This window comes from Falco cherrug, chromosome W, assembly GCF_023634085.1.
Source record: "Falco cherrug isolate bFalChe1 chromosome W, bFalChe1.pri, whole genome shotgun sequence".
In the NCBI taxonomy this organism is placed as follows: Eukaryota; Metazoa; Chordata; class Aves; order Falconiformes; family Falconidae; genus Falco; species Falco cherrug.
The window spans coordinates 4,978,107-5,050,195 of record NC_073719.1 but is presented as its reverse complement, the minus strand read 5'-3'; the positions used below and the strand labels follow the sequence as shown (position 1 = coordinate 5,050,195).

The window sequence follows — 72,089 nt, the reverse complement described above, 5'->3', positions numbered from 1 at the left end:
CCTTCTACATTTCATTCTTTTGTTAGATGATTTATTCCGGTTTTAGGAGTAAGCGAATTAGGGAAGGCAATAATAAATATTTCAGGAGCTATGGAAGAATTTGGAAATGCTACTAGTGACGCTATTCAAACCCTACAAGGAGAAATGCGTCAACTTTCTAAAGTAGTATGATATTAGCATCGCATGGAGGAGTCTGCACAATAATTAATTCTAGTTGCTGTACTTACATAAATGAAGATGGGAAAATAGAAAGAGATTTGAGAATAATGAAGATTCAACTTGAAATACTCCACAAGGTCACGACAGATGATACTTCATGGGGTTTTTCTGAGCTATGGAGTAAGGCAACATCATGGATGGAGTCGTTATTTCCATTGGGATGGGTAAAGTGGATCAAGTATCTCCTAAGAGGTATAATCATTTTTGTAATAATCTGTTTAATTTTTTGTATAAGTATGAAATGTTCTCAACTATGCTTAAAGTGAAGAAAAGCCCTTAGAAAAGGGCACAAGAAAAAGAAAAGGGGGGAGTTGAGCCAAGGCACCCTAGCCTGATAAACAAGCACATACTTAATCAAAACTGCACATATAATGCTTCTAAGTTGCTAAGAGTTATATGTCATGATGAGTCCGCATAAAAGTCGCTTGGTGTTACTTAGATATGTTTACTGTTTTAGCATGTTTGCTGATTACTTCTAATCAATGCTTTGCAGTGGAGGTGTGGCCTGGAGATTGAATATAATCAATGTATCCAAAATTACGTGTGTTTTTAGATAAAGAAATGTAACATGTATAAATAGGTCTGAAAATGTTAAAAAGGCGTGCATGATTTTGGTGGGACTACCCCCCGTGCCGCCCAGCGCTGAATAAATATACCTACTTTACAATCTAACCATTGTGAAGTCTGTTTTCTGCATGTCATGATCCCCCGTGCATCCGGTGCCGCCATAAAGAATGCCTGATTCTTAATACTACATTGGTGTTAAGGAGTTTTATTCCCGAATTTCGGTGACTCTTTCTTTTGGTTTATGATGAGATTTATTAACACTAAAATATTATCGTAGTCAATACAACTTCACACAAAACTAATGTAGCCTGTCATTGTTTGCTTATCAATGTGCCAATAGGTCATGTAGTTGTGCTGTAAGCGTGGCAGGATGCAAGTGCTTCACATACCAATTTTAGTTTAGTCCTTTTCTCATTGTTATTACTTCTAGATTCATGCTTTTGCTACCATTGTTGCCTTTAAAATGCAAGTCCGTTCCTGGTGTGCAATAAGCCAGTCTTTCACGCTGAGACAAGATGTTGTTTTATTACAGAGTTGCGCAAGTCTGTATGCTAGCAAACAAAATTAGCATATCACAGTACAAAGTTACAAACGTTATATACAAAATCTTATCGCACTTTCCTTACCCAGAGGGCAGGTCCACATAGATGATTGGCTATATATTTGCATATCCATTACCTAACTTATGTTACTACTATGCATGCTCTCTGAGGAAGGGTCTTCTAGTGGGCCTGGGTCTTTCCCTTAGGGGGTGTGACTTTTAGTATTATAATGAGGATAGTTCACTTCTAGGGCAAGGCTAAAGACCATAAGAGCTGACTAATCAGAGTTTAACAGGACCAAGATAGTCTAAATACACATGGCTTACAGCACAAAGACAGGATGTTCTTTGTTTTGTCTCTCCCAAAGCTGACTCATTTGATTAGAAGTCCCTTCATTTGTCATTCTTGAAAACTCTAGAGGGTCACCTTGACCTAAACTCTGTGCACATATAGTTAAATACTATATCAGAGTTTAGCACTAAATCAGAGTTCAAGAATTCAGGAGTTTAGACAACAATATGACAATACAAGCTTTTTGTAAAAAGTGTAAAAAAACTACTCAGAAATATGAAGCAGATTCTAGTCCCCATCCTAGCTTCCACATGAAGCTATTATTGGTACAGATGGTAGTGGGGTGGTGGGTGATCAGCTTTTGTAGTTCCAAAACCAAACACCTCAATAAAGTGTTTGAAATCAAGTCTTGGGCTTTCTAAATTCCAAAGATCCCTGTTCATTAACATGGGCCAGGAAGATAAACATCATGTTTGAAATGGGGATAATCTGCAAAAGTCAGCATGAGCGGTTCCAAGTCCTAAGCAGTTTCTGAAAAAGTACTTATGGGAGGTGGGAGAAGAGGTTTTTAGAAGGGATCCGTGAGGTCTGTACAGATCTCACTATGAGCTGAGGAAAACTGGTTCTCAGTATGACCCTTTTTCACTTTAGTAGCAGGAAAACAGGAATACCAGAAATTAAAAGTGCACTCTTTTAACTAGTTATTGGAAATTGGCTGTATCATAAAGTTATTAACTTGCAAAACAAAAATAAAAATATAAAAATATATAGTTCTTACTACATACCTAGCCTTTGGAAAATAAAACTATGGTTGTTTACACAGAATCAAAGCACAGTAAATCATATGTGTGTAAATATAGTAATTATCACCACTGTGCAAATATCAAGCTTGTCAAGCCACATAATTGTGGAAGATGAACAGATGATCTTTTCATACTTAATGCTTAACTCCAAAAAAAACCCCCAAAACAAACCAACCTATTCTATACACGATAGTCTCCACATATGGAATATTAATTTGAAAAAAACATGACTATTCTTTTCAAGGCTTTTACTACCTTTTCATATTAGAATAGTAATGGAAGTTCAGGTCTTTGTAATCGCTATCTGGTTTGCTTTCTTATAGGTCAACACCTGGTACACAAAGAATGCCAAGGTTTTAGGAGCATCACATTCAATTCAACAATTCTTTATGCATTTTTAATCAAGTCCTTTAGCTGTGAAATAAATCAAAATGACTAAAAGAAAGAGATATTTCTGTTGGATCTTAATGAGTTACCTTCTCCCACCTGCAGTGTTTCCTCCAAACCAAGCATCAAGGTTATTTTTACATCTGAATTCCCAAATAAAAGGTCAGTGAGGGGAGTGTTTGCTAGGACTGGGGATTTCATTTATGTTTTTCTGTAATTATGGGTTTCTTTTAAGAATTATTCTGCTACTTGAGTTTAGTGGCTGTTTGAGCTTTTTGGTAAATTGCCCTTACTATATTTTCTTCTGTTTAAAAAGAAGAAGATACTAAGAAAAGATACTGGCTTTAGAAAAGTGGGGAAGGAGCCTTGATTTTCCAAGGTAAATTTCTTCTGCTACCTTCTGAGTGAATCATCTATTCACCCAAGGGTTATAGTTCACTTTTTCAGCTATTAAAATAGATTTTTTCATAATGGGTTTGTTCCATTATCAGACTCTTTCCTTCTGTACGTTATCCCATAGGTGGGCTCATTACCCAGCGTACAGTGCCAATTCACACACCAAGTCGAGGTATTTATATTCTTTTATTCTAGTTTGTGCAAAGTAGGGAACTAGGTGGTAACCCACAAATGCCTAGCTCGCCAATTGTCAAAAATTTACACTGTTTATGCAGTTTAGCATACAAAGACATCAGCCTTCATTGGTTACAAGTTACCTAACTCCTTCACTACTTAATACTCAGTTTCCTATTTGTCAAGTAATTCTCTTACTTATCATGTTAATTAGTTCGCATGCTCAGTCTCAACTACTTTTTGGGTCTGGGGGGTTTCCTGAGTCGGTGGTCATGATCTCCCCCTGCCAGAATTACCTTTCCCCCAGTTTTAGCTGAGCTCATTCCTCATGGTGGACTTCCAGTCAGCTTCTCTACCTTGTGGGGGTGCTTCCTTTTGAAGTTGTTCTTTTGAACAAAGGATTTATCTGCACTTAATGAAACACTTAGCAGGCTATACTTATATATTGAATTAACTATTAACAACTAATTTGTTTCAATTGTCCTAAATTCAAATTTCTAACAGTAAATTTGATTTTATCAATCATTCCCTTAATCATATGATGTCATGTAGCTGTCTTAAAAGGACTTAAATGTTCCTAGTTAGAACCCAATTGCCTCCTTTCATATTGCACATGTCTCTGGTTGAGAAGAATATTAAAGTATTACCTTTTTCTTCAAAGAAATACTTTATTATGCAGATTTGAATGGGAATTACGAAAAATACAAGCTCATGTGTGGGAGAGGATGGAAACTGATCATTACTAATGGGAAGTAAGAAAACAGATGGGTCTTATGAAGGAAAGTAAGAAAGAAAAACATGTTTATCTGGCCAAAAGGTGTTTGCATGTTTATAACCATATATAGCTATGTAATTGCATGAACGGCTTCTGCCCTGAGCCTGGTGGAACATACAGCTGGAATTTGTATCCGGGCTCAGAGATATAAATATGAACTTCTCTGCACAATAAAGCATCTCTGGTTGTGCCACAACCTGAGCCCATGCCTTCATATGCCATAAATGGCACCCGAACAGGGGCTTGAGTAGGAGGCTCATGGAGCCCGAACCAGTGGCATAGCCCAACTGAGCCAGGATCCACGGAAACTTTAAATTTGTGCACCCATCACCTACAAAGAAGGTGAGCAGTTGGGAACCATGGAAGGGAAGTTATCCCAAGATCAGCAGCACAGCCTGGATGTATTGCGATGGCTGCTTGCAGCTCAGCAATGAGCTGTGACAGGTCCGCAGCTAGTGACTCTGTTAGAATGGATCCGTGACAAGGTGCCGGACTTTCCGCCTGACGGCACTTTGCAAATTCCTGCCTGTCAAGCGGTCAGCAGATGATTTCATGATGCTGCTGTGGAGGGGGACTCTGCTGTGGGAAAACATTTATCAACTTGGTGGCAGATCCTGACTACTGTTCGCCAAGCGTGGACTAATTCTACTAACAGTGCTAAACCAGGGGAAGCTGTAAATTCCACTGACAGCACGACTCTTTTCAACACACCGTCAATGATGGCAACTCCATCCACACCTCCTCTGCCCCCAAAGCTCCCGTTGCCGGTTGCAGTGACCCTCACAGCACAGGACCAAGTGCGGAAACAGGACAACTTGGACAACGATTCTATTGACACTGAGAACCCTTTTTGATCCAGGTCCTATAGATCCGGAAAAGGAACCAGAGCTTTTTCCTGCCCCCCCGATGTGTTGACTGTGTTTTCGGGGAGGGTGAAAGGGGGTCCAGGGGATCAGTGGCGGGAATGCAAGTGGGAAGCACTTAAGCGAGGGGATTTGGGAGTTGTGATGGCATGTCCAGTATTTTAATGGCCAAATCAGCCTCCAGAGTGGCAGCCTGTGCAATATGAGGCTATTAAAGAGTTAAGAAAAGCAGTGGGGGAAGAGGGGATTTATAGTATGTTCGATATGTCCTTTCTTAAAGCGATGGCAGAGTCTTATACACTTGCACCGCATGATTGGAGGTCATTGCTTCACATGGTACTAACTCCGATGCAATATATGATGTGGTTATCTGATTTTTGTGAGTTATGTGTAGTGACCTCGCTTGAAAACCTTAATCAGGAGATTGCTATTAAGTATGAGCAGCTGGCTGGAGAAAAGAATTATGCCTCTTCCATGATGCAAGCAGGGTATCCCAGGGATGCCTATTTACAAATTAAGGAAATAGCTATTAAAGCAGTCTGGAAATTACCGGAATCTGAGCGTGCCTCTAGTGAGTCGTTCGCCACAGTTTTGCAGGGTCCTAGGAGTCATATACTACCTTTATTGATCGGCTACAAAATATTATGCAACAACATGCTGAGCATGGGGAAGCTCTTGGGTTGGTTTTGAAACAACTAGAGTATGATAATGCCAATGAAGATTGCAAGTGGGCATTGCAGCCTTTTCGCAATCACAACCCTATGCTGTCAGACATGGTAAGAGCATGTCAAAATATAGGAACCACAGTGTCACTGAAATCGGAAATCAAATCTCTTAACACCAATGGAGTATTAAGCAGGCACTCCTTTATTGCAGCGCTGGGTGCTCAGTGGCATCTCCACAAATCAAGCACACCTGTGTAGATTTTACTGTTACTTTTATACACAAAATGAAAAGGTCGTACACTCCCAGTTACAATGATTGGTTAGAAATTTGCATATAATTATAATATATGCTGTGTCACCTTCTTCTGTTACTACGCTTGCGCAGGGGAAGGGTCTTCACCTGGGCAAGGGTCTTCTTGACCTGTGGGAGTGATTTTTAGTATTATAATGAAGGTAGTTCACTTCAGGACACCTTAAAGGTAAGTTTTGTTGCCAAGTTGGATGGCTGGATATCGGCCTTGCCAAGCTGTCCAATAACTCATCCTATACACAATAGAACCTAGGTGCTCTGGTTATGGTCTAAAGACTAAGGAGTAAGGTTATTATGGTCTATAGAATAGGGACTTCAAGTAACGCAGTCTCAGATAAGAAGCAGCATAGTTAACATGGAGGTTAACTCTTTAAAATCAAGATGTTTCTATAGCTGTTACACAAACAAACACAAAATATAGAAAGATTCAGTAAAACTTTAAGACAACTGCAACAACAGGACACCATGTGGCAGCCCTTGCGTCTGCACTGGCTGCTCAAATAAAACCAGGATACAAAGCCAGCAAGGCTGCCTGTTATCATTGCAGGGCTGTTGGTCACTTCAAAAAGGAATATCCCCAGGTGGCCTTCTGAACAACACATTTTTAATCTGTGGGGACAGGGCCTGGATGGGAATTCTGAGCAGGGCGGGGGGGGTGGGGGTGGGTGAGTGAGGGGCTTGTACATTTGGTAAGCTTTCTTTCTTTCACCCCAATGGCTCACCCATTAATACATGGAAACTACACCACTCTTGAGAGTGACGCAACACAGACCTCACAACAGACTATAACTCTCAGGTTGAGATCTGGAATGCAGCGCAACGCATTTTTGTTTCTCTAATCTCCTCTGTAGGAACGACACTTGCCCTTAACTCAATAAATTAGGCTGTTGGATTCCTAAAGAAAGCAATGCTACAAGCACTGCTCTTTCTGGCTTATTAACAGATGTTGATTCAGTCCATCATGCATCGCTACAGAACTGAACTGCTATTGATTTTTTTTTTTGTTAGCAGAGGGACACAGGTGCGAAGACTTTGATGGGATATGTTGCATGAATCTGAGTGACCACTCTGAATCAATTCACAAAAGCATACAAAACTTAAAAGCCTTAAACAAAGATCTGCAGCAGAGCCAAGGGTGGGGTGCCTTTGGTCTTTTCTCATGGCTGGGAAACTTCGGGCTGTGGATCAAAAGTATTGCAGGATTTATTATAATTGCTTTAACCACCCTATTGATGTTTGCCTTATATATCCCATGTCTCTTTTTTTGTATTCAGCGTTTAGTTGACCACAGCATGAATCAGGTCGTGGTTGCGCAGCTGCATGCAGCCTTTGCCTTATCGCAATTAACAAGAAAAAAAGGGGGAGATGTGGGAGAGGAGGACGGAGACTGTCTGATCATTACTAATAGGAAGTAAGAAAACAGATGGGTCTTATGAAGGAAAGTAAGAAAGAAAAACATGTTTATCTGGCCAAAAGGTGTTTGCATGTTTATAACCATATATAGCTATGTAATTGCATGAACGGCTTCTGCCCTGAGCCTGGTGGAACATACAGCTGGAATTTGTATCCGGGCTCAGAGATATAAATATGAACTTCTCTGCACAATAAAGCATCTCTGGTTGTGCCACAACCTGAGCCCATGCCTTCATATGCCACACTCATGCTTCTGATCACATGGTAATTATTAACTGCAGTTGTTGAGTCCTCTTGTTACAAATGGTAGAGCTGGTAGGAAACACATTTTGGGGCAGGCAGAATGAGGGACAGCACTTTAAGATAAAGTTTTAGTATTCAGTGCTTAATATTTTAAAAGGGGGAGGAAGAAAGCGGCTGAGCAAGTGAAGGGTACCCTATAATACAGACACTAATGTTATTAAAGTGTCAGGAAAGAAAGTGTAAGGGAGCGGGGGGTTGACCTTGGCTGGATGCCAGGTGCCCAACAAGTTAAGTTGCTCTATCACTCCCCTCCTCAGCAGAACGACGGTGGAAAAAATAGGATGAAAAAAACCCTTCTGGGTCAAGTTAAAGGCAGTTTAATTAAGCAATAGCAAAAGTCATGCATATGGAAGCAAAGGAAAACAAAAGATGTCTTGGGTGACCCCTTCTTAACAGCTGGCTTCCCTCTCAGTTCACGTACATGGGCTTCCTGCTTAAGGGTGGGTTCACCATCCCACTCCCTCATGTCCTCCCCCTGGTCATGCAGGCAGAACCACAGTGCACCACGTGGCATGCACCTGGGGCTCCCTTTCCCTCTGACTGGAGCAGAAGAGGACTGATTTCTTGGGACGCCCTTGACAGCCAAGGTGCTGGCCCATAGGAATAAGGGAGTACAGAGGTTTTCTTCAAAGTTTTGGAGCCAAGAAGATACTTTCTCCATAGTTGGTGTATCCATATCCAGGAAATACATCGCTGCCAGGCTGATAGAATATGATGCTGGGGTGCTTTGAATCACCTTCCTCCACATGGCCCATGTGCACAGAACATCCTCTGGACCTTTGGAGACCTCACCATTGTCTAGATCATTGCAGATGACTTCCAGTACCACTCAGGTACTGGATGCCTTCATCTGCAGTAGTCCACTTTCCTGGGGAGTTCACAAGATCTTCCTTGAATGGATATCTTGCCCTCACACTTGAGAGGAGCCACCTCCAGAGACTGCAGATTGCTGCCTCTTTTCCAATTCCTCTCTCAATTCCCCAGTTGCTAGCAAGGGATCCCAGCTATTGGGCTTCCTTGCCTTCCAGTTGCTGACTGTCAGCCCTGTTATCCCAGCATCAGAGCAGCCAGGCAGCAATCTGCTCACCTGGCTGGCGGCTGTAATCTTTCTGCATATCTCGAAGTTCTGATGAGGTCAAGGACCGGGTAGTTTCTGGCTCATGTCTAAATTGTCTCACTTCTTCCCCCAATTTCTTTGTCGAAGGACCAGCCTCTTGATCCAAACTTTAGTCTTCTTCCTCCTCCCTTACTAATTGATGATATGGCCCCATTGTTCTTCTTGTCCACCCTTTCTTTTTCACTACTGGGGCAATCACTCTAGTTGTTGGTGTCTGTGTCCCTGTCTCAACCATAGCGTCCTCAGATGCTGTTTGGGTCCTTGCTTCAACCACAGTCCTCTGAAAGTATAGAGTATGGAGACAGTGGGTTGTTTGACATAGATAATATGCAGCTGTGACCTTGCCTTGTCAATGTGCAGCTGTGATCCTGCAGCAAAGAAGTAAGTAACTTTGAGGGCATATGAGAAGAAACCCAGAGGGAACAGAAACAAAGGAGGAATGTGATCTCGCTTCTAGAAGATAAGGAGACAGCGTGAACAGCAGAGCCTATAGTGAACAGCGGCTGGGTGTGTGGACAATAGAGTTTGACCAATAATAAAGCTTTTAGTGGTGCGTGTAGAGTATAAACTTATAAAAGCTGTAACTAACTAACGATAAAGGTCTTTGCTTCAACATCCTTGCAAAGTCTGTGCCTCAATCGCCACATGAAAGTACTGAACTGTGGCTCAATAGGCACAGGTCAGGCCCCAGTACAGTGCTAGAAGCTGTTGGTTTTCATTGGGGTAGGCAATGAGAGGTGATAACCATCATAGAAATCTGCCCAAAGCCTTCCACACACGCAGCCACCCAGGGACGGGCTGCCTCAGGGCACATTTCAGTATTGCCTTACCCAAAAGTTGTTTTCTCCTACATCAGGAGGAGACCAAATTCCACAAAACCTATAATATGCCAACAGTTTAATTAGCAGTATTAAACAGCTCACATAAGGGTGAACAAGGACCTTGGGAGCCTGCATAACAAAACTATGCACATCAGTCCTGGGCAGGGAGAGGGAGATGTATTCCCTCATCTTCTCCACACAATAGCTTCCCCCAGCACAGCAAAGCCATCAATGCCAGGGCAAAGTACATACCCATTATTTCTATTAACATCTTCCCAAGCTTAGCAAAACAGAGATAAGCAGTTCAGCAAACAAACTTTGTGACCCACTGTAAGAGACTGGGTTGGTGAGACCCACCATCACCACAGCAGATGTGTTTTCTCAACATTGCTATGGTAGGAAACTCATGCCATCACCACAGTGAATGATCTATCTATACATTGTTAAGGCAGGAAGATAACACCACTGCCACAGAAGAGATTTAAGGCGGGAAGATAACACCACTGCCACCGCAGAGATTTATCTATACGTTGTTAAAGGAGGAGACCGACGGAGCAATGGGGGAGGCTGATCCTGCAAAACTTAACCAAACCCCTGTGCATGGACCCAGACCTGGGGTCAGGGGGATCAAGGTGCCTGGAGGCCCCTGACAACCATGTTGGGCACGTACACGATTACCGAGTGGAAGGTGTGGTTAAGCAGAACAGCTTGTAACAACTCTATAAAAAAAAAGGAACCAACTAACATCGGATGGAATGTTCCCCCACCGGACTTGGAAATGAATCGGACTGTCGGGACACCACAGCTCCAGGGTGGTAGCTATTGCTGTGAACTCTTTCATTCTTTCCTTCTTTCTTTCCTTCCTTTCTCTCTTTATCTCTCACTCTCTCCCTTTGCATTTGCAGATGTATTGTTGGGTAAATAAAGTTCCTTGGCTCTTGACTCCATTTTGAGTCTTAATTCTGTTCCCAAGAATACAAACAGAACCATGCTCCGGTCTCAGACTGGCATGCGATACCCACACAGGAGCTTGCCACTTAATAACTACTATAGCTATAGCATATTTAATATAAAACTGCTGTTGTCTTGCCCCACATTGGGCGCCAAAAAAGACTGTTGTCAGTTGACCTTGACTGGATGACAGGTGCCTGCCAAGCCACTCTATCACTCCCCTTCTCAGCAGAACAGGCAGGGGAGAAAATAAGATGAAAATAATCCTTGTGGGTCAAGATAAAGGCAGTTGAATTAAACAATAGCAAAAGTCATGTATGCGGAAGCAAAGGAAAACAAAAGATGTCATTCTCTGCTTCCCATCAGCAGGTGATGTTTGGCCACTTCCCAGAAAGCAGGGCTTCAATATGTGTAGCAGTTGCTCTGGAAGAGAAACATTGTAAATAATGAATGCCCCCACCCTCCTCCTCCTTTCTCTTAGCTTTTGTATCTGAGCAGACATCATATGGTATGCAATATCCCTTTGGTCAAGTTGGGTCAACTGTCCTGGCTATATCACCTCCAAAGATCTTGCCCACCCACAGCATACTGGGGGGGGGATTTTTGAAAGAGAGACGAAGAGGGTCCCCCGTGGAGAGTCAGCCAAGTCACGACAATCACACCGATATGGCTACATGCCGTGCTCACTTTATTAAACAAACAGGTCATATTTATAACTTAAACCGACCGCTCACACAACTTTACACACAGGTGATTAGATAAAAGTCTCTGGGCCACGTGGGGGTCCGTGTCACTGATTGGTGGGCATGCTGCAGGTGCCTGATCAGAGTGTGCTGATGAGAGTGTGCTGATTTCGCAGTTCCCAGGACTTGCTCTGCACCTGGCTTCTTGTTTGTGCACAGCTTGTTTTCTTTCTCCCACTGCTTGTTCCCAGGACAATTTAAAGCTGCTCTGCAGCTTCAACTAACAGGCCTGGGTTGTCCAACCCGGACAATGGTAACATATGTCCTCGGTCCTTTAAAAATCCCTCTACATATCCACCTTTTTCTTTTTAAACAACCCACGTCTGTTTCACAATAGATGTTAAACCTTTCTTCACACAAGAAAATAAACAGCTAAAAACTAAAAACATTACAACAATGATTATAACAAAGCGTATTCCTTCCATCAATAACGTCCTTAACCAACCTGTTATCCCCAATCCTCTCAACCATTCATCGAAGGGATTATCATCAGCAAGAATATGCTTCATGTTTCCCTGCAGTTATGACAACTTCTTGTGCATCGATATGGAATGATCAGAAAGGTTCACAAAACACATCCCTTCAAAATCCTCACAACCGTGTCCATGTGCTAATAACAAAAAAATCTGTTGCAGCTCTATTTTGCAATGTAGCATGCCTAACACTATCTACATCAAGCAATAACGAACTTAAAATCTGCGATGTAAGATTAAATTATTTCTCTCCCCAACACGCTAACCTTCGCATATTCTTAGCATTTAATGCTGCCATTGCCCCTGGCATAAATATGGAGGCTAGGACATTTACTGTTACAGACTGTAGATTGACTCGGTCATTACATGTTTCATCAAAGGTGCGCAGTGCCCTCCGTGATCTGTGAGATTGTTGAGTCATTTTTAATAAGTCTTTCATATGTGGAGCAAACAAAGTCAAACGCCCTAAATAACATGGTCCACCGACAGGATACAAAGGAATCCCTGGCCACGCTCTGTCCCCACATATCAAAAAGACTCCCGGTGGCAACTGATAACCCCCTCATACAACTATATTGAAACCCCCAGTTTTCAATTCACCCCAAATAGGTGAACCGGTTAGATTTTGAAACCCTGTATAAAATCCCCGTTCACCTTGACATGTTAGCCATAACTGCCACAGGTCACCAAACCAAATTACTCCAGTGCCATTCACGGGCTGAAGTGGTGATGACATGTGGGTACAGTCTGCCATACCAGTTGCAGTTACATTAACATATTCAACAGGTACAACGCTAGCCAATAGGTCTAACTCCTGCAAAGGTAAATGATGTGGCTGATTTAAATTCTCAATAACCGTCTTCTGCCACGCTGCATTACGCATAGAAGGCCAAACATATTGCCCATTTGGACTCATACATGTACCATTCTGATTGGAAGTCAGATCCACTGTTTTAACATTCCAAAAACCATCAACATTTGTTTCATTCTCTTGCAGGGGAATACCAATTAAACAAGTTCTAAAAGGGTTGTCTGCCTGTTGCAGACTTAAACAAAAGTCTGTTACTCCCGTGATATTTGCCCATGTCACCCATATGTTTGTTCTAGGCAAGACGTCAAAAATACTTTGGCCAATGGGTAAAAAATTCATCAAGACCGTAAACCAAGTCCACCACTTAAACATGTTTAGTCCTACAATTTCCACCTTTTTTTTTTTTTTTACATTCCACCCCACAAATCTGTGCTCACAGATTCTGATGATGTATACTGTCTCCAATCAGCATGGTATTACACTAGTCGTATGCTTTCTCTTGCTTCATGCCCGGTTACCAATCAAACACATACACTCTTTACACCATTTACATTTAAGCTTTGGCTTACAGAACCATTTTACCCCACATAGCATACATTGGCACAATACCCACGGGTTACATCCCATACAACATAGACAGTTCATTCTGTCTGCTCGCTCTGAGTCTTCTCTTCCATCTTCTGATCTTGACATACAGGTCGCAGAAACTTGCTAGGGACCCATATAGGTCCTTTATCTGTGGAGATACAAAAATAACCTCTACCGATAAATAACACCGGATTAGGTCCTTCCCATACACCTGAAGCCATATTTTTATACAGAACATTCAAACCAGGAACTGTAGTTGTTTGGTTCCCTCGCGCTGTTTGGTGATGTATAACAACAGGTGGTCCCTCTCTATCCTCCATAAGGGAGAGATTAAGGTAAACAACACCTTAGTCAACCGTTTAGTTACATCTATGTCCTGCGATACTTTCTGTCTCTGAAGATAATCCTTCAGGGTACGGTTTGCCCTTTCAACAACTGCTTGCCCCGTTGGGGAGTGAGGAATCCCTTTAACGTGTTTAATTCCCCAAGTTGTCAAAAACCTAGCGACTCGTTGACTACTATAAGCTGGACCATTGTCTGTCTTTATTTCAACAGGTACTCCCATGACAGCAAACCAAGACATTAAGTGTCTCTCCACATGTAATGCCTTTTCACCGGTTTGTGCAGTGGCCCATATAAAATGAGAATAAGTGTCAATTGTGACATGCACATACTTAAGCTTCCCAAAGTCAGGTACATGTGTTACATCCATTTGCCAAACCTGAAGTGCCTTCAGACCTTTTGGGTTAGTGCCCACCCCTAAACCAGGTCCATGATGACTACATTGAGGACAGGAGCGGACAATACCCTTTGCATCTGCTATGGGTATTTGATACTGTTGATGTAAAGACTTTGCATTCTGATGAAACATCTCGTGGCTGTTACGAGCTTCTTCAAAGTTACTTGTTGGAGGAGTTATTGCCGGACAGCTGACTGCTTCATCAGCTCTAGCATTACCTTTGCCCAACCCAGCGGTCCACTGATGACTTCTAATATGCATAATACAAAATTCATGTTTTCTCTGTCGAAGAGTACTACGCAGTTGTAGAAACATTTCACCAAGATGTTGATTCTTTGTCTCTCTCAACAAGGCATCTTCAATACGCTGTACTACACCAACTACATACAACGAGTCTGATACTATGTTTACAGGTGTATTGTTCCAGCTTCCCAATGCCCAAAAAACTGCTTTCAGTTCTGAGGTTTGAAGGTTGTCCCGTGGTTCACCGGTGGTCACGTGTTTCTGCCACTGATTATCGGATTGCCAACCACATGCAGCCTTCTTCATCTTTCGTCCTGCATCTGTAAACACCGTTGGCCCGTCAACTGGTCTTTTTGAGCATAACGGTCTCGCAATCCACTGGTAATGTTCTAACATCTTCCAGAGAGGTCCTTTTGGCCAGTTGTTGTGTAGAAAACACGTATAGTCCATCAAGGCTTCCTGTATGGCTGTTGAATGGATCAGGAGCCATTCATAATCATCACCACGGACTGGAATACTGATACCTGCCGGTTCAGTCCCACCAGTTTCAACAATCCTGTCTCTTCCTTTTCTCAACAAGGCCGCTACTGCTTCAGTGTGGATAACTGGCTAGCTGAAAAGGGTCACATAGACATAGTCCAGCTGGCTGGACAAAAATGCACATCGCTCTCAGCTTATCTGAAGTAAAGCAAAATACACTGTCTTTGGCTGTCCTTGTTACACAATAACAGGAAGATTTTGGTGGGAAAAGAATGTTGCAGGTGGGAACAGAAAACTACAGAAGAGAAACTAGGGGTGGGCTTGGTATTTAGGCAACTAACCAATAATGAGCTTAACTTTTGTAATATGTATGAGCTATTTATAAGAAGGCATAAAAGGTGACTGTAAGAGACAATAAACGAAGTCTGCTGATCACTCATATTGAGTGACTGTGTCTTCCCTCCGTCGCAACACTTCAGGACGACTTAAAATACGATGTCTGGGTTGCAATGGCAAAAACAACCACTCTAAAACGATCGCCGTATTTTCCCCTTTTTCCTTTTGCCATTGCAAAATCAGGGCAAAAGGTGAAGTGGCAACATTACAAACCAAAAAAGATAACGGAAGATTCTCCATTCGGCAGCCACACCAGCCAGTCTGAATCTTGCGGGACACAACTTCTAGGGCAGCCCGCTGTTCTGGTGAACAAGTTCGAGGATGGTTGGCTTCGGTGCCATGCAACCAGGATCGGAACGGTTGCAAATCATCATTAGTGAGTCTCTTTGTGTGTCATCAGGGTGTAAGGGAATCGTAAAAAAGACAGAACAGTCTTTCACAACAATTTGCCAAATCTGAGGGATCATCATAAAAGGTGGAAGAGCAGGTTACAACACTCCCATCGCTAAAATCTGATCATTAACCTTCCATAAATCATGTCCCAATTATGTGCATCAAGATTATTAATCAGTACTGGACCAGCTAACGAGCTGGTCACCTGCCAATCACCCTCCAAAGTAGCATCATGAATAACACCAGACCAATGCTGTAGAATTGGATCTTTTCTCGAGTTCAGCATCGGTGGGGCAGTTGGGCTAACTGGAGGAATTAAAGGTATTGAAGTAGTAGGCAGGTTCATTTCAACTCGCTTTTCCACGTTTCTTAATTTATCTATTACCTCCTGTATGGATTTCCCTGTATTGTTATCACAAAGTTTCTCCCCGCCTTCCTCCTCAAATTCGTGCGATGATGTTTCAGGAAGAGGAGGATACGACATCGGACGGCGCTTTTGCCCGCCCTGACGAGACCTACGAGCTGTGGGCACTCGCCGTTTCGGCCTTGCTCCACCCACAGCTCCGATTGGTGCAGCAGGACTCGCTGCCCCGCCCTCCTGGGGAGGCTCAGCAGCCTCTTCCGGGTTCGGCTCAGTTACAGCAGACTCCCGAGGAGGAACTTCCGGTTTGTCCGCTGTCTTATCTAAAAGCTCCTGCACTATTGAACACGCAGGGGCGGACATACCCTTCCTAGGACGAGTATGCCCAACTCCGAAAAGTGTAGCCAAGAGAGAAGGCTTAGGTGAATCACCCTTCTGCTCCACCGGCTTTTCTACCACATCTCCCCCCAACGCTTCTATGGTTGCCGCCGCTACTTTTTTTTCCGCCTTCATAGTTTCCAGAGTGTTAACTATCGACCGCCACGTAGCTCCTAACGCTTTAGCTTCTTTTCCTTCTTTGCCTCCCTCGATCGTAGTATCCCAGAGGCAATTTCCCACTTCTCTCCATTCCGCTGACGTGCGGAATTAGACTCTATAACTCGAAAGTTATAAAGTAGGTATGTTTATTGCGCGCAGATGCACGGGGGATCGCTCCTCCACAAGCGTGCATACCCGAAGTGACGAACCATCTCACATTTATACAATGAACAAATGAATATTCAATTAACGCCTATACATATTCGTTACCTAAACCCCGCTTCGTATGTTAATTAGCTTATCAGTCCGTTTCCTGGAATGTGGTGGTCTTGCAGGTTTGTAGGTGATTCATGTTCTTGTGACCATCCGATCTTCTTCAGGTGATTGTGACCACCCAATCTTTCCAGCAAGGAGACTTAGCACTCCCTCCCTCTAGATAGCATTTGAATGTCTCTCATCTTTTCTTATTCTCTTTTAAATAGCCCCTTTGTTAGAGGAAGAAGGGCAGGCGTCTCCCCTTTGTTAGAGGAAGAGGGGCAGGCGTCTCCCCGTCTCCCCTTTGTTAGAGGAAGAGGGGCAGGCGTCTCCTCAAAACTGTAGTTGTCACCGCACCCATGACTAGTCACCATACCCACATTCCTTAAGCAGACACATACAATCACAATCCATGTCCATTATCCCCATTTCACATTATTTCTCCATATCACCGCAATACTAAACAATAACGCGGGCTCGGGGATCTTATTCTTTTTTCGTGCCCAGCGAACTAAGGTGTCCACTTCTTTTTCTTTAACGCCCTCCCCTCTCCCAAGGAGGATGCCAGTTAACAGCTTAATTGCCGCGTCTAATTCCATTGTGGTCTTCTCAGAGCTCCCCCCTCTCACAGAAAGGGTATCAGCGGGGAGCCCCGCCGCACTCGTTGCGGTCTTCCGTAGTGCTTCCCCCCCCCCCCCCCCCCCAGAGAGGAATTTAGCGGAGAGTCCTGCCGCGATTTACTCTACGCGGTTTTACCGCCGGCGGGGGTGCGATCTGCAGCTCTACACCGAACTCTGGACTCCGCTTTTCGCCTTCCAGGTTCCGCCCGCCTCCGACCTCCAGCTCCCTAATCGGACAACGTCCCTTCGGGTCCGATGCACGGAGACTGCCGCATTTAAGCGAATAAATGGGTCCCTGTTGGGGCGCCAGACGAAGAGGGTCCCCCGTGGAGAGTCAGCCAAGTCACGACAATCACACCAATATGGCTACATGCCGTGCCCACTTTATTAAACAAACAGGTCATATTTATAACTTAAACCGGCCGCTCACCCGACTTTGCACACAGGTGATTAGATAAAAGTCTCTGGCCACGTGGGGGTCCGCGTCGCTGATCGGTGAGCATGCTGCAAGTGTCTTATCAGAGTGTGCCGATGAGAGTGTGCTGATTTCGCAGTTCCCAGGACTTGCTCTGCACCTGGCTTCTTGTTTGTGCACAGCTTGTTTTCCTTCTCCCACTGCTTGTTCCCAGGACAATTTAAAGCTGCTCTGCAGCTTCAACTAACAGGCCTGGGTTGTCCAACCCCGAAAATGGTAACATATGTCCTCGGTTTTTTAGAAATCCCTCTACAGAGAGCCTTGATGCTGTGCGAGCACTGTTCAACAGTAGTCAAAACACTGGTGTGTTATTACCACCTTTATAGTTTCCAATAGAAAGCACAGCACTATGAGGGCTGCTATGGGGCTCAGCCAGACCCAATACAAAGGATATTGCTAGGAAGTATTTTTGCTTGTGTACTGCAACTGGTTCATTTACCGTGTGCATATGATGCAAAATTTGAGTTTGCATTAACACTTGTGAGACTTTGTATTAGGATTGAGTGCTGGGACATTGAGTTTTATTGTTTTTCTTTTTTTTTTCTGTTGAAATGTGGTATTATAAACACTGATAACTTTCATTTATGATTTAATAGATTATTTCATTAATCTTCTGTTGATACCATATCACTGCTCAACGTTTGAATCCTGTTGTTAAAAGATAACACTTTTTTGCTTTAATCACTTAAAACCTTGGTGAAAACATCTGGTCTTTGTTTTCACTGCTTAAAAAAATGTAATTTCACTTTAAAATAAGGTTGATAAACTGATGTCTCTGTGTAGCTATGTGAAATAATTCCCAGGTGCGAAGATAGCATTGGACTTATAGTGTTTTTTAAAAACTCCTATTTAGGGTTTTTACAAAGAAAGCAGTAGGTATTAAATTACCTTTTCAAGAAATAAGTGCAGCTTTTGTTAAAATGTTCTGTACTTAGTGTAGGAAAGCTTTAATCTTCTGCTGCATCTGTCTGCCCTCTGGTGGTCACACAAAGGCCAGCTGAGAGTGTTTTTTAAACAAACTGGAAGGTTGCCTCTAAGTAATCTTACCTACATCTGCTAAAAAAAAAAAAAAAGAGTCTAGGTTTGTTCAGTTTTATTGGTTTACAGAGAAGGTACAAAAGATTTAGAGTTTTCCTCGTGTTTCAACTACAGCCTTGAAGTCCTGTGGTAGCAGCTGAGATGCGCATCTTGGAAATTAAACTAGTAGGATTGATGACACTGCACATTATATGGTGCTTTCTTCTTCTCACCATATTTTGGAGATTTCCTTTCATACAGATGAGATGAAGGTCAAAGATTTGTTTTTCTGAATGATAGTTTGCTGGTTTTGTCTGTGATAATTTTTAGATGCATTGAACTTTGCACAAATAGAGTAGCTGTACTACTTAATCACAAATTAAAGTTTTGCATTCCAGTGTATGTTTTCATTCTGGAAATTATTGGCTATTCTTCTCTAATCTTAATAGGAACAGAGATTAAGAAGGTTTTTTCCTATTTAAAAAAAAATAATCTTTTGAATATTTCACTAAAGCTTTTCTGCCTTTCTCTCTCTCTGCCACATGATTTTTACTTTATCACTCTATTTATTTTCCTTCCAGTTATGGGTACAGAAATGGGTAAAGTTCAAAATGCCCTAAAGGATCTAATCTGAATTTATTATGGTTTCATTTTGAAGCAAATATGTTGCATGTCTTACAGAGATGCAATCTTGTTTTATAACCTGTTGGGGTCTGCAGACAAGTTAGTTGACTTCAAAGACTTAGCCGTGTACCTTTAAGACAGTCACAAATTGTCAGGTATGTAAACAGGATGTGAAGAATCGGAACTTAGAACCGCAGCATACGGGCACCTACAGCAACAGCAAATAGCAAGCAAGAAGAAGGACACAAAAACCTATCAGGGTCTGACACCTGTACTGTCTAAGATATAAAAATAGTTTGTATAAACAATAAAGGCCATTTTGTCCGAACCCAGCCACGCAGGCATAGTGGTTTCTTTTAAGTCCGCCTTGACTTGCGTCACCACAATAACCCACTGAGGTTTTCTAAGTATAGACTATGAATCTGATCCTGCAAGCTAGTAGTAATGTAAATAGATGTTATGTAACAGTTCACAAAGTCACCAGGCAGCATCAGGTTCTTATTAGGAAAATGCTGAGGGAAAGACTTGCATAATACCACTGTTTGGTTTTGGTTTTTTCCCAAGAAAATGGGAAAACTTAGTATTTTTTTGTCATACTTCGTAAGTGTGACTTCTCATAAAGTATGTTGCAATCTTTTTAAAGTGATATATGCACTGAAGATTCAATATGCAAAATTCAACTGGAAAAGTAATCTGAAAGTTCTGTTGAAATTGCAGCCTAATCGGGCTGCCAAACAGGAGCTTATGCACAGACAATATGCAAGGCTGAAATCACAAGATATAAAGTGGAGTATTTTAATTAGAATGACTAGAAATTACTTGGATGAAAGAAGGTATGAAAACTAAGACAGAAGTCTGTATTGTGAAAAAGAAAGGTGGGTTTTTTTCTTCAGCTTTTGGAGCCAAAGATTGAAAAGAGTGTAAATATTCCGAATTTACCTCATCAATCCAGAAAGAATAGGCAATTGCAGACCTACCCACTTGTAAAATATAACTTTAGCGGTACAGCATTAAAAGGTATGTTAATGTCCGTGTGTGTATATAGATGCTTATTTTTTTACTGAAGTGTGTATTGAATATATATGTTTATCAGTATATAGGAAGGTTTATAACTGAAAAAACTTGAAAGAATGGAACAAAGAAAACTTCCATTTCCTGTTTGTCCAAGTACTGTGATCCGGTGGTCCAATTGTGAACAATTTTTCATAAAAACAAGGAGAGGGGAGTATAGGTATCTCTCATTTTTGTATCCCAAGTGCACTGAGGTTCTTGTGGCAGAGGTTCTTTCAGTTCTGCTATAGAAGATTTGTGTAGAACCCTTTCCTGAAATACTCTTGTATATAGGTTCAGGATTAGGGCTTTTGTTTTTCTAAGTAATAGCAATTAAATGTCTTCACCCAATAGCTGCTTTCTTCACATAAAAGCACTCTGACTGAAAGTGCACCACAGAAGTTGGAAACTTATTATTTTTCCCATGCAGGATCCTTTTCCTATTGTGCTTGATTAGGATAATATTAAGTTCCTATGCAAAGCTAATAATAATGACCAATAAATTATGTTCAGTGAATTGGCAAGGATGTTTGGCATCTTAAGCTGCTATGCTTCATATGCAGCTGTGTGATGGGTTTGACTTGGGCTGGAAGCTAGGTGCCCACCAAGCTGCTCTATCACTCCCCCTCCTCAACTGGACAGGGGAGAGAAAATATGCCAAAAGGCTCATGGGTTGAGATAAGGACAAGGAGTTCACTAAGCATTTACCATTACAGGCAAAACAGACTCAACTTGGGGAAATTAATTGAATTTATTACCAATTAACAACAGACTAGGGCAATGAGAAATAAGAACAAATCTAAAACCACCTTCCCCCTACCCCTCTCTTCTTTCTGGGCTCAACTTCACTCCTGAATTTTCTACCTCCCCCCCCACCAAGCAGCACAGGGGGATGGGGAATGGGGGTTGTGGTCAGTTCATCCCTCATTGTCTCTGCTGCTCCTTCCTCCTCACAGTCTTCCCCTGCTCTAGTGTGGGGTCTCTCCCACAGGAGACAGTTCTCCACAAACTGCTCCAGCATGGGTCCTTCCCACAGGCTGCAGTTCTTCACAAACTGCTCCAATGTGGGACCCCCACAAGGTCACAGGTTCTTCAGGTGCATCTGCCTGCTCTGGCATGGGATCCTCCACAGGCTGCAGGTGGATATCTGCTCCACCATGGACCTCCGTGAGCTGCAGGGGGACAATCTGCCTCACCATGGTCTTCACCATGAGCTGCAGGGGAATCTCTGCTCTGGTGCCTGGAGCACCTCCTCCCCCTCCTTCTTCACTGACCTTGGTGTCTGCAGAGTTGTTTCTCTCACCCAGCTGCTGTTGCACAGCAGTTTTCCTCCCTTCTTAAATATGTTATCACAGAGGCCCTACCACTGTTGCTGATTGGCTTGGCCTTGGCCAGCAGTGGGTCCATCTTGGAGCTGACTGACACTGGCTCTATCGGACATGGGCAAAGCTTCTGGCATCTTCTCATAGAAGCCACCCCTGCAGCCCCACCCCACCGAAACCTTGTCATGTAAACCCAATACAAGCTGCAATAATATAAACTTTAGATGATAAATTACTTTTCTCGTTTGTTTTATGATCAAAAATATTTCTGTTGAAGTTTTACTGCCTAAGATGATTGCTGGTACTGTGGGATAAGGGAAACCTGTGTTTTTGTGAGGACTGTGGGAGATCCCAAGCAGGGATGTTTTGAATAAGTTGGACTTATGGAAAAGAAATACTTCTAAAATGATCACTTTATTCCAGAAGCGAGTGTTTTAGGAGTCTCGATTAGTTTAGATCAGGGGTCCTCAAACTTTTTAAACAGGGGGCTGGCACGCAGATTAAGTGGCAGGAAGTCATCTGTGTCTGCTTGGTTCCCCCCCCCCCCCCCCCCCCCAAACCCCGGTGTGTGTGGGGGGTCTTTAAATACCGCGGGCCGGATTGAGGACCCTGGGCGGCTGTATCTGGCCTGTGGGCTGTAGTTTGAGGACCCCTGGTTTAGATGATTAGAGAAGTGTATATCATAGTGAGGACAAAGTACACAAATGAGATGCAAGTATTTAAGGATTTAAGTTTTGCTTTGTTCAGAGCTTTGAGAAGCATCTGCTTCTCAGAGGGAAAGTGGAACAGGGTTATGGGGAACAGATACAAAATCAGTCACTTTGAACGGGAGGTTACTGCACTGACTGTAATGTACTGCCCAACAGTTTTTAGGAACAATCTGATGGACTGTTGGTTCCTAGAAACTTCAGATAAATGGGCCCTGTACAGGTGAGTATTTACCTCACATATACAATAAGCACATGGGAACTATTGCACAATTTATTTGTGTATGTGTGTCAGCTGTGGTGCTTTAGGGACAAGTCAGATGATGTGCAGATGGCTGGATGACAGCTATGTTGCTCTTCACGTGTGGGGTTGTGGCGGTGCACCCTGGGGCCCAGGTGAATCTAAAACTTGTTGCAAGGTTAGACAAGTCCTAGGTCTTGCTGTGAACTCTGCATGTGTGCACTAGCTGCAGGTGCTGCCTTCTAGTTCCATGGCTTTGTAAGAGTGCTAACTAGGTACCTGCTGCATATGTCAATCTTCAGCTGACAATGTGCTTGTTTGGGTGTTTTGCTGACTGACTGGATACCAAGCAAAAATGATTTCCAAATCAAATGTAAGAATAAATGCAGTTTATTATATTATAATACAATAAAGGAAAATAGCATGCAATATGATAAAAGGAAACAGTAATAGTTATTATGCAAAATATGATAGAAGAGCAATAGGAGCAAAGCATCAAATCATTACTGCAAAGCATTACAGAGACTAAGAAAAGGATACATCACCAATTACCACCTTAACATCATCCAGGCCCACACTTTGGCTGGGAAGCCCCGTTGCAGCTGGTGCCAGGAGTCTCTCAGCAACTGGGAAATCCCTATGCAATGTGTCCACCCGTAGGTGAGGCTTCTGGCCCAGTCCCAGGGTTTGCCCACTTTTATACTCAGTGAAAAACAAAAACAGTTTACATACCTAGTGTATGCAAACTTTTAAGTTTAGGCTAAGTGCAGGTGTGCACTGTCTCATGATTCGTAAGGTTCACACATGCCCAGGACATTGGCCAGATGCCCAAGCGTGGTAGAGTTACTGTCATGACACAGCTGCACACAATATTTATTGTCTGGATGTTCCTGCTCATATCTTGCTTGTTCGGGAGGCTCAAGACAAACACCACCTGCTCATTAAAGTTGTCCTTGAGCTCCCTGAGCTCCCTGTCCAAGTTAAGCGATTCCTAATTAAAGACAAAGGCTTTTTCATAAGTAGTAAGCAATTTAATAAATTTCACCACAGCGGGAAAGTGGGTAAATACTGACATGTGCAGTACATGCATAGGGACAAACACCAGTATATGGCAAGGGTGGTGGTGACCCGTTTCTCCTAGATTTCTGTTACTTGAGCTACCTACTTTGGTGTGTTGTGCCTTTGCAGGCAAGAATGAAAATCCGACCCTATCCTTGCAATGAGTTCACAGGTACAGGTGTGATGTGACTGTGTTATCAAATTTTGTAACCAGAACATATAAACTAACTAACAAAAACTATATGGACATATGGTTTTGTTTAACATTTTGCACATATTCTTGAAGAAACAGAATGCACACATTATTTCAACTCAGGGTGTCCCATGCAAAGAACTATCAAGGATGATTAACTCAAGTAATTGCTGCTGAGGACAAGGCGACTTTGAAGAACAATTACATTCTGGAAAGTTGGTAACACAAGTCTCTTGCAATCAAGATATATCTGATACTTGTTGGACAAATAGCCAGATGTGTCTTTAAGCAAACTACCTTCATTATAATACTAAAAATCACTCCCCTTACACCAGGTACCCTGGCCTACAAAGACCCTTCCTCAATGAGCATGCAGTTAGCCAATAAGATTGTGTAACCATTATGTAGATTACCATCCAGTCAGTGTTAGAGGGTTGGAAGTTAAAAAATTAATATTCATGAAATCATGTATAAATCTGTTTGTGGAAACAACCAAGGTGTGCTAGTTCACCTAGCACAACTTTGGGCAACTTTGTATTAAAAGCAATATCTCATGTTTTTATACTTTTTCTTTGACTTAGCACACTGGGTAACGAACTCACTTTTGAAACGCGAACTGTAGATGCAGAACACGGAATAATGGAGGGAGGAAAGGGGCAGGCGAGTGATACCTGCGACAGTCCTCTAAGAGCAGCTCTCTCGCGCGCCTAGGCCTCAGGGAGGGAGAACTACAGGTCCCAAGAGCCTTTGCACAGTCCGCGCATGCGCATATGAGGATTCGCGCCTCAAGCGTGGTGGCAGCTTCCACGGCAGTAAGCGCAGTATTCTACGGATGGGGGAAGGGTATGTAGTTATGGGCCAGACTACAACTCCCAGTAGCCTCTGAAACGTCTTGCGCGTGCGCACGGGTCCAGCCGCAGTCCATCGTAGTCGCCGGTGGGGGGGGAAGGGAGCGAGCGCAGCGGGGAGGAGTGGGAGAGAGTTGAGAGTTCAGCCGCCATTATCACTGTCAGTTTGGACTCATGATTCCTATATGCCCGGTAGTTTCGTTCACTTATGGTAAGTAACGGCGCTCGGTGTTTATGTGTGTTTGTGCGCGTGGGGGCGGCGGTGAGGAGGAGGGGATGCGGCCTGCGCGTGGAGCGGATGAACGGGGGTCCTGAGGCGCCATATCTGACCTGGCGCTCGCGCGCTTTCTGTCTCTTGTCTGTCTGTTGTTGTTTCCACCACCACCACCACCCCCCGTCGGGTCTCCTGTCATGGCCCCGATCACCGCCGCTGCCGCCGCCTCTTGGTTATCGTCGCCACAGTGCCCAGCCGGCTGGGAGAAGATGCCAAAATGGCCACCGGCAACTACTTTGGTTTCACCCATAGTGGGGCTGCTGCCCAGTATAGGTAAACACCGCGACCCCTCCCGCCCCTCCTCTCCCTCTGTCTGGGCCCGGAACCACCCCTCCCCTCTTCGCCTTCGGCCCCGTGTCCCTGACCGGGATCTCCCCGCCCCCTCGGGGTGAATGCTCGGGACTGCTCCCACCCCCCGCCCCGTGTGTGGGGTCTCTCCTGCGCCCCGCTCCTCCGGAGTGGTTGTGTTTGGGACACTTCTGCTGGTCTGCCCTGCCCGCGGGTATGTTTCCTTATCTTCTTGGTAAGGGCCTCCCTGTATCCCTAGTGGTGGGGAGGTGGAGCCGGGCACTACGGAGGAGGAGGAGAATCAGCGGCAGCATCAGGTCCCAAGGCCCTTAAATTAAAATGGCCACTTGCAGTCAACAACACCAGCGAATTACTATCTGCTGCTCCTGGGCCCTTCATCTTCAGCGAAGATGGGGCTTGCTCCCCAAGTCTTTACCCCCCCTGCGTCAGCGTGGGAGAATGGAATTTTTTAACATAGGTTAAAATTACACCAACCCGACCTACGGGAGACTGGATGGATAAGGGAAGAGCTGAAGCACCAGAAAATACAGGCGACTGTCTCATTCCACTGAAGCAATGTTATAAGTAATGTGTCTCAGAAAGTAGAGAAGGCACTTTCAGGGCCACACACCTTTTAAAAAGATTTCCTACTTGGATATCTAAGACCAGGAGCAAGTCTTATAGTGGAGCTCAGGGACTTGTAACTGTACATCTTGTATAGACATACTGCCTTAAACCTTTGTATCTTTGTACTCTTTGTGCATCCAAATTGTGTATCAGTGTGTTTAAAAAGTAATTGTTAGCATCTGTTATCTCACTTTTTCTGAAATCAAATTATTAATTTGGCAAAACCCAGATACAGTCAGGGAACATCTTCACATTTTTGGGTTTTATTGGAGTAGCACCTTGAAGTCCACATTTTAATCTAAATTATTTGTTTCATAAATCTGTAATAAAGACTTTCCTTGACTCCTAAGTCTTGGTTAATGGGAAAAACAGAAGAATAAAGAAAATATCTGAGGGGTTATTAACAAATGAATGCAGATGTGTGCTACTGTTAACTAGCTAATAAAAAAATGCATACCTGACAGTTTCAGGAATATATAGTTTCATGGGGGTCTTGGAATGACTCCCAATCTATTCTTTCTATCTGTTCTTTCCTGGAAATGGACATAAAGTGCATAAATTTTCATTTACTCTAATGTATAACAGTTAAAGGAGAGAATTAAACTTCACCTGTCATCTTGTTCTTTTAAGATTAGGTGCTCACAGTATGTTTATGTTTTACTTGACAGTTATAGTGAAATTTGAAACTGGTTCATCATGGGGTATGAAGGAGTTTCTAAATAGCATAGAGGATTTTTTTTTTTTTTTTAAGTAAATAAACAGTCTTTAAGTGAAAAATAAACTGAGATCTGTACATCTGCAATTTTGAAGTGGAGACTAATTTTTGAAAATTATTCCTTTTATTGCGGAACTGAGGTGATCTGTAGGCTTAAGAAACTGAACAACTCATTTGAAATTTCCTTTTGAATTGCAATATAAAAACGTATAATTGGAATAAATTTCAAGTTCAAAACTGTTTCAGTAGTTAATCCTAAATGTGTTCTTGAGAAAATGGAAAAACAGATTGAAAGGCACTTTTTTTCCTTTGCTGTCATAAGCGCAAGATACTATTCTATTTGCGTATCAGTAAAAGACTGCATCCTGTAAATGGTTTGTATATTTGCTGCATCTGAAAGTGAAGAGACAAAGTAATTGGTGTCGAAGCAGTCCTTTCACAAGAATTAATTTAATAAGTTGAGCAGAAAACACAGGAGTCTCTTAAAATGTCTAAAAGGGAGCTTACCTTCATGGAGCAGATTTGGCAGGTCCTTAGTAGCTTGTTTACGGAGTGCTACAAAATGTATATTCCACTCCAGTATATTTGCAAAAGAGATGGTGGTGGCAGGGTATATATAATAAAAGATTTATTATTGCAACAAGTCCTCTAAGATTGTTACCAGTATTCAAAGTAACAGTTCATAGAACAAAAAAAAATCCTATGTCGTTAGAAACTAGGATAATAGAGAATACGAATGGATGTTTATCTGCATAGTTAATATGTGAGTGAGTCTCATAAATCTACAACAACAACAAAAAAATTATGGCCACAGGACTAATCCATGGATTTTAAAAGAGTTACTCAAAATAGCAAGTTGTTTTAGGAGGGCAAATCAGACACTTGAAACTGAAGACCTTAGGTTTTTGATGTATGCCATTTAGAAGTCCTAGTGCTGTAGTTTTTATAGCAAGTAACAGAAACTTTCATAATAAAAAACATTAGTCAAATTTTTTTTGGTTCTCTCTTGACAAAAAGGCTGTTAAAAATTCTGATGCACTGGGAGGACTTTAGGCTCCAACTGTAAAGGAATCTGTCAGTACTCCCTAATGATAACATATAGAATGCTGTCAATTTCAGCACTTCAGCTAAGTGCAAAAAATCTGTGCACTTCTTTTTAGGATATAAGCCTTTCTTGGAATATCTCAAAGTATGAAACTGTTAAATCTTTAGCTGGAGTCATGCAGAAATAAAACCCCAAAACAACTTTGCATCAGAAAGAAGAGAGTCTAGTTTCTGATAGATAATTTCAAAGGAGAAAAATCTGCTATACTAACTAAATATTTGAAAGGTGCTTGTAGTAAAGGTTTCCTGTATTTAAATCTAGACTTGTAGACCAGTATAAACCCTGTTGGAATTCCAGTTTCTCAAAATGACAATATTCTAATTTGCATTAGTAGTAGTGAAGGGACAATGTATTAGAACTATTGGGTTCAAGGAAATAGCTTCTTAAAATCAACAATTGAAAAGATGATGCTATTATTGGCATAGAAATCACTGTGTCTTCCTGTGATTCTAGTTTATGTGTGGCTATGGTGGATAATTTAAATACTCCCTCATCCTTCACATGAAGGATAAATTAAAATTTGTCCAAGTAATATAGTTTTAATACTAAATACTGATATTTGAAGCAGTTAGAAAGGCCAGATTGGTAGCTGCTCAGATGTTAGATCTTGAATTAATAAGTAGTGTGTGCAGGAGTTGATAATGTATTTACTGTTGTAACAGCATAAGCAGTATAGTTCCCTGAATTGACCAGATAAGAAGGGGAATAGATGTCTGTTTTTATTGGTTCATAAATATTAGTTTTCATAAAATACACCTAAAATCTTAACTTGTTTCATATTTAATCAAAGGTAGCAAGAGTTAAGTGCTTTTTAAACCCGTAAATAATGGATTAGAAGCATTCTTGTTCCTTTCAGTGTTGTCACTGCATAAAATTTCCTGCTGCTCCACTCATTCAAAATTCTTTGTGCACTACCTGGTAATAACATCATGACTTAATGAGAGAAGCATTAAATTATGCAAATAACGATACAGGAAATTTCTCTGAATGTTGCAATACTTTTGTACTTTCTGCTAGTGGTGGTATTGGGTCCTAAGGTTATAAACCTGTGTGCAATGCAAACCTCATGTTACTTAGTTAACTGTATTAGTCGATCTATTTAGGAGCCTGAAATAAATGTGGAATTTGGTGTTACTAGTCTTCTAATGTGTGTGTGCGCATGTGCGCTCTGTAGGGCACCTGAACCACTGTGCGTGTATTCAGTTTGAAATGAGCAACTTAATATAGGCTTGTCCTTATGTGTAAAAAATATTAGCATTCTTGATTCAGTGCTGGAGAAGAGGCATATAGTTATGCTTTTATTTTAAAGTTGGCTGACTGAAATGTGGGGATGCTGATGGAGAGATGGGGATGTTGAGAAATGTTTGGATGGAGAAGTGTGTGCAAATGTGGTGGTCTTAATTAACCTTGTGTTAAGGTTTTGGTTTCTGTTAAGAAGATAAAGAATCTTTGAGTGTCTGAGTTTCATCTTAGTGATGTTCACATTGTGTCCCTGCTCTAATGAGGTAGGTCACAGACAGGAGATTCTTGGGTAGTTAGGAGTGATTTGTTAACTTTGAATTGCTATCAAATAGCATGAATATTACTGAGGTGAGCCTTCACAGACAAAGGCAATTGTAGTAGTTAGGGTCCAGAGCCAATCACAGTGCCTGTGAGTTCTAGGCAGCCATATGGAAGTGAATTCTTGCAACTATAGCTAGTTAGGCATTCAAGTACAATGCACAATTTTATGGGATATTTGAGACTGGTGCAGAACAGCAAAGGAAGGTGAAGTGCTGTGGATGGATAAGTTGGCTATTGAGAATTGTTTGGGGGTGGAGTGTTTTTTCACATTTGCTAGTACTTGTAATTAACTTCTGTCTTCTGTGTCTGCCCCAGTTACCTCTTCTTCAACTAGATACTGGTTACAAAAGTATTCAGTCTTTCAGAGATGTTAAGGCTATAATCCACACAGGCCTACTAGCCCAAGCTTAAAGTATTACTAAACATAATTTGGACTTGTACTGGTGGACAACAGGAAGATAGGGACAATAATAGTGAGTAGGACTTCAGGCTTATTCTGAACTGAAAATGTGCCACTAGACTTAAACTTAAGAAAAACATTTATTCATCTTACGGTATTGTGTTATATATACCCCATTTTAAAATGCATGGGGAATGAAAGTAATTATGGTTTTATCATAGGATGGATGTACATATATCATAGTATAAAAGTTCCAAATGCTTTATTTCTGTGAATTTTATGAAAATTATGATCTCTTGAGTTGCATCCCATCTTAAAGGATATGCAAAAGGGACTTCACTGAATAGGGTTGAGCTGCATGATGCTGATTCTCCTTTGTTCCAATCTATGTTAAAGTGCCGTCTTAAACATGCTAGTCTAGCTTATTTAATGTATGCAAGAAGCCTCTAGTAAGTTACTGCTGTTGATAAAAAAGATTTTCATAGGCTTATTTTCAAGTCGGTGAGGTCCCGCTCTCAAAGGAGATATGCCAACATTACAAAGGTAACAAGGGGCTCAGGGTTTGTTAACATGGGCTGTATGCCAGTATTGCAGTTGACTAATGGTGGGGAGAAAAAGTACCTCACTGTCATGGTTTAACCCCAGCCAGCAACTAAGGACCACGCAGCTGCTCGCTTGCCCAGGGAACTTTTGGAATCTTCCTCCTTGGAGATAGTCAGAAGCTGTCTGGACATGGTCCTGGGCAACTGGCTCTAGGTGGCCCTGCTTAGGCAGGTGGGTTGGACCAGATGATCTCCAGAGGTCCCTTTCAACCTCAGCCATTATTTGATTCTGTGATTTTGACAGGGAAAATGTTAGTAGTTGGTACTTTTTCCAGCCGATGTAACATCTCGAGCTCAGTTCTTTTTGTCTCGTGTTATCATTGTGAACAAAGCTGTTAACACTGATTTTATTCAAGTCTGGTTTTGGTAATGAAGGAAGTATTATAAGCATTGAGCTGTCCATTGTGTGCAACTGAGTAAAGAGAGGTAGATACAGAGCATATATTGCATCACTGTTACAGGCATTTGCAGTTATGTTGTGATGTACAGTGAGGAAAACATTGCAGAATTTGATTGGATATCAATCAGGTAGTGAGACTAAATGTGAAGGTGAACAAAGCAGTAAGGGTGTATTGAAAACATGAGGATATTTGTCTTTGAGGTGAGTTATTGATAGTATATGGTTTAGCTATCCATTAGAAATCGGTATTTTTTTGGTTTTAATTGAATGATGCAAAGATGTTACTAGAAACAAGGAAGAGGAAGGGAAACTCAAAATTACTAGAGATAAATGTCTTTTTAGGCTGTGTGTAGTTAAACCATAGAATATGTTACCAGGAACTGTTAAAATTTAACAGAATTCAAGAGGACTGCACATGTGCATGCCTTCGGGTTTAGTGAATTGTATTATAAACAATGTTCTGTTCACAGGGTACTAATAATAGGAAACAATAATTTTCATTAAAGTTCTAAAAATATAAATTCAGTCTTCAAAGTTTTATGCCTTTATTGAGTGACAGGCTATAGAAAAACATAAGTCTTCTAAAATGCAACTTACCGTAGTGCGATATTTCATTTAATCATTTTAGGCTGTTTATTGTCAAGTGTGGTTTAGGAGAAAAAAGCTCATTTGATTTTTTTTTTTAAATTATTATTTTGTTTTTACTTTGCCCAGGTTCCATTAACACACCTGAAACTTCATCTGACCAGTTACTCAGTAGTGTCTCTTTCTAGGTTAGAAACTGAGGAAGCAGCAGTTTGTAGTGCTTCTTTCAGTTTTTGGAGAGTTAGGTCATACTTGTTTCAGTCTTCATATCCTTGAAAGAAAAACTGCAGAATTGTATGTTTTGCTATTCTGACTAATAGAGTAGTCTATGAAACTTTGAGAAATCTAGCAGTTAGGTCTCAACAAATATAGTTTCCTTAATGCTGAAACGTTCGAATATTCCTAAAAGTTACAGTTAGAGAAATAAAACTTTGTTTGTGTGGGGTGTTTGATTGTTGTTTTTTTTTAGTTCAAGATATTTGTATTTTAAAAATTATTTTTAAGAGTAGCTTAAGTGTTATGCTAAGTTAGCCTGAAAATCACTTCTGCATTTGCATGCAAAAAAACCTGCAAGAAATATGTTTTAGAAGTTGTCATTTCTGAGGCAGCTGGTAATTTGGGTAGAGACAAAATTGGTTTTAGTCCTGATTGTAACTCTATATCAAAATAGCACTCTTCAGAAAACTAAAAAAGAAAAATAAATGTCCTTTACCTCTAGGAAGAGAATTTTCAGTGTTCATCACCCTAAACAGAGCTGAAATAGTAGTAGTGTTAATGTGTGTGGTGATTGTTAGTACAGAGATATGCTGGAGATCAGCATTTTTGTATTCCTTTGGCTTATGTGCACATTAATTACAATTAATTTTTGTTTTTAAATTAAATCAGTCAGTGTGATGAAAAGCAAGGCTTATAGGGAATCTTCTGTGTGCTTTCCTCTATATATACCTTTTATGTTCTATATATCTTATATGGAAATAGACTGTGTTTTTCTGAAAGTGTATTCCTCTGACAATAGTTGCTAGATACCTTAAGTTTCTTAATGCATGACTGCACAGATATCCTAATGTGAAAAATAAAATATATTATAATTTTAAGTCACCTGAATTTATTACCTGACAAAATAGATAGCATTATATGAAAGCGTTGCATTTTCTTGATATTGTTAATGTGCAATAAAGAAAGCTTTCTACCGTTTTTTTTGGGGGTTTTTTTGTTTACAAAAATACCTCAACACTTTTTTACTAGAAAAGGCCAATAGCTGGAAATGAAAAAGGACAAAAGCAAAGCGTTCTCCAGAAGATAATTTAGTATTTGTTTCTCAAATTCAAATACTCTTAATTCTTTGTCAGTCTTGGGCTGATAAATCCCAGGAAATCCAGACCCTCTATCAGTGTCACTATATTAAAGTAACAAGTAAGGATTCTGCTATTTTAGATCTAATAATAATACAGGTTCTCACCTAAGCTGCTTTTTTTGTGTGTGTGAATGAATGTTGCCCATTTGCAGACCTATATAAAATAGCTAAATTAGGCAAACCTGTATGGTTTTGGAACTGGAGAACAATGTTTTGTGAAGTGGACACCAATACTTCGTTAATTCCTATTGATCGGCACTTTCTGCCTCCTAGCCAGCTTCTGACTTAAAATCATTTTAGGTGTACTGCCATCTTTTTTTCACTCTGGAAGCTCATATTTCTTTTTCTGTATAACAAACACTGCTACAGTTTCCTTGTTGAAGATCTTTGTGCAGTTCAAAAAAGATTTTTTTAATTGCTTCTTGAATATTTGGGGTTTTGAAAAGGGGAACAAAAATTACTAACAGAAATATGAAATAATCTAGTTATTTTAATAACTAATGTGGAGTAGTGATGGCTAACACATTCTTTTTCAGAGCTTGTTCTCAGGGTGTGGACTTTTTGTTGCTGATGCTTTAATACAACTTAACCAAATGTAAGTATTCAGGCTGGACTTTTCCAAGCTAAATATCTACCTAGACTTATACTTTTTAAAAAAGCTATACTATAGTTTAATTAATTTTATAAGCTATACTATAGCTTAATTTGTGGTGTAGAATCGGGCAGGGAGATCTTAATAACTTTGATACCTTAGTATTTTGGAATGGGGACTTAGAATTTGCAAATGGGAAAAAGATTTTTACATGTGTTATTGTTTCAAAATCACAGTTCTGAGTGTACACAGCAATATTAAACATTGATACCATGAAAGTAGCTTCAGTGTTAGTCTTATGTCCAGCTTGTAATGTATCAACACAAAACATGCACCTGTCTTGGGAAAACTTCATTTCACTTGGTGAAAGGAGTTTCTTATACCAGACAGCAATGTGGACAAGGCTAATTTTTGCTGTGGCCTTTGCTCTGGGATGAATTCTGCAAGATTGTGAGCCAGTGTGGCCCTTTGCTCCCCAGAAATTCAGGTTGACATGGAATTGGAGGTTAGAGTGGAGAAAGATACACAGTCACAGCTCACTGCAGTCAGTCTTATCTAGAAGGTTTAATATCATAGTGATATTTCATAATATGTGGTACTTTTTCTGATACTAATGCATCAGAAAGATTAGTGTTTTCCATCATTAATTAATGTCAGTAGAAATTCGTATAGTTGTTATTCAAAGATTTGAGTCAAAGGTGTTTTACAAAAATACTTTTTTTGTGCACTGTAGTACAATAATTGTGTGTAAAGAATTAATTCTCTTGATCTTGAGGTTCCTTAGATAAGATGTGGAAGATAAGAGTAAGCTAGGTATATGCTGGAGTGTAAAACTTCTGAATAGAAGCAAGCTTATTTGGGAGGAGGAAGCAAAAAGCATGGGGAAATAGGGATATGAATGTAGCAGTTGAGGGCAGGTAGGGAGAGACAAAAAAACATTAGGTAAAGTGCTGGAAATGACCTTCTGTAATTGACTGAAACATACATCTACAGAATGTGGAGCAGAACAGTTGAGTGCAACATGTAGACTGTAAACTGGCTGTGGCTGGGATAGTGAAAACACAGTGAAATAGAAATCTGAGCCAGATGATGAGTATTGAAGAATGTGTGGTGTTACTAGAAAATAGAAACTAAAGTGAGCTTGGTGGGGAAGCACTGTTACTGTTATGATAAGCTCAAGAAATAGGTGTGGTATGAATAAAATGTATTCTTTTAAAATGAAAATCTCGGGCAGAAGAGTTATTATTAGAGCAATACAGCAGAGTAAGATTTGAAGCTTCCAAGTCCTTTGCCTGTAACTTCTTAAATCAAAGATCAGTGTTTATTTTGATAGTAAGTTAAAACACCGTAAGAATTGTAATATGAAGTTACTTTGAATTGAATGTTCACAAACTGAGTTTGCTTTAAGTAAATGTTTCTCTAGAACTCATTTGCTTTTGAAACTGAATCTTTTCTAAACTAAGGGAAAAAATCTTGAGAGTGCTCAGACACCGGAACAGGTTGTCTAGAGCAGTCTTGCAATCTCCATTCTTGGAAATGGCTAGAACCCGACTGGGCACAAAGCCCTGAGAAACCGAATGTAACTTCAAAATTAGCTGTGCTCTGAGCACAGGGTTTGAACAGATGACCTCCAAATCTTTGTTTCAGCCTAAATTATTCTGTGATTTTTAAGCTCTGCCTAGTCAGTAAAGCTAGTTGGACTGTGTATCTTTTTATCTTTTCATATGAAGAGCGCTAGAATTCCTTGAACTCAAAGATGCTAATAAGGATATTAGAATTTATTTTGGGAAAGAATTAACCTACAAAGAAAACTTGCTAAGTTGCCAGGTCAATCAGCTTCTTTGCTTGTAATTTGGTTCAACTTTTTTCTCACTGCGTTGGGGATTAAGCTAAACTGAATTACTTTCTTTGTTGTGATGAAGAACACGCATGTGGTTTGTTACCATAGCTCAGCTGACATACTGTATTTCATTGTTGCTTTGATAACTTGACCAGATTCCTAAGTCGTTTGGAGTCTTATTTATTGGGACTAAGTTTAAATACTTGATGTGATGCAGTATGGAAAATTATTACTTAAGGTAGAGGTAGTAAAAGGATTGTAGAGAAGGAGCTGATAGGAACAGTTAGTAGAATTAAAGAGTGATTATCAAATAGGAATAATTGCAGTGGAGTACCCTGGGGATTGGTCTTGAGCCTTACTTTAGTATTTATATTAGTATGGTGTATTGTGATATTTGATGCAAGGAAAATATTGTCAATACAAGAAGCTGCTCTGAGGAAGGTAGACTGTTTGGAAAGAAAGCAGTGTGTGTACCACAGCTGAAACGTCATCTGAAATGATGCATACAGTTCTTGCCATCTGTAGTAAGGAAGGAAGAATACATAATACTAGGATAGATGCAAAGAACAACTGCAAGAAAGATCAGTGGAATAGGGAGTCTTGCAAAATTAGTCTGGGAGGAGGTAAGTTCATCTCAGCAAATATGATGAGGCACTAATCACCAAACCAGGATTAAAAACTCTTGTAAGTTAAATGAAGTCGTCACAAAAATCTTTTGATATAAATTACTTACATGAAAGTGTCTGGTCATAATGTTAAGAGTTTCTCAGTAAGACCGGGGGAGAAAAAGAAACATCATAAATTTAGGAAATATGTGTCTGTGAATTTCTGTACCATAACTTTTAAAAAGGAAGGAGGAGTCAATTCTAGAATATTTTTCTTGTAGTCTTGCAAACTTGGTCACTAGCTCTGCATGATGTTGCAGAAGCAAGGGGAACAGATTTGCTAACGTAAACGTGGTCATAGAACTAATTAGCCTTAGAAATCAAAGTATTTGGACTGTTAATTTTATACCATGATAAGGAAGTTTGATACAAAAATAGCACAGAAGAAATGAAACTGTAGCAGAATCTTAATAGTCCTGCTCATAATGATCACAATCTCTTCACAATATTAAATACTGAAAACTGTCAGGCAGACTTAATCATATATGTTCTGAGAACAAAAGCATTTTCTTTGATAAACTGACTGATATTATTACCTCATAGTGTGTTGTGAACACTGTATTGTATTTTCTAATAGTAACTTAAGCATGGTTTCATGAAACATGAAGAGCCAAATTAATGCTTCCTGGACAGGTCTCTGTTCTTTCTCTCCCTCCCATTCCCCCCCCCCCTACTTCCATACATATAATTTATGTGGGGTCTGGCACTCAGCAGACTGTTTTACGAGCTCCAATGTTTGTAACGCTTCTACCATGTTAGAAAATGAGCCCAGGAAAAAAAAAATCTCAGTTTTCTGCTAGATTAATGAGTTAAATCAGTGCACTTAATAGCTTGACAAGTAGCAGAACTAGCACTAGGGATTGAATAGGATGGCATAGCCAAGTTTAGTATATGGGAGGTGGGATGTATAAGAGTGGGAATAGGATGGAGCAAGATTTTCCTTGTTGGCAGTATTAGACTGTTGATGTGTTCAAGTGCAGTCAGAGTTAAATAGTCTGCTGTCTGTTTTCTCAATTTAATGTATTTTTAGTAGATGCATACGATAATGTGAATTACCTCAGAACTTTTTAATATTTTACACCTCTGTACTGTTAGATATGTAGATAATGCAGCCTAATTTTATAGATTGTCATTGACTTTTACCATCATAAAATAATCTTCCTGAATTTTCTGGTGGAGTCTAATTTCTCATCTTAAACTGACAAAACAGAGAAACTGCCTATATACATCAAGTAGGAGGAATTGTTTCGAGCAGTGGTGGGAGCTACACCAGAATGGCTCAGGTCTTTTCCTTCCACTGTTATGTTAAGAAGCTGAAAATAAAATGAAACATAATTGTGAGTACAACTCACAGCTTAATTAAGTTTGGATGGAATGCAAGTGGTCTTTTAAGCAATCAGGGGCTTAAGATGGGAAGAAGGTGGAGTCCAGGCATGTAAATCAAATATTTTCTCTGTGTGTTTCTGCTGTAGGAATTTTATTATTTTTTTTAAATATATTAAAGTTAATGGGTTCTGCTGTAATTGACAAAATCAGTTTTTCTTAATAAATAAATAAATAAAAAATTACTAAATACAAGGGAGTTATGGAAAAGTCTTTTGCAAAAATAATAGTATCTATAATTAAAAGGTGCTTTGTTTCTGGTAGTTATGTCAGAGAGAATATTGTAGTCTTTAGGAAAAAAAATACTATAACTTCTTGTTCCTTTTGGTTTTGAGCATAACCATGCTGCAGTTCCACTTTGCCACTGAGTATGTTTGCTTCAAGTGAGATTTAATTTTTCTATTTACTTCTAAAAAATAGGGGATGCTGCCTTCTCTAATAGGCATGGAATTGGTTTTGAATTATATTTTTATAGTGGTATAGACATTCTTAAATATTATTGAAAAGCAGTGCTGGAAGTGTACTAAAAATTTCAGAATAGTCACTCAATCCCCATTTCATATCAGTGTTCCAGATAGTGATATTTTGCCAGTTTATTTGTTTAAAAATAAAAATAACTATTGTAGGCTTTTAATCATAATGCACAGTTATAGATCAATATAGGACAATAATATTAGTTTCAGTTCAAATAATTAAGCCTTTGAAGCCATATTTTTTTTATTTCCACTGTTAATATTTACTCATTCTTAGTAAATAGCCACATATTAATGTCCTACCTGCAAATTTAAGAGAGGCAGATTAGTCTCGTCATGTGTCTGGAAGCTTGCCAGAGCTCTGGTAGCAGTCATCTTGCTCGATCTGACTGACTGTTCTTTTGATGCTTTGTGTTGTGAGGCAGTAGAGTTCTGTACGAGTGAGTGGGACCAGCTTTTATAATTCTAAACTTTTGTGGGAAAAGTCCCTTATCAGAGGTGTGTATTTAAAGTGTCTTTGCCTTAAATTTAAGAGTTCTCAGCTAATTTTCATGCAAGTCTTTAAAATCTCATTACTTTAATATGGTTTACTGAAAAACATCATGCAAGTGCAGGTCAGTAATGAGCTCTCACAGAAAAGCAGTATTTTTCTGAATTTGACAGGTATGTCAGTTTTATTGAAGAACTACTAAAACACTTAAAAACTTATTGGTCATGAAAAGTTAATAGTGTAAGGCTTCTGTATTATTTTAAATGAAAGACTTGGGTTCTTTTCAAGCAGTGGAACACACCACCACCCCCTTTGCTAAGAAGAAAGTCACCACCTACATAATATGTCTGCATCCACAGAAACTTCAAAATGATACAGCCTTTTTCATGGGGGTGGAAGAGGGGTAATAAAAGCCATTAAAATGTATGATAGCTGCTCCAGGTCTGTTTGTAGAATAGACAGGTATTAATCAAATCTGTGATTTTGAAATGTTTAGGCATTAGCTAGTATGTTGAATCAATCTAATTATTTACTTACTGTCTTTTTCCAATATAGCCAGCAGCCAGCTTCAGGTGTAGCGTATTCCCATCCAACTACAGTTGCTAGCTACACTGTCCACCAGGCACCAGTTGCTGCACACACTGTTACTGCGGCCTATGCTCCAGCAGCAGCTACAGTTGCAGTAGCCAGGCCTGCTCCAGTAGCTGTTGCGGCCTCTGCAACAGCTGCTGCTTATGGAGGCTATCCTACATCGCACACAGCTACAGATTATGGTTATACACAGAGGCAACAAGAAGCTCCACCACCACCACCACCTGTCACTACGCAGAATTACCAGGTGTGTTAAAATAAGCAATTGCTTGTGTGATTTTTAAATTATATGTTCAAAGGAGGAGGCCTGCTTGGATAAGAGAATGTGATGATATTTATATCTTTTTCTTCCATGAATCAGTTTGATTGCAACTCAAATTACTTAGTAGCTAAAACTGATAGAATGTGAAGTGACTGCAGTCTCATATGCTGTGTATAGAGGATTATCAGCAGTAGTACTGCAGGAGCTAAGATTTAGATGTCCACACAGTAAGCAATGAATTGACATTTATCTCCAAATGATTTTGTGAACCTCTGCTGAAATATTTGTCTCAGCTAGCCTAAATGTTCAAGTGGCATGTGGTAAACTGGGTCATGGAACTGATTTAGATGAAAAAACTGTTCCAATAATTTTTTTCAGTGGGAGATATAGTTCCTTTGTCAGATTTCTGGGTGCCACAGGAGCCCTAGTACCAAATGTAAGAGGATAGAAGATTACCCTAGGAGAGGAACTACCCTTTGAGTAGGTTTTGGGTATCCTTTGTGAGACCACTGCCTAATCTTGTGTGGCTACAAGCTTCTACAAAAGGGAACTGTTGTCTGTTTTCGTCTAGCCCTGACCTTTGCTTGACACTTCCTTGCATTGAATCTAGCAGTTGTCAGCATTTGGGTGGGTCAGTTCAGGATAAGGATCCCACAGAAAACTAACCAACCAAAAAAGAAGTAGCATCTTTCCACAGATTTGACAGACTTCTGCAGAATTTCCTTGGTTCTGCACAGTTGTGATGCCAATGCAAGAGATAAAGGTGGGATTGTGTAGGGCTGTGAGGAGAGATGTGATGGTACCTCAGACAACTTCCCATTCTTACGCTGGCTTAAATGTCATATGAAACAACATCCTGTCAGTGACTTGTATTTCTCTTCAGTCCAGGAATAAAGAAACTTAGCAATACAAATCAGAGTGCTGCATCAGTTTTACAGTTGGAAGATTTCAGTCTGTAGTGGTTATCTTGGGACTTATCTAACATAAGTGTTTACTCCTGTTCAGTTTTTAAGAAAGAGTGAGAAATTGCAGTTTTCCCTGTCTGTCCAGATTCACACAGTGCAAGCATATATGTACATCAGTAACCCTAGCCCATTGGTTTCAGACAGCTTAGATGCAGAAAGATGAGGGATTTTACATGGCCAGGTAGTTTCCCATTGGAAATGTGAATTTTATTTGTATTTTTATCAGCTTTTTTTCTACATTAGCATTTGTTAGTCAGTCTTTAGTGGATATTTCTAGGCTGGTGTGTTTATGTGCAAGAGTTACCAAACTCTTATGGCATGGCCCGTAGTTAAAATGTGCATTTACTATGAGAAGACACTGAAATACTATGTCCCTTGTAATAATTCTTTAATTTTTTTAGTCCTAAACTTATCAAGGCATTATCTAGATTCTAATTAGTATTTTTGTTTGTTTAAAAGGACTACTGTTGCTCTATGTTATAAATTCCTTTGTATGGCTTTTGTAATTTGTCATGTATGGTAATGAATCAAAATGTAGGAATCTTTCCAGTAGCACATTTACTCATAAATACAAGGTCATTAAACTAGTCAATTATTAGATGCATTCAGGCAGAAAAGAGTCCCCTAAACTAAAGAAAAATAATTCTACTTTACACAGGCTGGATGGAAAAGAGGTTTATTGTTATATTTCTTTGAAATCAAATGAAATCGTATACGTTAGTACATTTCGGCTAATGTAGTTTGTGCCTTGCTACCCCTCAGTTGATCAACTCTGCACTTTACCATAAATATGGTGAGGATGGGAGAATATATGTACGTGCATATAGTGCCTTCCAAGCCCTCCCTTTCTAAGCTTGCTAACCATCTCCTGAGTTCTGGAGTTTTTGAGTGGGCTACTTACCTTTCCCTTATAAACTAGATATGGTTCCCCAATGGAATAGTTGATACACCAAAAAGTAAAGAAGGCTTTAAAAGTATAACTTTCATACTCTAAAAAATATAACCAAGAAAAGTATTGTTGTTTGTGGGATTTTTAAAGCCAGTAAAGGTTCATGTTTGTAAACTTGTGAATTTATTGTAGTTTGTGGAAATCTGTGGTGTTTTTTTACTTCATGTTTTACAGGAATGTAATCTGATACAGTTGTCATGAAAAACTAGTGAGAATAGTTGCTTTTTGGTAACAAAAATAATTTGGAAGGGAAAGTGACTTAATAGCATGAGGTTAATTCCTATATTAAGTCTGAAAAAGGCCATCAGGGTTGTCTTCAGGCCTGAAGTATCTGTAAACATAAATTTAATTTCTTTAATGCATATATTAGTATATACTGTCTCTAAATATTTTTTAAATATCTAATGTAGTAGAATAGAAGAAAATTCTTTGCTGCTGCTAATGATCTTTATTACTCCAGATATATATTTAAGGAGAAATTTGCTGGGTTTTCTCTTTTGAATTTTTAGGATTCCTATTCTTATGTTCGATCTACCGCCCCAGCTGTCGCTTATGACAGCAAACAATACTATCAACAACCAACAGCAACTGCTGCAGCTGTGGCTGCTGCTGCCCAGCCTCAACCTTCAGTAGCTGAATCATACTACCAGACAGGTGGGTGTCATGATTCAAACTCCTGTCATTATACACAGTCTGCGTACTACCTTAAAAATATATCTTTAAATATTTCACATTATCCAGATTTGGTTTTAGTTTAGTTTTCACATGTAATCCCTGTCAATGTGTAGAAAAATTTGCTGTACCTAGAATTTGAACGTTATTGTGACACTGCCATAAGTAACTATCTTTGAGGTCTGGATTGTTATTAAACACACTCAAAACATACTTCTAGGCAAACTTTTAAAAGTCAGTGGTGGGTTCAGATTACAACTTTTTTTTTTTTATTCTTTAGTTACTTAATGCATGTACTTTAATTATTGGTATCATGAATGCTACAATGTGTAAATCCTATTTACTTTTTGTACTATAAGTAGGGATAATAGGAAAGTTTAAATGTTTCTTAGGCTTAGTGTACACTAGTAAAACCATTGAACAAGAAGGTTGTTTAAAAACATGGCAGCACAGTTAAAAATACATAAATCTGAGGTACTGTAGAAAGAACCAAAAAACCAAAACCAAAAAACCAAACAGAATAAAATAACACCAAACAAAAAGGAAAAAAAAACCCACCCAACCAAACTAAAACAAAACCCACTTGTTATGTGTTTATTCCCCAGCATATCATTAAGTATCACTTAATATGGTTTGCATTTCATTCAACTAAAGCATGTCAGTATTCGTACACTTCTATTTTCTATCCTAATTAGCTCCAAAAGCAGGATATAGCCAAGGGGCAACTCAGTATACCCAAGCCCAGCAAACACGACAAGTGACAGCTATAAAACCTGCAACCCCAAGTCCAGCAACAACTACGTTTTCTATATATCCGGTATCCTCTACTGTGCAGCCAGTAGCAGCTGCAGCTACTGTTGTTCCATCCTATACTCAAAGTGCAACGTACAGTACAACAGCGGTTACTTATTCTGGTAAGAATTTTGTGTATTAAGTTGCTGGGAACTTTGCAGTTGTTACAGGAGAGGATTTAAATGCTCAGAATTTTAGCAGTTTGTGTTCAATTGCATCTTAGTCTACTGAGAAGTATCAACCAGTTAAATCATAATAATGGCAAAATATTTTGATGTATCTTTAAAAGAGGTTTGATGTTTGTACGTGCCTGTTTTGTTACATGTGAGAATCCAAAGTGTTGGCATTATGTGCATGGTGTTTTATGACTTACTGTAAGGTTTGGAGAGAAAAGATGGGGGATAGAAAAAATAACGAAACATCCACACAAATATAACCCAGGGAAACTGGGAGCATGCTGCCATCAAACAGCAGTGACAGAGAGGAGCGCGCCAATATAAATCTTGTAAGTTTGGGTTGTCTTGACCCAAAATGGGAGGAAAATGGGTGCTAAATAAAAAATAACTTTCCTTCAAACATTAGAAATCCAAAAAGTAGTTAAAGATGAAAAGATGTTAACTTTATGGCCAGATAGTAATCAACTGGCATATTATAGCTACCTTGAACTTTCTGTTTTGTTTTCTGTTTAAAAATGGATTTTAAGACTTCCTTGAAACAGAACCTGATCAGAGGATTAAAATGGTTGAACGTGTAGATATAGAAAGTTTATGGGAAAACCGGCTCAAAGGTGCGAAAGCCCAGTTTCCTTGATTTATTCAACTTTGATACTAGAAAACAAGGAGTGTGTAGACAGGGTGTGCTGCGGAGGTTTTAGCAGGCAAGCAGCTTCTTTGTACTAGAACAATTTAAATCAGTGAAATAGAATGTAATAGCAGTAGCAATTCTGTCTTTTATCTTTCTTTTCTACACCACGCCACCCCACCCCACCCCCCGCCCCCCCATCTGTCCTCCTTTTCATTTTGGAACTTGAACAGTAAATCTGATTCTGGAAGACTACTTACTATATGGCCTTTGATAAATCTTTTATTAAAATACTTAGAATGATAGAACTGTAGGTTTGGGTTGGAAGGGACCTTAAAGATCATCTAGTTCCAGCCCCCCTTCCATGGGCAGGGGCACCTTCCACTAGCCCAGGTTGCTCAAAGCCCCATCCAACCTGGCCTTGAACACTTTCAGGGAGGGGGCATCCACAGCTTCTCTGGGCAACCTGTTCCAGTGTCTCACCACCCTCACAGTAACGAATTTCTTCCTTATATCTAATCTAAATCTACCCTCTTTTAGCTTAAAGCCATTCCCTCTTGTCCTGTCGCTACAGGCCCTACTAAAAAGTCTGTCCCCATCTTTCTTGTAGGCTCCCTTTAGGTACTGGAAGGCTCCTATAAGGTCTCCCCAGAGCCTTCTCTTCTCCAGGCTGAAGAACCCCAACTCTCTCAGCCTTTCCTCACAGGAGAGGTACTCCAGCCCTCTGATCATCTTTGTGGCTCTCCTCTGGACTTGCTCCACCAGGTCCATGTCTTCCTTATGTTGGGAGCTCCAGAGCTGAACGCAGTACTCCAGGCGAGGTCTCATGAGAATAGAATAGAAGGGGAGAATCACCTCCCTTGACCTGCTGGTCATGTTTCTTTTGATGCAGCCCAGGATTCAGTTGGCTTTCTGGGCTGCAAGCACACATTGTTGGGCCATGCTGAGCTTCTTGTCCACCAGCACCCCCAAGTCGTCCTCCTCAGGGCTGCTCTCAATCCATTCTCCACCCAGCTGTTATTGATACTGGGGTTGCCCTGACCCAGGTACAAGACCTTGCACTTGGCCTTGTTGAACTTCACTAGGTTTGCATGGGCCCACCTCTCAAGCTTGTCAAGGTCCCTCTGCATGGTATCCCTTCCATCCACTTGTCACCAATCTCCACTTGGCTATTGAGCCGTTGACGGCAATTCTTTGAGTGTGACTATCCAGCCAATTCCTTACCCACAGAGTGGTCCACCCATGTCTTTCCGGTTTAGAGACAAGGATGTTGTGCAGGACCATGTCGAAAGCTTTGCACAAGTCCCAGGTAGATGAGGTCAGTTGCTCTTCCCTCATCCGTCAGCACTGTAACCCCGTTGTAGAAGGCCACCAAATTTGTCAGGCATGACTTGCTCTTGGTGAAGCCACGTTGGCTGTCACCAGTCACCTCCTTGTTTTCCATGTGCCTTTGCATAGTTTCCAGGAGGATCTGCTCCATGGTCTTGCTGGGTACTGAGGTGAGACTGACTGTCCTGTAGGTTCCCGGGTCTTCCTTTTTTCCCTTTTTAAAAATGGGGGTTATGTTTACCCTTTTCCAATCCATGGGAACTTCACCGGACTGCCATGACTTCTCAAACATGATGGATAGAAGCTTAGCTTAGTTCCCTTGGCACCTGTGGATGCATCTCATCAGGTGCCCTGGACTTGTGCGCCTTCAGGTTCCTTAGATGGTCTCGAACCTGATCTTTTCCAACAGCGGGCAGTTCTTCATTCTCCCAGTCCCTGCCTTTGCCTTCTGTGACTTGGGCAGTGTGGCTGGAGTACTTCCTGGTGAAGACCGAGGCAAAGAAGTCATTGAGTACCTCAGCTTTCTCCATGTCCTGGGTAATCAGGTCTCCTGTTTCCTTCTGGAGAGGGTCCACATTTTTCCTGGTCATCTTTTTATCACTGATGTACTTATAGAAGCTTTTCTTGTTGTCCTTGACATCCCTGTCCAGATTTAATTCTGTCAGGGCTTTAGCTTTCCTAACCTAATCCCTGGCTGCTCGGGTAGTTTCTCTCTAATCCTCCCAGGCTGCCTATCCTTGCTTCCACCATCTGTATGCTTCCTTTTTGTGTTTGATTTCATCCAGCAGCTCCTTGTTCATCCATGCAGGCCTCCTGGCATTTTTGCCCAACTTTGTCTTTGTTGGGATGCATCGCTCATCGCTTCTAAGCTTGGAGGAAGTGATCTTTGAACATTAACCAGCTTTCTTGGGCCCCTCTTCCCTCCAGGGCTTTATCCCATGGTACTCTACCAAGCAGATCCCTGAAGAGGCCAGTCTTCTCTCCTAAAGTCCAGGGTGGTGATCTTGCTGCATGCCCTCCTCGCTACCCTAAGGATCTTGATTTCCATCATTTTGGGGTCACTGCAGCCAAGGCTGCTTTTGAGCTTTGCATTCCCCACCAGCCCCTCCTTGTTGGCGAGAATAAGGTCCAGCATGGCACCTCTCCTTGGAGAAGGAAGTTATCAATGCATTCCAGGAACCTCCTGAATTGCCTGTGCCCTGCTGTTGTCTCTCCAATAGATATCTTGTTACATCATACTCGGTCTTAACAGAAAATTTCACATAATTTCACGTATTCCTTAGGGATGCTTTGATATATGAAACATAACTATGTTTGATTTGTCTAAAAACAAATATATTCCTGATACAAGTGGTACGCTATGTATTTGTGGGCTGTGAAACATCAAGAAAAATTCAGACTGCATCACAAGATCTCAATAAATTGTTTATATCCTGCCCCCCCCCCCCCCCAAGTATTCAATATGCTTGGAATTAGTGGATTTTGGGATTTTGTAATTGATACATGATGTACAGTGATGTAACATTTTATTTTGATCTTTGAGGTACCTCTTATTCTGGCTATGAAGCTGCAGTGTATTCAGCTGCATCATCCTATTACCAGCAGCAGCAGCAACAGAAACAGGCAGTGGCAGCAGCTGCTGCTGCTGCTGCAACAGCCGCTTGGACAGGGACTACCTTTACTAAAAAGGCACCATTCCAAAATAAGCAGCTGAAACCGAAGCAACCTCCCAAACCACCCCAGATCCACTACTGTGATGTTTGTAAGATCAGCTGTGCTGGACCACAGGTATATATATATAAATACAATATTCTGCTACATACTTCAGTCGTAATATTTTCAGCTAAAAAATGACCCCTTTAAGAATATTTGTTAATTTTTAAAGACTTGATTCTATACTTTTACTAAAGTTTTACAATTAAATGAAAATGTGTGCTATTATAGAAAGAGGTCCTATGAGAAGACAAAAAGATAGATCCCCTTAGCTTGTATAGTGAAGCTTCTTCAGCTGTGCTTTGGACTCCAGAAGTATTCTAAACTTTGAATTTGATTTGCTTTTTTAGCACAGCAAGTTTCTTAGAAAATACTTTTTTCAAAACTTTGTGAATGGTAAGCCTGAAAATTTATTCTTCATTGTATTCCAGCATCTCAGTTTAGTTTCACGGTGGGTACAAGTGCATAAAAAGTAGATATCAATTCATGTAGAGTGCTTGTGTCTGGTGAAACAGTTCTTACTCTTTAGGCAAATTTGTCATTATTTCCTACCCTGTCTGCTCTGTAGTTTGCCACTGTTGGTATAGGAACAAATAGCAACTTCTGCATTTCATTTTCAGCACAGCTTTATTTATGCATTACCTTCTTTTGAATTTATTTTTTTTTATTCTCTGGATACATATAATAACTGTGGTTTTGCAGTTTAAGGAAAATTAAAAATCAAGAACAATTTAATGCAGTGCAGGAAACTGCAACAGAGATGCAGTTTTCTGGTCTTGTTAAGCTTTCAATGGTAATATCTGTTGACCAGTACTTGATTGAGGAAGTGAGAAGGTAGAAGAGAAAAGACCATATTGTATTACCTAAAAGTGGAATCCTGGCGGTGAAGAAAATTCCTTGGTCTTAAAGTGGCCTGCTTATTCCTTAGAGCATGTCATATGGAAGAAATGTTTGATGTAGGAAGTATTTTCTCATACAAAGCATATGTTCTGTGCTATGTTCTATATTACACGTATTCACGAGTGATGAACAAGCAGTACGAAGACAGGTTATTGTGTGTGTATTGTTTATTTAAACAGACTTATAAAGAACACTTAGAAGGCCAGAAACACAAAAAGAAAGAAGCAGCATTAAAAGCTTCCCAGAACACCAATAACAGCAGCACTTCTGTTCGTGGAACTCAGAATCAGTTGCGTTGTGAGCTTTGTGATGTGTCTTGTACAGGGGCAGATGCTTATGCTGCCCATATTCGTGGAGCCAAGCATCAGAAAGTAAGAACTTTCTCTTGTCCTTATTATACAAGTCAGTCGTATATTTCTTCCCATAATTTTTTCTCATCTAAGAGAGGAGAAAATATGCAGAAACAATATAATTTGAATTATTTTGTTTAAAGACATTTAGTTCTGGTTTTGTTTCAAACTTATCTTTAAGCTCACTATTAGAAAGGCCTTGTTGGGAGCAAGGGGGAAAAATATTGCCACTGCATCAATGAGAAGAGGATATATTGGGGAAAGTATGTAAATTGTAGGAAGAAGGTATAGAGTAAGATGGGGAAAGCATCAATGAGGACATCCAGTAGCATGCTTGTGCCCCCTAACTCTTTTCAAGACTTTTCTTGACATTTTTCTTATTTGTCTGGTGCTGAGAAACTCTCAGTGCACTTTGAAACACTGTAAGCTGAGTCAGTGCCAAAGGACAGGACTATTACGCATCACTTTTTGGTATTTCTTGCAAGGAAAACTGTTCCTTGCTCCCATATACCAATGTCCTGTAGTAGACTTTATAATGTCTGTGTTTGGAAGAGTTTTGGTAAGCATACTTTCCCTACTGTCTGGGTGCAGTTAGGTAGACATTGTGGAATAAAGACTGCGGACTGTACTGTGAACCCCTGTGGACCAGTGTTTTAAATTTGACCATATAATAGTGAACGGAATGGCTGTGTAGAATGTGTGATTAGATATTACAGATTTTCCTCATAACTCTGGAAAGGTTAATGTCAGTAACAGATACAAGTATTAATATTCAGCTTTTATAGCTCTTTGTATCTCAGAACACTGTACGAAGTGGCATCAATAACATCATTCCTATTAACATAAATATAGCAAATTTAAGACAATTTTCCCAATATTATTTTTTGTTAGTACAAGAACAAAAATTATAATTTAGATAGACTTTCCTAGTGTTCTTTTTTTCATTAATGAAGTTGAGCCATTAAATTTTTGGGTTGTGCCCAGTAACTCCATAGGTATATATTATCTTTATATATTTGGATGTCGCTTTCTCTTCCTTATAGATAGGCACTAACTAATGCTAATTTAGGTTGTCATCAGTGTAAAAATGAAATCTCAAAGGACTCTATTTCTTTGGTATGCTGAAGTATCTTGTGAATTCTACTGGAAAAAAGTAATTCTGAAGAGTTGCTTGAACTTAAATTTATAGTATTATGTGGCATTAATATGTCTGTATTCTGACGGGGAACATGCTTAAAAACTAACAAAACCCTAAGATGTGTGTATACAGTTGTGTTCATATCGTGATTGTGTATATGTGTTTGCATTAAAGGCATGTCTAGCAGATTTGTTTGAGGGTTTTTTTTGGTTTTGGGTGGTTTTTTTTCCAGCTACTTTCAAACTCAATCTTTAGTTTTCATTTTGCATGGTTTTTTCTTACAGACTTACATGCATTTTGCTTTTTCAGGTGATGATCAGCTGTCACCAAAAAGAAGTATTCTGTCTCAAGCATATTGTGAAAAGGCCTCTGCTTATTACTTCTAAGAATAAGCATGTACCTCTTTACTTTCTGTGAAATACTAAAGAGCTCTGAAATATGCCTCTTGCATCCTCCTTAACAGTCTCTGCAGATGTGCTTTAAAAAAACCAACAAACAAACCCCCAAACAAACAAAAAACCCCAAAACCCCCCAAAAACCCCTTTGAGGAATATCTACTGTTTTACGAAGTAACCTAGAAAGTTTATTAATAAAAATACTCTTAAAATGTAATGATCAAAAGAGACAGTGATGTTGAATCTGAATTAAATAACTCTTATTTACAAATATTATTTGGAACCACAATAGTTCAATGTACTACAATTTTTGGGGGTAGAATAAAAAGCAACCAGGCAACAAAACAGTAAGGTTGAAAGTTTGAGCAAAATGTTTCCTTGAGTTTTACTGGCTTGTGAGTTTATTGGCTTTCTGTTCTTGTCTATGCAGCTTTTGGAGTAAATATCTGAATTTCTAATGGAAATAAGCAATCTGAGATAACTATTAAGTATTTCCTTGTTACAGATGACAAGAACTTTTACATGTCTGTCCGTGTGTCGTGTCCATCCACCTGTCCCCCCGATCACTTTTTGTAAAGAAGCAATAACTTTTTAGTTATATTGATTTATATATATATATTTTAGCAATATTGATGCTTCTGTTAAAGCTTCCGTAACCTATAACAAGTTCATTTTTTATAGTTATCCCAGGAAGATCATATTATGAATTTCTCTTTATTCTTACAGGTAGTCAAGTTGCACACAAAGCTTGGCAAACCCATTCCTTCAACTGAACCAAATGTGGTTACCCAAGCTACTTCCTCAACATCCATATCTGCTTCTAAACCAACTGTCTCTGCTTCGAATATATTAACTAGCGGCAGCACTGTGAACTCCTCTGTTGCATCCTCTGCAGTGAAAATTCTTACTCCCACGGCAAATGCACCACTTAATGCAGTGTCCAACAACAAAACATCTTCAACCCCTGCTAATATAGCTGTAAAGAAAATATCTACACCGAAAATAAACTTTGTTGGCAAGTACAGAAGTCAGTCTTTATTTTAAAGCCTAACCTATTCTATATATATTTTTTTAAGATTTTAGTGCAACAAATACAAATGTATTTAGTTAACTTTTATGTGTAACTGTTGTGTTTAAGAGAATTAATGATAGGTGAAAATAAGAATATATATAAAAGTTTGGCTTCACAGTTCATGGTGTTTTCTGCTCTGTTGTCTCCACCTGACCTCTCTTGGAGGCTTCTCCCACCTTTGGTTTCTTATGTAGTAGTTGTTGGAGTATTGCAGTTTATAGTCCAGTCGGTCCTAATTTCAGTTTACAGCCTGGGCTGTTAAGGCAACCTGCAGTAGATTAGCAGTTGATAACTGGGCAACTGAAACACCCTTGTAACGCTAGAAATCTTAACAGTGGAAACATGAAATAAGCATGACAGACAGGTAGAGACAGGAAGCAGTCGTTCAATAAGCTATCCTACTCTTGAAGGAAAGACCTATGCAATTGCAACACTGAGATTATACTACCTTTGTTACTACAAACATTATAAGGTTTTGAAGTACTTTTTTTTTTGGATCCACTAACAAAAAAATATCTGATGACAAAAAAAAAAAAAAAAAAAAGAGGAAGACAATTAAAATATATTTGCCGAGTTGTTCCCATTCAGTGCATGAAAATGAATGATAAACTTTTGCTTTATATAGTTGCAATATTGCTTCTTGCTAAAATAAAAAATTAGGTGTTTAAATAACTTTTTGTTAAACTTTTTTAAAAAAAACTTTAATTGTATTTAAAATATGTTAGTTTTAATTAATTTTAAAAGTCTGATAATGCTTTAGCCAGAACATTGCAAATAGTCTTCAGTTTTCACATCATGTGTAATCATATTCTCATTTTATGAAAGTTAATGATTTTACTTTTTTTATTTGTAGGTGGTAATAAGCTTCAGACAACAGGAAGTAAACTGGAAGAAATTAAATCAGCTGAAAGTGTTAAAACAACAACTGCTGCTACAGTACAAACGAACGAAGTAAAATCAGACACAGCAGCTGAACCAGTGACTCCTACAACTCTTGCTGCTTTGCAAAGTGATGTCCAGCCAGTAGGCCATGACTACGTGGAGGAGGTATTGATGTAAAAATGTGGATTACTTTTTAACTACTTTAGTAAAAAATTATTCAACGTGAAACATCACAGAATGGCTGAGGTTGGAAGGGACCTCTGGAGATCATCTGGTCCAACCCACCTGCTCAAGCAGGGCCACCTGGAGCCAGTTGCCCAGGTCCATGTCCAGACAGCTTTTGAATATCTCCAAGGAGGGAGATTCCACAAGTTCCCTGGGCAATCTGTGCCAGTGCTCAGTCACTCTTACAGTAACAAAACAAAACAAGTGTTTCCTGATGTTCAGAGGGAACCTCCTGTGTTTCTGTTTGTGCTTATTGCCTCTGGTTCTGTCACTGGGCACCACTGAAAAGAGCCTGACTCTATCCTCTTTGTACCCTCCCTTCAGGTATTTAAATACGTTAATTAGATCCCCTCCCAAGCCTTCTCCTCTCTAGGCTAAACAATCCCAGCTCTCTCAGCCTTTCCTCATAGGAGAGAGGCTCCAGTCCATCATCTTTGTGGCCTTTCATTGAATGCTCTCGGGTATGTCCATGTCTCTCTTGCACTGGGGAGCCCAGAACTGCATGTGGGATTCCGGGTGTGGCCTCACCAGTTGTTAAAGGGGAAATTCACACAGACGTGGGTACCGCTAGGTTGCTTTAATCACAACTCAGAGTTGGGCCACCACCTCAGTGAGTGGCAGAGAACAAAGGGATGCAGCACAGCTTATATACACTAATCAGATCATTAGTCAGTGTCTGAGGTTTTAGGAGTTTCTTTTGGTCTTATCAGCTCTGGAATCCATCACCTGACCTTGTCCCAGCTGATACATCTATTCTGGTTCCAGTCTCTGCCTCAGTTCTTAGGTCCTGTTTGGATCATGATTTTCTTTCTGCCGGCTTTAACTCACACAATCCTTCAAGCACACTTAGTCTTTGAACAAGCAATTCCTATTCATCTGCATTAAAACAAATAACGATTATTTTTTTCTAAAGCCATCTGTTTTTCAGAAAGCACCTGCGTAAACAAATTGTTCATCTATTTTTTTTTTCTATTTAAACCAGCCTTGGATTAGGGCTATACAAGGGCCAAGGCCTGGTTCTGCCAGTTATCAGCTTTAACACTTTAAATTTCTTTATTCAAACTATGTTTTCTTTAACACCAGTGCTGGGTTAGAGAAGAAGGATCACCTCACTCAACCTGCTAGGTAATACTTTGTCTAATGCAGGCCAGAATGCCATTTGCCACCTTTGCTGCAAGGGCACATTGTTGGCTCAATTTCAACTTCGTGTTCACCAGGCCCCACCCCAGGTTCTTTTCTGCCAAGATGCTTTTCAGCTGGGTGGCTCCCAGCATATATTGGTGCATGGGGTTGTTCCTCCCTAGGTGCAGGACTTCACACTTCTCCCTGTTGAACTTCACAAGGTTCCTGTCAGCCCATTTTCTCCAGCCTATTGAGATCTCTCTCTGGATGGCAGTGCAATCTTCTGGTATATCAGCCACTTGCTCCTAGTTTTGCATCATCAGTAAACTTGCTGAGGATACGCCCTGCCCCATCATCCAGATCATTAATGAAGATGTTAAAACAGGACTGGACCCAGTATTGACTCTTGAGGTAGGCTGCTAGTTACTAGCCTCCAACTAGGTTTTGTTCTACTGATCGACACCCTCTGGGCCTTGTCATTCAACCAGCTTTTTATCCACCTAACTGTATGCTTATCCAGCCCATACATCAACAGCTTGTCTATGAGAATATTATGGTGAGACTGTGTCAAAGGCCTTACTGAAGTGCAGGTAGACCAGGGGTCCTAAAACTACGGTCTGCAGGCCGGATACTGCCCCCCAGGGTCCTCAATCTGGCCCCCGGTATTTACAGAACTCCCCCGCCCCCCCACTCCCCCCCCCCGGGGGTTGGGGGGGGAAACCAAGCAGCCGCAGATGACTGCCTGCCACTTCATCCGCGCGCCGGCCCCCTGTTTAAAAAGTTTGAGGACCCCTGAGGTAGACCATATCGGCTGCTTCATCTACCAGGCCAGTCATGTCATTGCAGAAGTTTGAGTTGATCAAGCACGACTTCCCCTTGGTGAAGCCATGCTGACTATTGATGATGATTTTCTTGTCCTTAATGTGCCTGGAAATGGTTTCCAGGATCAGTTGCTCCATCACCTTCCCAGGGATTGAGGTGAGGCTGACTGGCCTGTAATTCCCTGGGTCCTCTGTGAAGATAAAAGTGATAAGGCATTGAACCTGCAAAGGCTTGTGCATATGTTTACATTTTTGTATTGTGCATGTTTCTTTTGAGCTCAGTGGGTGGCATGAGATGTGTGGATGAAGTCTGATGTAAATTTTTCATCATTTGCAGATTTGTAATTATTTGACTCAATATGTTTAGGCTCGAGTTTAAAGCTGTGTACTCTTTAGAATGGAAGAACTTTGTTCTTTGTTCATTACCAAACACAATGTTGTGTCTGTCAGAATTGAAAGTTCTTTTTTCCCTTCTTTCAGTTACTGTGTGAACTTTTTAGCATGTTTTAAGATGGGTAGATATTTTCCCATGTCACTGAATTAGGTTAATTTTTACATCAGCTTTGGTTTTCTTGTTTTGTTTTTTCGGTGGGTTTTTTTTTTTGGTTTTTTTTTTTTTAAAAAAACACCCTCAGAACCCAGTGTGTTATAACTTCATTTTCCAGGTAAGAAATGATGAAGGAAAGGTGATCCGCTTTCACTGTAAACTTTGTGAGTGCAGTTTTAATGATCCTAATGCCAAGGAGATGCACTTAAAAGGGAGGCGGCACAGACTTCAGTATAAGGTTAGTAGAAATGCTAATGCTTCTATCTAAAAATCTACCAGATGGCAGCTGACTGATTACACAACCTTACGTTTAAAGACTAGTCAAAAGTAGGTACTCTAAGTAAACAGCATATACAAGTCCCCTAGATAAATATATTTCTTGGGGAATATAATTACCAGCTGGGGTTAAACCACAGCAACTAAGTACTGCACAGCTGCTTGCTCACTCCTCCCTCACCCAGAGGGATGGGAAGGAGAATCAGAAAGGAATGTATAACTTGAGGGATGAGATAAGAACTATTTAATAATTAAAAGAAAATAAAAACAACAGTAATAATAACAACAATTATAATGAAAAGGAGGGAGAAAGGGAGGGGAACAAAATCCAAAGGGAAGGGAGGAAAGAAAACGAGTGATGCACAATACAGTTGCTCACCACCTGCTGACATGCCCAGCTAGTGCCTGAGCAATGATTGGCAGGCCCCAGCCAACCCCCCCCAGTTTATATACAGAGCATGACTTTCCATGGTATGGAATATCCCCTTGGCTAGTTCAGGTCAGCTGTCCTGGCTGTGTCCCCTCCCAGTTTCTTGTGGCTCTCCAGCCTTCTTGCTGGTAGGGCCTGAGAAACTGAAAAGTCCTTGACTTAGTATAAACACTGCCTAGCAACAACTAAAAACATCTGTTACCAACCTTGTTGTCACACCAAATCCAAAACACAGCACTGCACCAGCTACTAAGAAGAAAATTAACTCTATCCCAGCTGGAAACAGGACAGTAGTCTTTAAAGTAGTAATGCAAACTCTGAAACTACGTTTTGGTTTGGGTTTTTTTTTTAAACATTTTGAGCAATGCTTTCAGGCAACTTTTGCAACATTAAAATATTGTACAACATATGCAAGCAACAGTAGGTGTGTTATGTTGTTTACCATGAATTTCAAATAGCGTAAAATCGTAGTGCTCAATGTTTTTGGCAGGATAAACCACATAAACCCTTTGTGGAGACATTTGAGAAATAAGTTGCAGGCTTTTTAGTTGTGAATGGAGAGAGACCTATACTGACATATGGTTTTCGTTTTGATTATTATAAGATTATATAGGAAGAATCTACTGTGGTTACAGGAGATACAGAGGGCCTGCATAATCATGAAAGGGATGAAAAAAGAGAAAAAATTGCCAGAAGAATGTATTCAGTAACTCATGATTATGCCCCTGTATGAGGGACCCTTCAGGAACAGGGGACTAGGAAGCACACTGTAGTTAAGATGAAATGGGTTTTTCAGGTTATAGAGTAGTCATCCTGTTACAGAATGAACAGCAAATTACTTAGTATTTCATGTAACATTTTAATCTTAAATTGCTTTGTTCTCATATAATTGAAGAGGGAATTCATGCTATTGTAATATGTTGCTTTTTTTTCCCTTTAAGATACTGGTCACATTTTTCTTATTCAACCATTCATTCAGTGCAGTTTTTAAAACTGCATTTTACTCCCCTTGATTTTATTGTAGGCCAGTAGTGTGTGTTAAACATATCAGAAGAACTCCGTAACCTTGAGATGACAAGAGGCAAACCAACATTTCATTCGTTATTTTTCTGAACTAGAAAAAAGTAAACCCAGATTTACAAGTAGAAGTAAAGCCCAGTATTCGAGCAAGAAAAATTCAAGAAGAGAAGATGAGGAAACAGATGCAGAAAGAAGAATACTGGAGAAGGCGAGAAGAGGAAGAACGCTGGAGGATGGAAATGAGGTAATGCATTCTGTTTTGTCAATGAATGAGACAAAGCTGCAGTCAGATTATCTAAAACTAACTGCTTCTGTAGTTACTTATTTTGAGCAGTCTGTACTGTCTTATTTTAAGTTGTCACCTCTCTGGATTTCTGTTTGTTTTTGTTAATGTTCAGTTGCTCTGAGGAATGTAGACTTACTAGAATTATTTGCTATAAATTCAGGCCTACTTTCAAAATAACCATTCATTTTAGTTACCCTCTGGAGTTCACTGGTATTTGCTCATGACTTAGAAATGTGTTAGTGAGGACATCTGAGAATTTATTTAGAATGGTTGGAAGTATTAACAGCTATATAAAGAGAGCACTTTGATGCACTTCAGGCGATATGAAGAGGACATGTACTGGAGGAGAATGGAGGAAGAGCAGCATCACTGGGAGGACCGTCGCAGAATACCAGATGGAGGATATCCTCATGGTCCTCCAGGACCTCTAGGCCTGCTGGGAGTTAGACCAGGAATGCCTCCTCAGCCCCAAGGACCAGCTGTGAGTCTCTTAACTTGGGGGGGAATCATACTTACCAGGAGGCACGGTTAAGAACTATAAATTATTCAGTGCTACTTCAGCTGTCTCCAGTGTTTCTTAATAAAGGATTTGAAAAAGTGAAGAAAAAAATATATACCAATGAAACTGTGTAGATGGACCTGTCTTCCAAAATAAATCCACTTATATGACAAAAGGATGCCTTGAAGACAAATATTGTTTCTTCTGAAATACAAGTCATTCTGGGTTTGTGTACTAGTTCTTATTTAATTGCATTATACTTTATTTAGTTAATTGTGGAAAAATGTATGGATAATAAGTGGTTGGATTGTCAGTCCCACAGGGGATAATGGTTAGTGGTGGGTCATACTCTACCTGGAGTTCAGTAACAAGTGCAGTACCACGTGGGTTTATCCTGGGATTTGTCTCATTAGCATCTTATCAATGATCTGAAAGGTGCACACGCATTAGGTTTGCAGCTGACATGAAACTGAATTAGTTCAGGGTGGGACCTAGGCAGACTGGAGGAATGGACCAACAGGAACTTTATAGAATTCTGCAAGGACAAATGTCTAATGCTGCACTTGAGAAGGTCTAACCCCTTGCACTGAGGGACTGGGAAGTGACAGGCTGGGTAGCAGCCCAGCCCTGCTGGAAGGGACCTGGGGTTCTTGGTAGACAGCAAGCTGAACGTGAGCCAACTGTGTGCCCTGGCAGCAAGGAAGGCCAACAGCATCCTGGGTGATGTTAACAGGAGCATAATCAGTAGATAAAGGAAGGTGATCAGCTTTCATTAGACCCAAACTGCAATACTGCATTCAATTTTGAGCTTTCCAGTACAAGAAAGGTACTGATAACCCATATAGCAGGTTCATTGTGGAGCCACTGAGATGGTCAGAGGTCTGGAGAGCGTGCCCTGTGAGGAGAGATTTAAGGATCTGAGCTTCTTCAGCCTGGAGAAGAGATGGCTTCAGTGGGACATAATAGCTTTCTAATACCTGTGCATTATAAAGACAATGATGCTAGGCTCTTTATAGTTGTGAGGGGGCAAGATAAAACAACTTTAAGCTGAGACAAAAGAGGTTCAGACTGAATACAGGAATATTATTATTATTTTTTTCCTCACACAGATGTGCAGCTTCCATCTTTGGTGGTTTTCAAGAACCGACTGGATAAACCCCTGAGCAACATGATAAGGTCTTATAGCTGACCATGGTTTGCACAGGAGGTTGGACTAGAGGACCTACCTACCTAGATCCCTTCCTATTTGAATTCTGTGATTCTGTGAAAGCAATCATGGATACTTTATTTTGCAGCAGTATGCAAGTATTTCCCAATTAACGGAAAGAGAGTAGTTATTTAGGTTGGGGAGGTACTTTTGATCCTGGGATTTCATAATTTGTTTATTTTTGATACATTTCATGTTTTTTCAGACATGATTGATTGTGACCAGTGTAAGTTGTTAAGGACACTTCAGTTCATATTTTGTTACATTTCAATGATTTGAGGTTTGAATATTCTGTTGTTTAGCCACATGTTTGGGTTTTGCTCACATACCATCTGTGAACTTGGAAGTATACCCAAATTTCAGAAATGTACTTCTTTGTCTTTTAGCCTCTACGCCGCCCTGACTCCTCTGATGACCGTTATGTGATGACCAAACATGCAGCTATATATCCAACAGAGGAGGAACTTCAAGCAGTCCAAAAAATTGTTTCTATTACTGAGCGTGCTTTGAAACTTGTTTCTGACAATATGACTGACCATGAAAAAAGCAAGAGCAAAGAGGGAGATGACAAAAAAGATGGCAGTAAAGACAGGTATTTTTTTATTATTATTATTTTTTAGGAATTTCATCACTTGTTCCTGAAGTAATTTTATGGTTTTCCTTGCACTGTTATCAGTGCTTCCAGGGATTCTGTTCTCCTTGGGTTTTGATACAGCATAGGTTGCTGTGGCCTCAAGAGTATATGGAATACTCCACTCCTATTTTATTTCACTTTTCTACCTTCAGGATTAGTTTTATGGTTTTTATATTTTAAATGCAGCTTCTAATTATATTTCACAGAGCTTTGAAAGGAGTTTTACGGGTAGGCGTTTTGGCTAAAGGTTTGCTACTCCGTGGAGACCGAAATGTCAATCTTGTTTTGTTATGTGCTGAGAAGCCTTCAAAGATGTTACTCAGTCGTATTGCTGAAAGTCTTCCCAAACAACTTGCAGTAAGTAGTATTTAGATTTTTGGATTTTAATTTTTTTAAAGATACTGTAAAAATCTGTCCTCAAGTCAAATGTCTGCAGGGCTGACTGCTGCATTTCATAGCTCAGGTTCAGTTTCTTTTCATTTTCTGAGTGTTTTTATCTGAATTCAGGGACTATGCTGCATGTTTTGCTTTCTGTATATTGTATCCATGCAAGTGTCTAGGTGTTTGTGGTAGCAGCGTAGTATCGGTCATCATTTAATTGATTTCATTTAACTGGGAAGTAGAAATGAGCAGAAGAAAGACTATTATCCAGTTATCAGCAGTGATAGAGGTAACTTGTGCAGTGTTACAGGAAGCTTGTGCTCTGTATTAGATTTGTGTGGCAAAGTTTGGGGGGGGAGGCGCTACAGAGGTGGCTTCTGTGAGAGTATGCCAGAAGCTTCCCCTGTGCCTGACGGAGCCAATGTCAGCCAGCTCCAAGATGGACCTGCCACTGGCCAAGGCTGAGCCCATCAGTGACGGTGGTAGTACCTCTGTGATAACATATTTAAGATGGAGGAAAAAAAAACCACTTGCACAACAAATTGCAGCCGAAGAGAGGAGTGAGAATATGTGAGAGCCATAACACTGCAGACACCAAGGTCAGTGAAGAAGGAGGGGGAGGAGGTGCTCCAGGTGCTGGAGCAGAGATTCCCCTGCAGCCCATGGAGATCCACAGTGGAGCAGATATCCACTTGCAGCCTGTGAAGGACCCCACGCCAGAGCAGGTGGATGCCCAAAGGAGGCTGTGACCCCATGGGAAGCTGTGCTGGAGCAGGCTCCTGGCAGGACCTATGGAACTGTGGAGGGAGAGGAGCCCATGCTGAAGCAGGTTTGGTGTCATGGCTTGTGACCCTGTGGGGGACCCATGCTGGAGCAGTCTGTTCCTGAAGGACTGTGCCCTGTGGGAAGGACTCGCGTTGGAGAAGTTCATGGAGAACTGACTCCTGTGGGAGAGGGACCTCATGCTGAAGCAGGGGAAGAGTATGAGGAGTACTCCCCCTGAGGAAGAATAAGTGTCCAGAGACAACATGTGATGAACTGACCACAACTCCCATTCACTGTCCCCCTGTGCCACTTGGGGGGAGGAGGTAAAGAAATCAGGAGTGAAGTTGAGCCCAGGCAAAAGGGAGGGGTGGGGGAAGGTGGTTTTAAGTTTTGGGTTTATTTCTCATTATCCTATTCTGTTGGTAAAAAATTCAACTAATTTTCCCAAGTTAAGTCTGTTTTGCCCTTGATGGTAATTTTTGAGTGATCTCCCTGTCTTTATCTTGACCCATGAGCTTTTCATTCTATTTTCTCTCCCCTGTCAAGCTGAAAAGGGGGAGTGATAGAGTGGCTTTAGTGGGCACCTGGCATCCAGCCAAGGTCAAACTGCCACACTCTGCCTGAAGGTCAAAGTTCTCCATTAATGCTATTCTGTACTGATGTCTTGTTTCCAGTTTGTATGTGTCAGTGCTTTGTAGTCCCACAATTAGTTAACTAAGTCTTGTGGGTTTCTGTTTGTATATGTTTAGGGTTTTTTTAACTTGGGCCTTTAAAAAAAAACCAAAAACAACCAACCAACCTCACACCCCTCCCCCCCCCAAAGAAACCCCAAAAGTACATGCAGTCTTAAACCATTCAGCAGAATTCATATAAAGTATTTGCTGTATTTCCACAAGAAACGAAAGTACAGAATAAAGTCTTAAACTCCAGTGTGCTCTACTGAACAAAGCCTGTCTACCATCATTAGAGAATGCTTGTCACAGCATTACTATTTCAGTGTAGTCTGGTAAAATTCTTGGCAGAATCAGTGGCATGGTAGAAGCATTAGCAGGATCAGATTAGTTAAAGATAATCTTGGGTTTGTTCTTGTTTTGAAATATGCACATCTTGGTCTGGCTTTGTGAAGTTACTTGTCCCTCTGGTTTGTGGAAGACAGTGATAGAGGTGCTTACAGCTTCCTTTTGGGGGTATTTAGAGTTACTCAGTCTAGTTGCAAGAAGCAATTCTGAATAACCACCTTGTTACTCTTACTTTTTTTTTTTCTTTCCCTGGTGTTTATCTTACCCTTTGCTTTCATCAGAGGATGTTGTGATAGCCAAGTATGGAATGTGCCTAGCAGTACCCATCCTGTAACTACGAGCTCAAAGAACCACTGCATCTTTGTGCTTTTTAAAGGCTCCTATGTTCCAATGAGAAACATATCCAACTGGCATTTAAAGAAAAGCCTCGGTGCCACTTAATCTCAAACACTGTCAAGATTCTCGTTATGTTATTTACTTAATATATGGATTTTCTTTATGGGTGGTATTTTTCTTTTGCATGCTTGGTGACTGCTGTGTATTTTCATTAATGATTTGGAAACAATATGCAAATCCATATATATATATATATAAAAATTGTGAATACTGTTGTTTCTTTGAATGCAGAGATATCTGCTTCATATAATTATATTGCATTTCTGTTTTTCTATTAAAAAGACTATGTTGAAATCTATTTTCTTCCCCATACTTTTCTTGGCCACATTCTAATAGAAATTTCTGTTTCTCAATATTTAGGTAATAAGTCCTGAGAAATATGATATCAGGTGTGCAGTCCCAGAAGCAGCAATAATTTTAAATTCATGTGTGGAACCCAAAATGCAAGTTACTATCACACTGACATCTCCAGTCATTCGGGAGGAGAACATGAGGGATGGAGGTTGGGAAGTTGTTAAAGATGTTACTTCTTTCTCACCTGTTTTTATATGTTTATATATTCTGCTTAAGATGGCATTATGATCCTAGAAGGCAACATGCTGGCACAACTAATGTATTTGATTGAAACCTTGTTTTTCAACAACCAGTCTCGGTAGAGAACAGTTGGTTAAAATAAATGCTTATATGATGCTTTCATTTTTAAAAACTCTAACTTTATGTCCAACCTCAGCTTTCTGGAAAAGGTACAAACTTGACTCCCCACCCCCACCCCCCATAAAATTATGTGGAAAACTAAGTATTTTATAGCAAGTGTCTGTAAACTGATTTTCTAGAGCAGTCTTGCCCTAAGAGAAAGATTGTATGGTTTTAGAAAAATCAGAGGGGTTTGAGTTTAAACTGAATCAGTATTACCATCACTTACACATTCCAAATAGCAGCACCACTTAAAATGCACTTTTATAGTACTGTTGATGGTAACAGTGCTTCTAACTTTAAAAGATGATGCGATTTTTTTTTCCAGCTCTCTGAGGTTGCTTTTTGATCTGGAGTGCTTTTTGAGTATATTTAGGCTCCTGGTATTACAATCAGTCTTCTATCCAACTGGAAAACCCAGACTAGTACAATAAGAAATGGCTTTGTCATCAAGCTGAAGCAGAAGGTGGAGCTTGTAAATCAAATTGGTTTTGAAGTTCAGTTTCTCTGGTGCCAGCAGTGTTGCTTTAAGGGTCTGTTCTGTAACACTTTCAAAGCTCCAAAAGCTTTTAAGCCAACAAGCATGATTAATGTCTGCAGTACGTTGGTTCTTTTTGTTTACGGGTCAGATAAAATTAACTTTTGTTTCCTTTTAATCCTGTATTTTCATAGTTGAAAGCGATCATGGCTAACAAGGTTCTGGTGTTTGACAGTGAACCTACAGATAGGAAATCTGAGGCTATCTTAACACTTCTCATATGCAGGTTGAAAAAATCGTATGTGTGTATGTATACATGTACTTGTGTATATATGTACTTATATAAGCCACAGAGACCTTTTTTATTTCATCTCATCATTACTTGTCCTCTGAAATACTTGAGGTTTTTTTTTATATTGCATTAATAAATGTTCTGTAGCTAAGACTAGTGCATTGTAAGCAAGCTGTGTTAACAAAGTCATCCTACGTAATCAGAAAGAAAAACTTCAGGATGCATTCTCTAGTTTGGATGACTTCTGAAGAGTCTTTGAGTGCTTTGTACGTGATTTTTAAGCTGTGCATATTATTCCTAGCTATAAAGGCTTTGTACATGTACTATCACACCAAACCAATTTACTTGGTTTTTGACAGTCTAAGTGTAACATGATTCTTGGTTTGTCTGTGCTGAATCAGAATTCACGTATTATTTAAGCTTATAAAGAATAATTTAATTTGAAAGATTTGACTATTAAATTATGTTAACCATTAAATGCAGTTAACCTTAAACACCATGTTTATTTCTTAATGTACTGTGCAAAAGTGCAATATTGATTTCTGCTACAATACTCAATTTCAATTTTCCGGCCTAAAATTCTATGATATAGACTAAAAAGAAAATCAATTTCAAATTACTACAATCAATCCCTTAATTTATGCCACCTAAAGGAAGCAAATCTGTATTTTTGTCTGACCCACATGAGTTAAAATGATCACTGTGAGTTTATTCACTGGTGAATGCAGTACTGCCTCTAAGCAAGCAAAATAAAGTTAGATTTCTCTTCAAGACACTGAGCAGTATAAAATGGATGTGCAGAAAAGTTCACTTCTAAAACTAGAGCAAGTAGAAGACTGAATTGCAAATTATTGCAGCAAAGAAGGCCTTATTATAAAGACTGCTGCTTATTTGCTGCAGAGTAGTAGTATGTGTTTGTGGGTGTTTTTACTGCAGCTTCTCATGCTCTGTGTCTTACAGTGGTTTAAAGTTTGGTTTAGTTTTTGGGGTTTGTTTGGGTTTTTTTAGCTTGCTTGGGGAGCTTGTTCAGGTGATAAGGAAGGCTTTACCAGAAGAACAAGTTTGAGTAAAGATGAGACTGAGACTTGCATGTGGTGTAGAATCTTGTTTGATGTGTAATAATCCCATTACATGATAAAAGGCTAAAAAAATAATAATAAATACAGTGTGAAATAAAATTGTTAACCACATAGCTACTGTTCCTTGCAGTATTGTGCATTTGACAGTTTACCAAATCTATATATTCAAAGTACTCTAACCCCTGCTGTGGAATCTTTCCTTCAGCAAACAAAGTGTACATACTTAAAAACGCATATATGTGTGCGTCTTTTTTTTTCTTAGCTAACAGCCCTGGTCCAAAGCCTTCTAGCAGAGGGACTTGATTCCTGTCAGGGGTTGCTGCCAACACATCGGAAGGATTTTTGACCAAGGTTTTCTAAAGCTCAGTGTCACACCTGCCATGCTTTACAAAGGAGTGGGGTTGGATGCATACTCCTAGCATCTACTGTTACTTTGTGTGGGGTTTTTTTTCTATTTGTCTTTGTGTCTCTCCTAGAATTAAGGCAGTGTTCACACTAGTCTTGAAATAGTTGACTGGGTAATATGTATTTCTCATAATAAAACTTACCAAAATTGATATACCTGTTAGCTTTTAACAAAGAGGTAGTGTGGACACAGCATGTCTAACTGAAGATTAACCCCTTACGCTAGTAATAAGTTATGTAGGGTAAGAATTCATGCTTGTGTTTTGTAAATTAATTCATATTTTTTGTCTTAGTTTGACAGGGTGGTGTAGGTTAGGCATCTGAATTTAGTTAAATAGTCTTTAAGGGGTTAATCCTGAAATGTGAAACAGATGCAGAAATCCACAGATTAAGTATTACAAGAGTTTCCTTGATACATTTTTTCAGCCGATATATTCTCGGTGCAATAGGTGCCTTGCAACTTCTGACTAGAAGTAATTGAGTTTCAAATTATGTAGTGAATTATTGTGATAAAAGTTTGCACAGTGTTACCTATTTGCATATTAGTTTTAGAAGAATGTAAAATATTGATTAGGCTACTAGACCCAGCAGACCCAGATTTTTATTTTTAACTTTTCAATCTTACTTTGCCTCTCTTTACCTGCTGTGGGTTTTCTCCAAATGTACTCCTTGTCTTTTATATACAAGTTGTACTTGTTTCATCAGTTATCTTACCTGACACCTCTCTTGTATAAGTTTGGTGTTTGTTTTAAATGAAATACCGTTTTAGATGTCTTCATTTGCTCTGTAAATGCCTTGTTAGTGTAGTTTTTCTTCTTTCCAATTTAACATATAGTCCATAAGTTTTAATATCTGTGCGAGAAGATACCCAGGTTCTTCTCAGCTTTGTTCTTATTTTGAAATCCTCTCCCTTTTAGCCCAGTGCAGAGCAATGGAACTGTCCTATAAAAAAAAATGCCCAAATCTGAATGTAGTACTTCAGATTGAGTTTATTTATTATATTGCAAAGTTGTAGCATGATGTTCATTCATGGCTTTTTAGTTCTCTGTATGGTAAAGTATCCTACTATTTATTTTACATCTGTGTATAAATAGGTGGTTTCAGAGCTGTCTCTCTGCAGCATCCCTAGAACCTTCTCCTTGTTGGCATGTTTTGTGAGACTCAAAATATATACAAATTTTATTCTCAGACTTATCTAAATTTATATATTGCTGGAGTAAACTATATTGTTCCATACAGCCGGCTCCTGTGAAATGAGTGCCATTGAGCAAGGGCTTTTTCTTTCCTCTTCTCTGGTGTATCGCCAGCTATGCTACCAATATACTTTGTCACTAGTCACAATAGCCATTTTCATAATTAGTAAAACAAAGAGCCTTTAAAGTTGATCATTGCATTATATCCCTACAGTTTTTAAGTAACCTGAAGATACCATTTCATATTGTTCAGTGGTTCCAGTTTCATTGATTAAGCCACTTCCAAAAGGGCCTTGTGGTCTTTTCCTTTTGGGAAACAAAGCAATTGGTTTGATAATTTAATTAATCATGAACATTTAAATAAACAAGATCTACTATATTTTCTTTATTTTTCAGACATTCTGCTTTGTGTTTTAAACTATTCCTTGCTTTTTTTTCCCCTGCTGAATCTTAAGTAAAGCAATCGCTTTTCAAATCCTTTGCATCCTGAATGATATTGGAGCATGTATATCATGGGCTGAGGAATGTGAGTAATAGAGAGAGTACTAGAAAGTAATGGAGCTCTTAATACTGAAGAGCATTTCATGTTCCTTTAGTCAGTTTTTTTAAAAGCAAAATAATTTCTATTTTAAGGTATGATAAAAATTTCATTACTAAACGTCTAGTGCTTTTAAGATTTATTTTTTTTATATACTTAGTTTTTCTTTAAAAGAGTAGGTCCCAAATAAAACATGACAAAATTTACAAGAAATTAAGTTTGAATGTTTCTATTTGGTTAAAGTGGATTTTTGTGTTCCTTCTGTCTTGTGTTCTCTGTGCTGGTGCACTGTGTCCAACCATCCTTCCTGCAGTATTTAATTTTAGGGGATATGTGTTTTTCCAGTGTTAGCTTGAATAAAGAATTACTATGCATTGCATAATCTGCAATGCATTCAAAAATAACCTGAGAGCTATGCTCTTGATCTTCATACTGGGTTGATGCCCTAATCCTAATTGAATGGCTTTTATTGAGCATTTACATTTGTTGTTCAAGTGTTTAAACTTTAAATGGCACGTGTGACACTGAATCTACTTTAAGGAAGTGTCTTGCTCACCTGGTCAAACACCCATTCCTCACTGCATTTTGCCAATTCAATCCATTTTAGATGTAACCTCGGGTATGGTGAAAGATCCACCGGACGTCTTGGACAGGCAAAAATGCCTTGACGCTCTGGCTGCTCTACGCCACGCTAAGTGGTTCCAGGTTCGGAACATAATTTTACTTTCTTCTTGTAGCCTTATGAGAGATAAGTTCAGTTGCAATATAAATGTTTAATTGTGTGCAAACACTCAGCATTGTTCATGCTAATAATACATAATATTTTTCTGGTCCCTAAATTTAAATGTAGAAGGTTGAGTATGGAAGAACTGCTTTATGCAGATATTGCTCATTTGAATTTCACATTATTTTTTTTTATTATTTATATTTTTTTTTTTGCCATTGAGAAGTTGATGTTGAAAGCTTGACTCGCTTGGGGTGATCATGTGTCGTATATTTGTTATATATTCCATAAGGCTGCAGAGTAACTGTTTTAAATAATGGATTCTGTGTTTAAAGCTTTGGGTTTAGATTTAAGACTTTTTTTCCTATTTCTTTAAGTGTATTAAGTGTAGAGAATGAAGGGCGAGAAGTAACTGTTTGGTTTAGTGACTTTGCATTCTGGCAAAGGCACGATAAAGAAACCAAACAGATTCCCTTGACCTTTCGGTCTCTATACCCATTTCTTAGACCTTTACTTTATTTCTAATATAGAAACATACTGTATTTATTGTTACAAGTGAACATAGGTCAAAGTGCACAGGGGATCAAGAAATATTATTCTTGTATAGCCTGTGCACTTTGACTTCCACCACCTTAAATTACTAACCCTGTATAAAATACTGCTGTGAATGGCAGCTCATGGAATAAAGTTGTAGAATGATTGATTTGTTTCAATCTTGTATCTGAGCTTCCATTGAACAGTGGTGTTTTAGTCTTTCAACAAGCCCTATTTGCTGTAGGTGCTGGGATTAATTAATATGATTTTGTGTTGCTCACAAGGCTAGAGCTAATGGTCTGCAGTCCTGTGTGGTTATCATACGTATTCTTCGTGACCTCTGTCAACGGGTTCCAACTTGGTCTGATTTTCCAAGCTGGGTGAGTAATGTACTTTTGAATGAGTCTTTCTAAAGTACATGGTACTGCAAGTAAAGCGTAGGAAAGTGTTACTACAGTTTAAAAATGTAGACTTTTTCAAGGAGTAATGTAGGGTTTTGTTTGGTTTGGGGGGGGCTTTTCTCCCCCCAACAAATGATCCAGATTCCCTCTAAAAATTTAATTTTCTGAAGTTTTGTCATTTGCAACTGAAATTGTTTTTTCAAAAGGAATTTTCCTGTTCTTTTGAATTCTTTGTGGGTGGAATTCTTCTTCTAGGCTTTAGCGTTTTTTCCTTTACTCTCTATATAAAAATTTATTTTTTTCTAACCACCTAATCTGAATTGCTTGAACTTTACTGAAACTGATTGAAAGTAATGTCAACTGTGTCCAGATAGCTCTCTGATAACAGAAAGGCTACTTGAAAGAACAAATCACAGTAATTCCTGTGCTCATTAATATATCCTTTCTACAAGATGAAATACCACAGTACTAGTCTGTGGATGTGTCAACATTAGAATTTTAATCAGTGTAACTTAGAAACAGATCTCTAGGTTGTACCCAGTTACCTCTCTCAATTCTTGCAGCCAAGTGTTCTTGGAGCATTCCTTTTACATTGACTACCTTAAATGATGCTCTCCAGAAGTGCAACTTGTGCTCCAAATATTAACAGATGTTCAATCTGTGAACTGGAAAAAGCTAGTCTGAAACAAAATCTCTGAAATGTATATGTGCGGAGGTAAACTCAGCTCTGACTGTTTTGTTTCATAGACCAAATCCTCTTGTACTGCGCTACTTCCTAATGTAGATTTTTCAGTTTTGGCAGGAAGAGCACTAACGTCAAGACAGTTACAGTAGTTTGCATTATTTCAATGAGAAATGTTTTACAACTGTACTAAGCTTGCAGATAATTTTATTAAATTACTTCTGATGATATTTATTGCTTCTGGAAAAAATGTAGAGCAGTTATTTGGTTTTTTAAATATTTAAAGTAAAAAAAAGTAATCCCGTTTCCATGCTATACTTGATGAAAGATACGCTGTGCAAATATAGCTTAAAAGAAGCTAAGAAGTATGTGCCCTCAATATCGCTATGATACTGAGTTGCCAAAGAATAAACCCTGGCATACTTTTAGAAAAGCATCCTTAGAGCTACTGCAACACACAGCAGGCACATAGATGAAGAATAAGTAATGTTGTCTTATTTCTCATAATATCTGTTCTTCAGTGTATTGTATGAGGATCCAAAAGAACTAGAGTTGAATAAATGCAATAACATGATCTGCTTTTTTTTCTTTCCTACTGTATTTTGCTTCATACTTGAAAATAACTAAATTACTGTTGCTAAAACTCAAAAGATTGATCCTGAGTGTCACAGTGGGAATATGGAAATACCGTGCTCAAGAATTGAAATCTGTCATTTAAATTGAGCTAAAATAGAAAGGAATGGGCACCCTTAGTGAAGGATTGTAATCAACACTGCCTATAGTTACTTGCATGCATTAGAATAGACGTTTACTCTTGGATAATGAAAATAAAAGGCAACATATGAACAACTGTAAACTCAGGAGAGGAATCAAAAAACACACTCCCAAAAATCCCTACCAAAAAACAAGAGACACATATTGTTTGAAAATGAAACTTGCCAAAGGGGTAGTATTGAAACATCCATTTAATGCTGAGAAAGCTAAGGAAAGCTATTCTTTATTTGTGCAAATTTCTTTTATGGATTTTTCTGGAAAAAATAGTCCAATAAAAGTGAACAATGGACATATTCACAGAAAAAAGGCAATATTTTAAATACAGATAATAATTTAAACCATTTTCACTATTATCAAATAATGTGTGAATTTTAGAAAACCTGTTTATCATCAAGGTTTTGGGTTTTTTACACTCGTTTAACATCTGAGTTAGTGTTAGCCTATATCCAAGAAAAAACTTGCTGTGAACTTCAGTTTTGCTAAACTGAAGAACTAGTAACCGCTTAAACATTAGAAGGTCATGAAATTTTTGATGCTTTAAGTTTCTGTATTCTTGTAGAAAAAAATAATTTCTCTGTAGCATCCTGTTAATTTCATTAGATGAATCAAATTCATCATTTCATACTGTGTGCTGTTTATTCATGTGGCTGATGGATTCCGGTGGCCCACCATGTTTCATGCTCTCAAAAAATGTCTGGACATGTTGTCTACCTGCATGTGTAGGCTACTACTGTATAAATTTCTACAAAACTTTTGGACAACTTGTGATGAGAAGCAGCATATCAGTATCAGGACTCAATGTTAATCTTGTAGCAGCTCTCTTTTTATTCATCATTATAAAATATCTAAAATATTTTTTTTCCATTTTTAACTGAAAGTATTCTGTGATGTGTAATATTCTTCAAAATTCCAGTATCAGAAGTTCTGTATTGAACACCAGTAGTAGCTTTTTTAAATTTTAATCAATCTTCTAAATTGGCTGGATTTTCTTATTGTTGGTCTAGGCTATGGAGTTGCTTGTGGAAAAAGCAATTAGCAGTGCTACTGGACCACAGAGTCCTGGGGATGCACTGAGAAGAGTTTTTGAGTGTATATCTTCAGGAATCATCCTTAAAGGCAAGTTGCATTTGATCAGTGTCTGTATATTTATGCTTAACTAATGTAAAATCTGTAATCTTGGTTGAAATAAGGTAGAGATGTGCTACTAATTAGCCTAACCATTGTAGGTGGTCCTGGCCTTCTGGACCCTTGTGAGAAAGATCCTTTTGATACACTCACTGTAATGACAGACCAGCAACGAGAGGATATTACTTCAAGTGCGCAGGTAAGGAAAAATATGTGTGAAGTAACTAAATTTGATGGCTGGGTTTTTTGCTGGGTTTGTTTTGTTTGGTTTGTTTTTTTAAAAATTGAGCTATACGGTGTACAGGAATTTTCCTTTTTTAGGATATAGTCTTGTTTTTCAGATGATCAGTCTAGGCAATGAAAATGACACAACAGAGGATGTATAATAGTGTTCATTTTTGCACTAAAATTAATGTATTTCCTGAAAAGTTTGAAGCACTCCCATCTATATATATCTCTCTCTCCATAAAAATGCTCACTATACAGCAGTATGTTATTAGATTTAAAATTACATTGGCATTTAATATTTTATAAATAAATCTGTGTATGTTTAATTTTTAATACTGTATCCACTTACAGTATTGACCAATCGCACTTGCATCTTAAGAGGTTACTGCCCCTACCTCTTCATTTGATCCTTTTGCTAAATTTACTAATGTGTAATGGGACATGTGACAAGCCTTGGCTGCTTCAGTGCAAGTCCAGCAACTAAAACACATGTATATTATTTTTAAGCTAAGATGATGTACTTTGTACAGAAGCAGCAAATGTGACATACACATTTTATTGTGTTGACTTTTGTTGGGGGAAGGAAGAGGGGGATAATAAGAGCTAAGGATAATATCATACACTACTACTGTTCTTCATTAATTGTTTGACAAAGTACTTAAAATTGACATTTGTTTCATAACAGAAATATCTTCTTTCTACCCTTTTTCTAGTTTGCACTGAGACTCCTTGCATTTCGTCAAATACACAAAGTTTTAGGAATGGATCCGTTACCACAGATGAATCAACGCTTCAACATCCATAATAATCGTAAAAGGAGAAGGGACAGTGATGGAGTTGATGCATTTGAAGCAGAGGGAAAAAAAGACAAAAAAGATTATGATAACTCTTAAAAACATTTATCATCACTGCTAGGATCGAAGGTGATGAAAAGTCCATTTGTTGCCTTGTTTTTAAATGGACATAATGTCTGTTTAAAACATCCAAAACCAACTCTGTAATTAGATTTGGAAGAGAACAACCTAGCTCTTCTGTGAGATTCTGAATATTTTAATGGATGTACTGTATCAGACAAATTATGGATGGAAAGACTGCAAATGGAAATTCTGTTGTCATTAGAAAAAATAGTTTGAAAATGTTTTCCTCATTGCATTTTCTTTCAATGTGTTGCTAACTTTAGTACCTTTTCTTCTTTTTTGTCTTTTTTATTAACAAGTGCACTGTCATCTTATCTTGACTGTCTTTAATGCAGCATTTGTGCTTCTGTTGATATGTGTATTTTGACTTTTTACTTAGAAGGTTTTTTGTTTGCCTTTGACACTAGTTGTATAAGTTACTTTGTGTTAGATAGTATAAACTGTTCCCCTCCCAGTTAATATTTTACAGAACTTTATTTTGTAAAGCGAGACTGCAGGATTATGGAGATTTTTTTCCTGAATGTGAAGGGGTTACAACACATAATTTTCCTGCCATTTGAGTGCTCAGAATTAAATGTTTTTGCAATCTTGTGGCATTTGTCTCCTTAGTGTGACATAACAGTGTAATTAGGGCAATTTTGTTTTAATCTAATCAAATTTGCTGTTGTGCTTTAGCAGTATAAAAACTAATATATACAGTATGGTCTTACAACAGTTGTTGTAAGATGATGATGGCACCTGCCACAACCCTACAGGACCAAGACAGTACATTTTCAGCCAGTCTAAGCAGGCAGTCAAAGCTAGAATAACAGCATCAATGACAGATGTAGACACCCAAATGCAAGAGGTAATTGGAATACAGGGGTCATGTCCAAAACATCTGCCTTCCCTCACATACCCATCTCCTCAGTACCTTGCAGCTCACTAGGCATTTCTGTTTCTGCACCAAAATGTGGGCAGAACAGCCCATCTAAGCAGCTCAGCACCCAATGACAACCCTAAATCCAGCTAGGACCCAGAAACCCAGTAGGTCAAGGACATTAAAATGCTTCCTAAGAGGCCCACCTGAGGAGCATTCTTTACACACACTGAACAAAGAGGACCTGGAAAGAGCAGAAGCTGATGCTCTTGGTCTCATGGCTAATGGCATTCAGGAGAAAGACTTCATCAGCTAATCAGCCTGAGAGCACTCAAGATCATATTTTTAGGTAGTGTCCCAATCTTTAGGTGAAGTGGTCTCTAGGGTGGGACACTCTTGAGCCTTCCCCTTGCTCACAGCTGACACTGCGAATGTTTGGGCCAGAGACAGGGAACACAACCTTTGTAGCAAGAGAAGTGGAATCTGGTCCCTAGACTGTGACCATGTTCTAACTCAATGACTGCTTAATGTAAAATACATTTACTTATACTGGTCTTGTCTAAGAGCAAAAAACAGAACATCCCTGCAAGGGCTGCTGCA

At 39.5% G+C, this 72,089-nt stretch overlaps 1 protein-coding gene and 1 non-coding gene across 9 annotated transcripts; both read left to right on the top strand.

Annotated features, from left to right (window-relative positions):
- Nucleotides 1-24,840: 24,840 nt before the first annotated feature.
- Nucleotides 24,841-71,221, top strand: LOC129734521 (zinc finger RNA-binding protein). 8 transcript variants are annotated; one of them, XM_055698092.1, is made up of 20 exons: nt 24,841-24,983; nt 25,235-25,319; nt 38,684-38,966; nt 41,405-41,549; nt 42,263-42,481; nt 46,033-46,277; nt 47,282-47,473; nt 49,712-50,000; nt 50,911-51,104; nt 53,773-53,892; nt 55,479-55,624; nt 55,985-56,147; nt 57,759-57,964; nt 58,213-58,363; nt 60,928-61,069; nt 65,853-65,950; nt 66,788-66,883; nt 69,365-69,476; nt 69,587-69,684; nt 70,427-71,221. In XM_055698092.1, exons 1-20 carry the CDS (start codon nt 24,947-24,949, stop codon nt 70,604-70,606), a joined length of 3,201 nt encoding a protein of 1,066 aa, XP_055554067.1. In that variant the 5' UTR covers nt 24,841-24,946; the 3' UTR covers nt 70,607-71,221. The 8 variants fall into 8 exon arrangements, with proteins under 8 accessions (XP_055554067.1, XP_055554066.1, XP_055554070.1 ...); XM_055698091.1 differs by having other exon boundaries at nt 49,712-50,012; XM_055698095.1 differs by lacking the exon at nt 42,263-42,481 and having other exon boundaries at nt 49,712-50,012.
- LOC129734651 (small nucleolar RNA SNORA66) lies at nt 36,006-36,141 on the top strand. The gene has a single exon (XR_008730139.1). It is a non-coding gene; the product is annotated as a small nucleolar RNA SNORA66 (small nucleolar RNA).
- Nucleotides 71,222-72,089: the final 868 nt, after the last annotated feature.

Coding starts and splice junctions, on each gene's coding strand:
- LOC129734521 (XM_055698091.1), top strand. CDS start 24,947: ATGATTCCTATATGCCCGGTAGTTTCGTTCACTTATG. Junction 55,625..55,984: donor CGCTGGAGGATGGAAATGAG/GTAATGCATTCT, acceptor GATGCACTTCAG/GCGATATGAAGAGGACATGT. Junction 61,070..65,852: donor GGAGAACATGAGGGATGGAG/GTTGGGAAGTTG, acceptor AATCCATTTTAG/ATGTAACCTCGGGTATGGTG.